This window comes from Nuphar pumila, chromosome 2 (assembly GCF_984573655.1).
Source record: "Nuphar pumila chromosome 2, dmNupPumi1.hap1.1, whole genome shotgun sequence".
NCBI lineage: Eukaryota > Viridiplantae > Streptophyta > Magnoliopsida > Nymphaeales > Nymphaeaceae > Nuphar > Nuphar pumila.
In genome coordinates, this window is record NC_143250.1 from 90,471,671 (window position 1) to 90,543,759 (window position 72,089).

The 72,089-nt window shown below is 38.4% G+C and overlaps 2 protein-coding genes across 2 annotated transcripts; one reads left to right on the forward strand and one right to left on the reverse strand.

Moving 5' to 3' along the window:
- Positions 1–17,225: 17,225 nt before the first annotated feature.
- Positions 17,226–20,998, forward strand: LOC149846054 (14-3-3-like protein G-BOX factor 14 kappa). The gene is made up of 4 exons (XM_089996140.1): positions 17,226–17,821; positions 18,047–18,169; positions 20,326–20,442; positions 20,790–20,998. Exons 1-4 carry the CDS (start codon positions 17,333–17,335, stop codon positions 20,808–20,810), a joined length of 750 nt encoding a protein of 249 aa, XP_089852266.1. The 5' UTR covers positions 17,226–17,332; the 3' UTR covers positions 20,811–20,998.
- CUTA (Nitrogen regulatory PII-like, alpha/beta) lies at positions 20,836–35,861 on the reverse strand. The gene is made up of 6 exons (XM_089996141.1): positions 35,562–35,861; positions 35,044–35,159; positions 25,629–25,691; positions 21,468–21,499; positions 21,217–21,311; positions 20,836–21,089 (listed from the first exon to the last, which is right to left on the reverse strand). The coding sequence occupies exons 1-6, from the start codon at positions 35,756–35,758 to the stop codon at positions 21,005–21,007; spliced, it is 588 nt and encodes a 195-aa protein (XP_089852267.1). The 5' UTR covers positions 35,759–35,861; the 3' UTR covers positions 20,836–21,004.
- Between the last annotated feature and the right edge of the window lie 36,228 nt (positions 35,862–72,089).

Sequence of the window (72,089 nt, forward strand, 5' to 3'; positions counted from 1 at the left end):
CCAGTACGTTGATGTCCAAGCTGATATCTATGAAATATATTGGTGATAGTCACATCCGATAATACATTCTGGAAATGAGGAATATTGTATCTCAATTGAATGACATGAAGTTTACCATTTTCGACTCTTTTTTGGTCCATCTAATTTTGACTTCATTGTCTTCTAAATATGGACCCTTTAAAATCTCCTACAACACACATAACAATGAGTGATCTTTCAATGACCTATTTTCAAAGTGTGTTGAAAAAGAAGAGACACTAAAAAAAGAAAGGATGTCTAGTGCGCATATGGCCTCTCATAAGTAAAAATAGAGGCCAAGGCCAAAGAAAAGCTCCTTCAAGAAGAAGAATCAGAAGAAAGCCGTTGAGGAGAGTTCAAACTCTCAGACGAAAGCTAAATTCCAGTTAGGAGGCTCTTCTATAAAGTGTTTCTTCTACAAGAAGGGGCATAAGAAGGTGGACTGCTTGGAGCATAAGAAATGACTCAAAAATAAAGGTAATAAGTAATTTGTTTCTCATGAGTGTAATTTAATTCATGTTTTATTGCATAGTTGGTGGATTGATTCTGGTGCCATGATGCACATTGCCAACTCATTACAGGCATTTTTGAACAAAAGAGAACCAACAGAGCATGAAAGAAGCATCTTCTTAGGAAATAAGCTGTGTTCGCATGTCAAGAACGTTGGGACCCGCAGAGTAGTGTTGGAATCAGGATTCATTTTAGATTTGGTCGATACATTTTATGTTTCATCCTATAGTCGGAACCTGATTTCAATTTCAAAACTTGATAAATTTGGTTTTAGTTTTAAATTTGAAAACTCTAAGCTTGTTATTATTAAAATTTTTATTAATGTAGGTTATGCATATGTGTGTGATGGTTTGTATCAATTAAAAATCAAAGTCTAAATTTCAGAATCCTATTTTTTTGAGAACACATTGATTGATAATAAACATGGCCTAAAGGAAGATCAATCATATTTGATTTGGCATCGGAGGTTAGGACACATCTCGAAAGAGAGAATTCAAAGACTCGTGAAAGAGAAAATTCTTGGATCCCATGATTTCACGAATATAGAGCCATGTGTTGATTGCATAAAGGCTAAGCAGTCTAACACGTATAAGAAAGATGTCAAACACAACAATAAAAAGTTAGAGATAGTGTATATGGATGTTTGCAACCCTTTTTCACCGTATTATACAAGTGAAAAGTATTTTGGTACCTTTATAGATGATTACTCACAGTATATGTATCTCTACTTATCATTTGAAAAATCAGAAGTCTTTCAGGTCTTTAAGGACTTCAAGAAAGAAGTAGAGAAACAAATCAGAGAAGTTATTAAGGTTGTCAGGTCTGATAGAGGTGGCGAATACTATAATCATTTCACTGAGATTAGACAAAAGCAAGAGCCATTAACGCAGTTTCTTAAAGAGGAAGGCATCATATCTCAGTATACCATGCTTGGTAGTGATTACCAGAATGGTGTAGCTAAAAGAAGAAAATGTATGCTTAAAAAAATAGTTCGAGCGATGTTGAATCACTTAAACCTTCCCTTGACCTTATGGGGTGAAACTCTTAGGACAACAATGCATATTTTGAATAAGGTTCCTACGAAGGCTGTTCAGAAGACTTCTTGCGAATTATGGACAAGTAGAAAACCTTTTTTGTCATATATGCACATATGAATATGTCCAATTGAAACTAAATTTTATAACCCACATATAAAAGTCTTTGATCCTAGGACGACAAATGGATTTTTCATTAGTTATTTAGAAAGTTCAAAGGGCTTTAGGTTTTATTGTCCATTTCATACACCACAGATAGTGAAAACAGATAAAGTGAGATTTCTTAAAATTAGAATAGATGCAGCTCAAAATATTGATTTTGAGAAAATGCATGATTTAGGCTTCATACCTGCTAAAAATAAATAACTAGTTTTTTCTGTCATTGTCTCTTTGGATAATGTCAGGGAAAGTTTGGTCAATGAACATCAATCCCAAATAGAGCCAATTGTTGATGAGGATATACAACAATAACAAGATACAAAAGTTTATTTTCAGCCACCTATAACACCTGTATGGAGGTCCGCGAGAATCAAGAAATCTGCTATCCATCCAGACTATATGGTGTATTTGTAAGAGTCTAATAATTTCATAGATATTGATGATGATCCATTCACATTTGCAGAAGTCATTGAAAGTAAAAGATCAACTCATTGGATCAATGTCATAAAAAAAGAGCTTGACTATATGGTAAATAACCAAGTGTGAGATCTTATACCCCGACCTGATAGAGTTAAAATATTGGTTGTAAATGGGTCTATAAGACCAAAATAAACTCTAAAGGTCATGTGGAGATGTACAAGGCTAGGCTTGTTGCAAAAGGTTTCACATAGATTGAGGGCATTGATTATAATGAGACTTTTTCTCCTGTCTCAATTAAGGAATCATTGATAATAATCATGGTCCTTGTAGCTCATTTTGATTTAGAGCTACATCAAATGGATGTGAAAACTGCATTCTTGAATGGGGATTTGGAAGATGAGGTATACATGAAACAACCTCCTGGTTTTAGTGTAGATGACTCAAATCATTTGGTTTGCAAATTGAAAATGTCAATTTATGGACTTAAATAGGCCTCCCGTCAGTGGTATAAGAAGTTCAATTAGGTAATTATGAACTTTGGATTCACTGAAAACATTGTTGATTGGTGCATTTACATTAAGACTAGTGGGAGTAAGTTCATAATTTTAGTTTTATATGTTGACGATATTCTTCTTGCAACTAATGATTTGAGTCTACTACATAAAACAAAAGATTTTCTTTCCTTTTATTTCGATATGAAGGACATGGGTGAGGTCACTTATGTCCTTGGAATCAAGATCCGTCATGACAGAACTAAGGGTGTCCTTGGCCTCTTTCGGAAATCCTATATCTTTAAGGTTCTTAAAAGATATAGAATGAAGAATTGTTCTCCTAGTTCGGCACCCATAGTGAAAGGGGATAAATTGAGCTTAAAGGACTGTCCTCAGGATGATATTGTAAAGGCTCAGATGACAGTTGTCCCATATGCTTTGGCAGTTGAGAGTTTGTAGTACGCACAAACCTACACTCGACCTGGTATAGCATTTGCTATGTGAATGCTTGAAAGATATTAGTCAAATCCAGGCATTGCGCACTGGAAGACAGCGAAGAAGGTCATGTGCTATTTACAAGAAACGAAGGACTACATGTTGACCTACAGAAAAGCTGACCACCTAGAGGTCATTGTATACTCTGATGCCTATTTAGAAGGGTGCATTGACAATAGAAAATTTACTACTGGATACATTTTCCTACTAGCGGATGGTGTTGTTTCATGGAGAAGTAGAAAACAGTCTTTCATTGTTGCTCATACCATGGAGGCAGAATTTAGTGCTCTATATGAGACTTTGTTACATGCCATTTGGATAAGAAACTTCATTATAGGTCTTGCTGTTATGAACTCTATTGAGAGTCCACTAAAGATCTTTTATGATAATAAAGCAGCCGTGTCCCTTTCAAATAACAACAAGAACTCAACTTTGTGTCGACACATGGAGTTAAAATACTTTGTTGTTAAAGAAAAGACTAAGAATTATCTAATATGTATTGATACAATTGGGACAAAGAAAATGATTGTGGATCCCCTTGCTAAAGAGCTAGCACCGGGATTGTATTCTCAACATGTAAAGGGGGTGAGTTTTTTTTATTCTTTCTGATGCATGACAATACATTATGTGACCACATTTATGTATATGAATTTGATTCTCTATATCTTTGTGTATTATTGATTTTGCATACATCTCTCATATGATTAGAGAGAATAACAAAATAATAATATTAAATGACCAATAGAATAGGTAAGAGACCAACCTATTCATAAATGTAATTTCAACATGCTAAAGCACTAAAGGTGAATTATAGTGTAGTACATGAAAATATGACATTTCATAAAGGAGTGTTCATCTCTATGACTCATATAATTCATTCTTGTGATAAAGGGTAGCATGTGAACCCACACGAAGAATTAAATCGAGATAACGGTATAAACCTCGATTTAATGCACTTTTTGTGTCAATGGGTCAAGTGGGAGAATGTTGAACATAACAGATCTGGGTTTAATCCATTGAGTGACCTGGTTTGACACCATTAGTGGACCTCTTAGTGAGCCACATAATGGGCAGTTAGTGGGAGCGAGTTACGTGAATGTGGAGAGACCACATTCACGTAACTGCCTCTTCCCCTCATTATATAAGAGGTAGGCTGCCATAAAGATGATGAGAAATTCATAGCTATTAGCCGACCCCAAATTCAACATAAGGTTTACCTAGTATAGGGTCCTGCTCACCATCGACCTAAAACCTGGGCTCATTGTGGGCGTCGACGGGCTCAAGAGAACGCTAAGCACCCGCACTCACACACCATGGCGTCTTCATGTATGCTTTCTGTGTTTGATTATGCAGATACGCCAACAGAAGGAACTCGTTTCACAATGAAGGGCCACCGACATCTGTTTCCACCATGTGTGGTGTGCAAGGTTCCTTCCCAGTCAACGTCATACTCAACCAGGTATTGCCACCCTACTTGTTCCTAAGCTGCATGTTTATGCTGATGTGAAGGTCTGACCTTACTAAAAAAACGAGTCCTTCAAATTCAGCTGCTAATACCTTGTGCTTAGAATCTTGTGAGCCAAACGTGTTCAATAGACATGCGTCTTTTCTGCACCAGCTATCAATACCAACTCCCTTGCAAGACGACGTTGGTAATGTGCCTCCTGGTTTTGAATTTAAAGCCTAATATTACTAATAACCAATCTGCTGGGCGCAACCCAGCAACAATTATCTAATCAGAAGCGCCCACCCTTGCGGCTCATGTCTGGTGCTTTCGGTGCTCAGGAATTGTAGCAACGACGTATGAAGCGTGGAGCCCAAACAACAACCTTCCACTGATTTGTTGTAAACTCACGTTATAGCTCCTCTTACAGTAGATGGCTCACCTCAATCTCAACCATGTGGGCCTTCACCATCGGACATGCTTGATGTTTAAAATCTGAAGCAAGAGAATGGTTATCAACCATCTCAACCACTCGATCCTTCCTATGAAGATCATTAGCTGGAATAGGTCTCAATCGCAAATGGTCCCGTCGTGGTATTGCAGATTTATTAAGGTCCATTAAACGGGAATTGTTTTTTCTACTTGAGACAAAGATATCAGCTTCAGCACTTCTTTTGGTGCAGAATAGTTTTTTAAACTACAAAGTACTTGCAGATTTTTCTGGAAACTCTCTTAGCCATATCATATATTTATGGGACAACACTTGTATTTTAGTTGATGTTTTGCTTTGTCTGATCAAATATTTACAGTCATGGCAGACACAGAAAAGGATATTTTAATGATATCAGGGGATTACGCATATAATTCTTATATTCAGAGGCGATCATTATGGCAATTACATAAAGGCCACCCATTTGACTTATCTTGGTTAGCAATAGGAGATTGGAAAATGAGATTCGCTTTTCAAGTGATTGAATACAAATCATGCAGGCCCCTTGGAATTTAGTGATGCCCTTGATGCGTGTGGCTTGTTATAGATCTCTAATGCATAAGTTTGCTTTACATGGCATAATAATCAGACTTTAATTTTTGAGCAAGCCGAATTGATCGAGTCTTTGTCAATGCTTGATGATAATCTAAATTCCTAACTCTAAAATGGATATACTACCCAAATCAATTTTGGGTCACAATGCTTTGTGTCTTTGTACATATCTTGTAAGACCACGATTTTTTTTCTTTTAGTAAATACTATTTAAAATTCCCTTTTTCAAGGCCAACACAGCCGAAAGGCTTTACCTTTAAAACCTTTTTTCTTTTGAAACACAGTTTCCAAATCAGGATTCAAATTCACATAACAATTTGCCTACTTATGTAAAAAACATGAAAATCATTCATTTCACAAAGTATGAGTTTACAAAATATATATTATCTATAAACGATAGAGTTCAAAAATTCAAACAACACCTAGAAGCATGCCCAAGTTCGTCGAGCATAGTGCTCATCGCCGATCCATTCTGCCAAGACATCTCCTGAAAAATAATTCAAGTAGTGAAGTGAAACATGTCTCAGCATGATCTAACACTCAACACGGATCACAAGACTAGCATAACAAACATAAAAACCTATCATGGCCAAAACTCAAGTCCTAACACCGAAAAAGTCAATCCTTCACAAACAAAAGTTGACTTCCAAGTGAACTCACCCTCAAAAGAAGAAACTCAAAGGAGTTGCTCCTGCCTACGTAGAGGTCAACCCTCAAAACTGAACCAACAATGCTAAGCAAAGAGGAGTCAACCCGCTTTACACGAGGGTCAACTTGCAGGCCAAAGAAAACACCTAGGAAAAAGAACTCAAGAGGAATCAACCCTGTTGAATCAGGTGTTGACCCTCAGAACATAACATAATATACCACAAAAGAAGAGTCGACCCTCCCAACTCAGGGCTCAACCCTCAGTCTAACTTAACCACTAACTAACATAAGGAAGAGTCAACTCTCTCGACTCAAGAGTCGACTCTTTCAACTCAAGAGACGACCCTTGGCCTAACTGAACAGAAGAAGGATCACTTAACTCAAGGATCAACCCTCCCGCCACATAAAACATACTGGTAGTCGACCCCTCACAAAGGTGTTGACCTCTGATCCCAGTAACAATCACACATAAGAAAAAACTCCAAGAAATCAACTCCCAACTTAGGATAAGTCGACCCTCAGATGCCCATGCACTAAGCCCACAAACTCATGCCATGTCTACCTACATGTATAAATATTTTATTAAGTCTTTTTATTTAATTGTTATTGCATTACATGTTATGCTCTATAAACATTTATTATTATGATCATGATTACTTTCATGGGGGCACCACTTTCAGGAAACTTAGATATCATCATACCATTCAAGGGGTGTTCATTCATTTATTTTATTTACAAAATCTTGATAGTCACCATAATATTTATACCAGAATCCAGGACCCTTTGTCAAGACATCCCTCTACCTGTGACAAAGAGTCTATGATCTTATCCCTCTCCCTGTAGTCGACATAGTGCACTACTAGGCATACTGCAACAGTTTCACCTCCGCCTCAAGTATCAAAGTTTAGTATTCTCTAAGCCCCATGGTAGGGTACATATCCCTTAGATCCAAATGACAGAAGCTTGCTCAACTATCTCAAAAAATCTCTCATGAGATTGGTGTGTGCTTGTCCACATCTTACAAGCTGACTTAAGCCACAAGAAAACCAGGCAAACATGAACAAATCTTTCAATGTAGCTTGTTATTAAAATATTAATTCATTATGCATCATACAGTACTCTCTTCGTACTATAGGTCAACACCCAAACAAGCCACACTCAGGGTCAACACCCAAAATATGACATATATGCTTGTGTCTTAGGCTATCCTTTATGTATTGCCAATCTTGTAATAAAAATTTGTGCTTACATAGGCATCACTGTTACGCATTGTTACACTTGTAATACAAACTATAAGCACGCAAAACCATGCATACTCAAACTATGTAATATCGCACTTGCACTATGACATAATAACAACTTTCTAGTAATAACTGAAGAGAAAGCACATGAACACATTCATAAGCATCACCTCACACATGCATGCTTGCATACTCATGCATTTCAACACAAACTGAGTCCCTTCATAAACCATCGAATACATACCAATGCATAAAAATGAAAAACACAGTAGACATAGGTATCCCAACCTGTTCTCAGGTTGATTCACTTGAATTCTAGGATTAACAACCCTTACTCGAACTCAAAATACCAATAAATCATAATTGGATAGCTCACGAGTCGACTCTTCTCAGCTCAGGGGTCAACTCACCTCTTACAGAGTCGACCCAAGCTAACAGGGGTAGACTCTTGGCCCTTAGAAATCGACTCTCAATGCTTAGGGGATGACTCCTCACATATAGGGGTGGACTCTTGAGCTATAAGAGTCAATTCTCCTCAGCAGGAGTCGACTCTCTACTTGAAGGAATCAATTCGTGATTCTTAAAATACAGGAGTCAACTCTTACACTGCAATAGTTGACTCTTTGAATAGAGGAGTCAACTCATGAGTTTCATAGAAACCAAATATACATAAGAATCAACTCTCTATCTCTTAAAAGCACAAGACAACAAGGAACATGAGGGAGTTGACTCTTAATATGCAGGAGTCGACCCTCGATGATAGAACATAGAGCATAATATGAGAGAGTCGACTTCAAATTTGCAGGAGTCGGCCCTCGAGGATAGAACATAGAGCATAACATGAGAGAGTCAACCCCAGACAAGGTTAAACCAAATCCAAGCTTTAAAAACATAGATTCTGACAATTTTTTTCATGGATTAAACATGTTATCTCCAAGAACAATCATCCTAAACATGCTATTTCCAGAATCTACATAATTTAAGCATGAAAAACCAAGCAAGCTAGCACTAAAAAATATAAGCATGAATTCATCTAAAACAGGCCATAAACTCGAAGAAAAAAATTATCTAAATGTGGTTTAACATGCTAAAACCTCAAACTACGTAGAAAAATTATAGATTCTCATATTCATGCTAGAATCATAGAAACACAACCTGATTTCCTATTCCAAATAGATATGTTGCACACCAACAAGAAAAATGCAGAGTATAAGATCATACCTCTAATTTATGCTTAAGACAATGAAAACTCCATGCAAAACCAAGGTCCACGAAGTGCCTCAAGCTAAAAAATCAATTGAAATTCGCTTCTCCTTTCGAAATTCTCTAACATACAAAAAAAATCCTCCTTTGGTCCAACTCCACCAACGAGAGAGAGAAGAGGTGTGGACGGTGAAGGTGGCATGCGAGTGAAGTTGAGAAAGAGAAGAGCGTGTGAGAGAGATGGAGTTTGGTTGAGAGAGTGAGAGGGACAGGGGGCACATTAGGGGAGAAAATAGGGAGTTAAGGGAAAAATACCCCATTAAACCAAAATTAAGAGCGGGGTGGGGTGGGTTGGGGTGGGGTTTACATAGTTGAACACAAAGAAGAGTGGGGGCCACTTGACACTCATCCCAAATAGTTGTCCAAGCTGAAAAGACCACACTGGCCCTGCAGCCAAATCTAATACCCATCATGTACTCACCATACCAAAAATACCCTTAATTGTATTCTAATTTGTAATTATGTCATTGTCATAAAAACCAATCACCTTTCAATAAATTCTAAGCATATTCCCAAGCCAAATATGTTGCCAACCTATCTCCAAAATACCAAGCATGCCTCTTGCCCAAAAATTCATGATCTTTTTAGAAAATAACAACTATGTCCCCAAATCCAAATAGGTCAGATCCAAACTCATATTTGACCATTTTACAATCTGATTTCAACAAAGATCCCTTATTTACCAATATTTAACACCAATCCCAATGCAAAGGGTCATATTTATTAAATAAATCCACTTTATAAAAAGTCCAAAAATCTGAGGCGTTACATATCCTGCTACTCGTCTTCCTTCTCCTTTCAAAAATTTTAAAATGTCGACAAAAAAAGGCTCTTTTAGACAGTTTATAGAAGAGGTTTGGTCTAAACGCCATTATGGATGCCCAATGATGAGACTTGTAACAAAAGCTTGATGAGGCTAAAGCTGCAAATGTGCATGGAATAAGAAAGTTATTGGAGATATCGTTCAATGTATTTCAGAACTAAACCAAGCTCTCCAACCCAATTAGTTGCAAGTTGATTTGGGAAACCATGCTGCCATGGATTATGTGATTTTTCTCAAAGATGAGTTACACACTTTATTCGATATGGAAAAACTTTTTGGAAACAGAAATCAAGGTGCAAATGGATTCACGAGGGTGATAAGAATACGACATATTTTCATTCAATGCTTAAAATTAATAATAGAAGGAAGAAAATTTATGTATTCACGAGAAGATGGGTCTACTGTGATTGAAAGGCAATTAATGCATCAAGAAGCTATCAAGTGCTTTTTTAACGACAGGTTATCAATTTAGGTCATTTTGAAGGTATAACTGATCCAGTTGTTTCCTTTCAAGAAAACCAACTTCTTCTTCTTCCATTAACTTATGGTGAAGTGAAATAAGCAATTTTTAGTTGGATCCAGAGAGTGCCCCCAGTCCAGATGAGTATTCAGATACATTTTATCAATTTTATTAGATTATAGTAAGTTCTGATGTGTGCAAAGCAATTAAAATTTTTTTTTGCTTCCAAATAGATCGTGTTGGATTAATGCTTCAAATTTTGTTTTAATTCTATGTTAGAGAGTGCAACCAAGTTGGCACATTTTTTACCCTATTGGCTTGTGTAATTTTCTCTACAAAATTATCACCAAAATCATGATAACAAAATTCATAGTATTTTGCAACAAAAGGTCCTTTTAAAAGGTAGAAATATTCAAGAAAGTATTCTTATTGCACATGAAATTATGCATCTTCTTTCTTCCAATAAGAAGTGTCCTATTCAAAACTGATCTCTCCAAAACATATGACGGTGAATTGGTATTTTCTTCAGAACTCCTTACATTTTGTCGGGTTTGATAAGGCTTGGATTCAACTAATTATGTTGTGTTACTACTACTGCTTCTCTATCATCATTAATAGTGAAGTAGGGCTAAAGTTTTTTAATACCCATGGACTTAGACAGGGGGATCCATTATCGCCTTAAATTTTTATTATTATCGTAGAGCATCTTAGTCGCAGGTTATATTTGGAAGAGGCTATGGGGAAAATTTAATCTTGTATAATTAATAATTTCAGTTTTCCTTTTTTTGCTGATGATGTGCTCTTTTTCTTTCAAGATAAAAAAAAACTTCAATAGTTATTTTTCTTAATGTCCTGCGGTGCCACGAGCCTATTTCTTCAATAAACCAGTGCGGTGTGATGGTCCTTCCTTACCACCGCAAGCTTTTCGATCACTCGCTTGCCATTGCAAAAGCTTTGATAATAGAAAGTGAAAGAGAGCGAGAGAGAATAAAGAGGTAGAAAAATTGCAATCACTTGAAAGTAATCACAATTAGGGTGAACAAAAGAAAGCTTCATGCATTTGCATTCATTAACAATTTTACCTGCAGGCACATTATAGTTTAGATATACGGGCTAACCCTTAAGGTATTGATCAACATGAACCAAAGTACAAGGGTGGGCTGGAGAAAGTTACAAGTGACTCGGCACTTGACATCAAGACTCAACCAAAGCAAAACAGACTCTAGACACAACTGTACAAAGTAAGCCACAAGGAAACATGTTTTCCCTTTCAAATCATGCGCCGCCCTTGGCGCCATCTGCTTCACAGTAGGTCCTGACTTTGGCTGGATAGTGGCTCTTTATCCGAAATGTTGGCTCCTACGTTGGCTTCATTGTCTTCTCCCACTGCACACTTCTTCGTTTTGCCGAAGTAGTTGACCTTATGGCGAAAGATCTTGTTGAGACGCTTCTCAGCCCGTTGTGTTGTTGGGGCCATCTGTAGAATAGGAGCACATTGTGGCACACTACGTTTTGGATCCCCCTCGTCCGCATAGAACGGTTTCAGGTTGCATATGTGAAACACCAAGTGTACCTTGAAGTCTGAGGGCAGGTCCAGCTTGTACGCTAGGTTGGCCACTTTCTTGGTGATGGTGAATAGTCTCTCGCACTTCATGATCAGTCTGCAATGCCATCCATGGAAGATGCTTGTGCGATTTGAGTAAAGTTTTACCAACACCTGGTCCTCAACATGAAACTCAGCAGGTCGGCAATGCTTCTCCTCTTGGCCGCCTTGTGCAGAAACACCTTTGCCAGCTCGGTCTGCTCGTGCCAATTTTGAAAAAAATGATAAGTAAAGGATGACCTTGCTTTTTCCTGTGTGGCTAGAGTGTGTGGGGTTAGCGGTTGTTGTCCTGTAGCTATATCAAACGGGATGTGACCTGAAGACTCTCTCTTCTGAAGATTGTAGCAGAATTGGGCCACGTCCAGGAGCTTCACCCAACCCTTCTGATTAGCATTGACAAAGTGCCTGAGGTATTGCTCTAATATCCCATTGATGCATTCTATCTTCTCATCGGTCTGTTGGTGGAAACTTGTTGAAAATAGCAGATTGAAGTTGCATAGCCGAAATACTTCACGCTGGAATTTACCCATGAAGCGAGCATCGCGATCGCCCATAATGCTTCTTGGTACACCCCAGTGCTTTACCATATGCCTTATGAATAGCTCTGCAGGGCACTTCTTGAAAGCTGGGATAAAGATGGCGTACTTAGAGAAATGATTCACCACCACCAGGATGGAGGTGAAGCCATCTACCTTCGGCAGGCTAACAATGAAGTTCATGAAAATATTTTTCCAAGGACGTTCTGGGATAGGTAGAGGCTCAAGGAGGTTGTCTGTCTTCTGGTTAGTCCCCTTGTCTTGCTGGCAGACGAAGCACTTTCGCACATACCCCTTCACATCGTCTCTCATTTGCGGTCAATAGTAACCACGCTCAAGGAGTGCTAAGGTCCGCTTCTGACCTTGATGACCGTCCCATAAAGTATCATGGCACTCCTTAAGCAATTCGCGATGAAGGCTTCCCCACCGCGGCACGAAGATGCATTCCCCTTTAGTCATGAGGGGGCTGTCCTGTAGCCAAAATCATCGAGTCATTCCTGCTTGCGCCAGAAAGACAAGGTGTTGCACTATCATATCCTGCTGTATTCCTTCATAGATGTGGTCCAGCAATGTGCCCTTCAAGCAAACTTCAGAAGACTCTACTCGCACAACCACCAGTTCTGCCTTGCAACTCAGGGTGTCAGGAACAACATTGGCCTTCCCCACCTTATACTCTAAAGCAAAGTCGAACTCAGTTAGGAACATTTGCCATCAAGCTTGCTTGGGTGTCAGCTTCTTCTGCGTTTGAAAATAGCTCGTGGCGACATTGTTTATCTTAACGACAAACTGGGCACTCAAAAGATAGTGCCGCTAGGTATTGAGGCAATGCATGTTGGCTCTCATCTCACGCTCGTGCACAGTGTAGCGCCTCTCCGCATCCTTCAGCTTTCTACTCTCGCAAGCAATCAGATGTCCTTCCTGCATGATAACTCTGCCGATGGCGAAGTCTAAAGCATCTGTGTGAACTTCAAAGGATCTTGAGTGGTTCGGCAACCACATCAGTGATTCCCTCACCAAGGCCTTCTTTAAGTCATGGAAGGCATCTTGGCAGGCTCCTGTCCAGAGCCATACTCGATTCTTTTTCAGCAAATCTGTGAAGAGCGTAGCAATGGGGGAGTAGCCTTCGATGAATCACCGATAATAGTTGGCCAAGCCAAGGAATGATCACAACTCTGGCACTTTGGTCGACAGATTTCATTCCTGGATGACTCTTATTTTCTACCCGTCCATGCGCAGCAAACCATACCCCACAACGTGGTTAAGAAAGTTGATCTCCTCCTGGCCGAAGAGACACTTCTTTGACTTGACATAGAGGTCATTCTCCTTCAACACCTGAAACACTTTTTATAAGTGCTCGACATGTTCCTCCATGCTGCTGCTGTAGATCATGATATCATCGAGATATACTACCACAAACTTGTTTAAGGGTAGAAGATCTTGTTCATCAACGTCGTGAATTTGGTCGGTGCATTAGTCAATCCAAATGGAATCACTATAAATTCATAAGTACCCTAGCAAGTGACACAAGTCATCTTGGGCTCATCACCATCAACAATCCTCACATTCCAGTAACCTGATCACATATCTAACTTTGAAAAGACACGGGAACTACTTAACTTGTCGAAGAAATTTGCTATCAGTGATAATAGATATTTGTTCTTCACCATGGTCTTGTTCAACGCATGGTAATCCACATATAATCGTTTAGCACCATCGTGTTTTATTTGAAAGAGCACTGGGGCACCAAATGGTGCTTTAGAAGGATGAATAATGCCTGCCTCCAACATCTCATTCAGCTGCCTGCGTAGTTCCTTCAATTCAGTTGGCCCCATGCGATAATGGACTATGGCATAAGGCTTTGCTCCCTTCAAGAGTAAGGCACTACACCGTGTGTGAAGAGTTTAGCCCCATGATTATCAATGAGTTAACCTTCGATAGCATCATTACATTCTGGCTACAAAGAAACTCCATGCCCAAAATTATTCAAAAGTCGTTTACGAACAGCATTGAGAAGTTTGCTTTGCCGACCCAACTCCCAATTTGAATAGCCACATCCCTTACTTCACCAACGATGGGCTTGACCTTAGAGTTTACCGTCTTTATGGTCTTCTGCTTTGACCCAAGCTTCAAGCCCAACCGCTCTGCCTATTCTCGTGAGACAAAGTTATGCATGACCCCAGAGTCTACCATTGCCATAGTAGATTTTTCATTTGCAATGACTTTCAAATACAAGAGTTCTTTGCTAACCGGTATGCTTTTGACTGCGTAGCTTCTAGCTGTGTTGATAGTTTGCACAACTCTCATCCTAGATTGTACGACCTCGACATCACTACTCTCTGCCTGAACTGCATTGGCCTGCTCATTTTTTCTCACGAGGTGCTTTGGATATTGCCTAGCGATATGCCTATTGCTACAGAACCAATAAGTCACAACCAACCCTTTGTTGCCATTAGTGTTGTATTTTTTATAATTCTGCCTCTTCTCAGAATGGTGTTGGGTCGACGCCTCACCCTTATTGTTGCATCGATCCTCCTTTTTGCATTTGTAGTCTGACTTTTTTCCAGCCTTAGTCGATGAAGTGAAGGACTTGCACTATGTATCCACTAGTCGCTCGACCGTCACATACACATCTTTCAAAGTCTCGAGATTGCTTATTTCAACTTTGGACTGTGCCCACGACTGTAGTCCCATAATAAACTAGTTGAGTCTATCTTAATCTAGCATATTGGGTACGTCTAACATGAGCGTTTGGAATGTCCTGATGTAGTCTATCAAGGCTCTAGTATGTTTGAGTTTCAACACCATTCGATAAGCTTGACGTTGTACATTTCTCGACATAAAGTAGTTTTGTAGCTTAGTTTTGAAGGCTTCAAAGGTATCAATTATGCATTTCCCTCTTTCCATGTCACTACGTTTTCATCTCCACTAGCCTATCGCATCGTCATCAAGTAGAGTTCTTGCTACCTTCACCCTGAGGTCCTCGGCCAATACATTCTGAATGTCTAAGTAGTTATTCACCTGAAACAAAAAATTCTCTATGGCCTTGCTATCTCTAGAACCATTGAACTTCGTTGGTCTCAGCACATCTATCATTGATGGCCTATCACCATTTTTGTCATTTAGGGTCGTTATCTACTGCAGAATGTGGTTCTTCAACTGAAGCTCCCCTACTTTAGTCTGCAGGGTGGTCACTGTTGTAATCAGCAAAGTAACATGTGTCATCATTATGTTTATTTGCTCTCACAGGCTCATCACCTCGTCATCCAGTCCTTTGAATGACTCAACTGCGTGTAAAATCACTTCATCATGCGAAGTCACATCAGCCACCAGTCTGTTGATAGTTTTGACCATCTGTCTTACCTTTGATGTTATACAAGTTATATTGGGGCACCACAATGTCTTGTTCACAAATCGTGGCATGTCGGTACATCTCTTGACACCGACTCCTGAGTCTTTTTTCTAGCTCAAGAATGGACTTTGGTACTACTTCACAAACATATTTCTTCAATAGGCCAGTGTAACATGACGGTCCTTCTTTATCGCCGCAAGCCTTTCGATCGTTCATTTGCCACTATGAAAGCTTTGATAATAGAGAGTGTAAGAGAGTGAGAGATAATAGAGAGGGAGAGAAATTGCAATCATTTGAAAGTAATCAGAATGAGGGTGAACAAAAAAAAACTTCACACATTTACATTAATTCATAATTTTGCTTGCATGCACATTACAGTTCAGATCTATGAGCTAACCCTTCAGGGTATTGATCAACCTAAACCAAAATACAAGGGTGGCCCAAAAAAAATTATAAGTGACTCAACACTTGACATCAAGACTCAACAAAAGTAAAACAAACTCTACACAAAAATGTACAATTAGGTTACAGGGAACATGCAGGCAGAATAAATCAGGTCTTTTGGTTAATGGCCAAAAATCCTAATTCATCTCTTTCAACCTGCCACCATCTAAAGTGCAATTACTTGGTTTAACACTGTTTAAAGGGGCTATGCAATCTTGGCATTGTCAAACCTTATTGGATAGTTTTAGAAGACAACTTCAGATCTGGAGTGCTCGGAAGCTTTCCATGTCCGGAAGATTATTGCTGATTAAATCTATTGACTTCTCTTCCTCTTTATTGGATGTCTTCTTTTTACATTCTGCCAGCCTGATATTAACAAAAAATGGAATCCATCATGAAAAGTTTTCTCTGGCATGACTCCGACTCTCATCATCATATCCATCCTCTCAATTGGGAAATGGTGTAGTTAAGGTGGTTTTGGTCTGAAAAGGCTTAGACATATTAATTTGGCCTTTTTAGCAAAGTTGGGATGGACAGTCGTATCTGGAGTGGATAGCCCCTGGGCTCAATTCATCAAAGCAAGGTATTTGCAAAGATTTCCTTTGTGAATTACTATTAAACTTTATTTCAAATCATGGGGTTGGAAGAGCCTTAAACAGGGCCTGAAGAGTAAATGGCAGCTTCAATTTCCTTTTGGTTTGATCCTTGTGCATTTCATCAACCTCTGTGTTCATATCTTAATTTGCACAACGATACTTCAATTTATAAGAATCCTAAGGACATGATAATTCTTCAATACATGTGTATCTTACAGTATCTCAAATTCGAACAATGTCCTGACAGAGTAAAACTTCATGGGCTAAAACCTTTTGCGGACATGGAAAAAAAGAAAAGAAGGGTGTCCTGAGTTTCCGAGTCCCAACGACAAAGCGTGTCCCACTGTCCCGCGTACGAAACAAAGTCTGGCCTTAAAGTAAATTTTGTTTACAACTTTGATCTCCCATACGAAATTTATTAAACCCTAAGTGGTGGGTGCTGAATCACAATTGCACGATATTCTGATTTAACTATTTTAATTTGGCCAGAAAAGCAGAATAAAAAAAAAGGGTAAAAGGTAGGGAGCAGTGGTAAGACTCTTGATTGAATTTCCGCGTCCCCCGATACAGTGAATCAGCACCCTCATCCAACTGTGAATGAACCCCTCGTTTTTCACCCTCTTTCTTTGATTATTTATGTTGTCAGGAAGAAAAGGAGAGAGAAAGAGGAATAGAAGAAGAGGCAAGAGGGGAGAAGAAAAAAGAAGGGGAAAAACGCCCAACAGAGAGTAGAAGCAGAAGCAGAAGCAGAATAAGATGTTGCCAGAGGGGCTGAGCAGAGAGCAGTACGTGTATCTGGCGAAGCTGGCGGAGCAAGCGGAGCGCTATGAGGAGATGGTATCGTTCATGGAGGGCCTGGTGAAGTCTCTGGGGACTGGCGGCGAGCCCACGGTGGATGAGCGCAACCTGCTGTCGGTGGCCTACAAGAACGTGATCGGGGCGAGGAGGGCGTCATGGAGGATCGTGTCGTCGATCGAGCAGAAGGAGGAGGGCCGCAGGAACGAGGACCAGGCCGCCCTGGTCAGGAGCTACAGGACCAAGGTGGAGTCGGAGCTCTCGGAGGTGTGCGCCGGCATCCTCAAGCTGGTCGACTCCCACCTCATCCCCTCCGCCGCTTCCAGCGAGTCCAAGGTCTTCTTCCTCAAGATGAAGGGCGATTACCACAGGTATCTTGCTGAATTCAAGGTCGGCAATGACCGCAAGGAAGCCGCCGAGGAGACCATGCTTGCCTACAAAGCTGCTCAGGTCCTCACTCACACCACATATACACCCTCCTTTTTTTTTTTTTTCCTCCCTTCCCTTCTTCTTTTCAGGGCTCTTGTTTCTTCCTAAACGCTTATCGTTCCTGTTGCGGGGAAGGTTGATTTGGGGGCTTGCTTTTTGGAGGCCACAGTTTTGTCTCGTCTTTTTTTTTTTTAAATTCTTGTTCTATGACTTTGTTGATGGGTTTCCCATCTCTTTCTTTTGAAGGATATTGCTCTGGCGGACCTTGCCCCCACGCATCCTATAAGGTTGGGATTGGCCCTGAACTTCTCTGTATTCTACTATGAGATCCTGAATTCTTCGGAGAAAGCTTGCGGTATGGCCAAACAGGTTGGTTGCTCTCTCTCTCTCTCTCGTTTTTGTTTGGTTTTCTCTTTTCTTTTCTGACTAAAAATGAGGTTGGGTGGTCGTTTCTTCTGCTTTTATTTTCATTTTACTAAGAAATTTCTATTAAGATTTGACGACATCAGGTGCTGATGGGGTATCGTTAGATAAATAGTAGTCATTTCGTGTACCTCCCATGAGGAGCTGCTTGTACTTCGGGAAAAAAAAAATCATCTTTATACACCATTAGGAGTATAGCAGACAAAGTCATCTTTGACAGAGGTATAAACATTCGGTTGTTGGGAACAAAGAATTGGAAAACATGGAATTATAAAATATGAACAAACCAATTTGTTCTATAACACAGTAGCAGTCCATTTGCTCCTAGTGCGAACATTCCAAAAATGTTGGATCCCGCGGAACCTAACATTTCTGTCGGATGTGTGCTGTAAATATTTGTTGAAAAACTAGGACGATAAGGATGGAGTGTTAAAGAGATGAATCTGGAAAGGTGAACTGGGATTTATTGCATTGGCAGATGGCTGACCCATAAATTTCTTTTTATTATTTTTTCTTACACATCTTATGTACCAGCCATCGACTCAGCAGGATTCATATCTCCTCTGTATCGTCCAATGGTGGTAAAGCGAAATGTGTATTCTGCAATTTGCAACACATCTATGGGGAACCATAGTAGAAGATTCATGGGTGTGAATGCTCTCGGCATGTGACTCCTTTGTTGGAAAGCTGGTCAATGGCAAGCGACCATGCTGTCGAGCCACCTTTCGTATGGGTTGTGTGCAGTGAAGACTGTGTATAGCGGCTCCCCTATGGTTTGTCCACAGTGTGAAGATTCCCACCTAGGTGCTTTCATATGAAAATTTAGGTTTTCGGTGGCCCATCGGATGTTTGTGTCTGCGTGGGAAACGCAAAACGTTGGGACCATTCGGCTTTTACAGCTGCCAATAATGTTAAAGCTATATAATGACAATTTTAAAATAGATTGATTGTCGATGAAGCTGAGAGTAAAGGACGTGTGTGGTGGCAGGACGGGAGTCGCCATCATATCATCGTGCCTTGTCCCTTCTAGGGTGGCGTGGAGTATAATTGAAGATGAGGATGGAAATGTCCAATATGCAGGAACTCGAGGGATTTTGAGGATGATGAGGCGAGCTTTATGACGTTTCATTTTCATTAACTCCTCTAAGCTCTGTTTGGAAACTGGTAGTTTGGGGGAGTTTATGCATTTGGAAAACTGTCTACTTTCCAATCCTGACCAATTCCACTCTTTAGTTCAAATATGAAGGGGGAGATGGTCTCACTCACTCTCCCAGATACATAAACTCCTATCCCAGCTGCCACTTTCCAAACAGAGTAATAGGGAAGGTGCTCTGGGGGTTCAATAATCTCTTCTATAGTTTAAAGAGTATGGTTATGATCACTAATTTTCTCAATGTTGTCAGTATCGGTATTGGCCCTGAATCGTTGTGCTGCGGATTCAGCTGTATCGGCCGATACCTTTAATAAAAAATTATTACGTGTCAATCATTGACACATGTTAAAACCATTAAAATAATATTAAAAATATTTTTTGGTATTTTTTATATTTATTAAAAATTAGCTGGCCCTGCAGTGTATATACGATCATATCGGGCCGATACACATGCACACCGATACTGATAACGTTGAATTTTCTAGTGAGAGCTATTGCTACATGAATTGCTTGAACTGAATTGTCTCGGTGGGTGGCGTGGGTCCTCCATTGCTGTCATACCTGTGTTTTTTCCCTTCTGCTTGTTCTTACAAAAACTTTTTTTGCTTTAAAAATAAAGAGCCAAAAGGATAATAATGACTACATATTTTAGTCAGGGTAACGTCTTTTCAAAAAGTTCAACGACTTTGTTAGCATTCGTTGGCTAGAGAGAGAGGTGCCAGCATCTATGTTGGAGCTTGGCATTTGTGAGAAACTGATTGTTTATGGCGGATACAAATCTTTCAATGATGCTAATGTTTGATGAGATTGTGGTTGATTCACGCAAGCAGAGATATCTTTACTGAGAAGTCTGCTTATATGGTTTGGCACCTCTTTCAAGATTGACTCGATTTCTGTTATCATCAAAACATGTCTTTCTTTAGCTTCACAAGATTTTATTTCTGTACAGGCGTTCGAGGAAGCTATAGCGGAGCTGGATACATTGGGTGAAGAGTCATACAAAGATAGCACTCTCATCATGCAACTGCTAAGGGACAACCTCACTCTGTGGACTTCTGATGCACAGGTAAAACCAGATAAAACCTCGTTTCTAATATCTTCTGAGTATCCACCTTATGGGATATTTGAACCACGGTAGCAGAAAATCCCAGGACTCAGTATGTGGGGGACTTTTGAGTCAAGTTATTCGTTGAATTGCTCGACTCAAGACGGTCCCTTAACCAATAGCTTGGGCCAAGCGGCTAGAGCCTGTGGGTGAAGTTCTGCCTAATCTTTCTCCAGATTCTTAAGCATATGGAATGGGTCGAAATGAGTGACACAGCACAACCTTCATTCCATATTGTGAAAAAGCTCACAGCAATAAAGCCTTTACAGGTTTGGCTGACCTTTTGGTTATCATATTCAATTGTGCAGGAGCAACTGGATGAAGCTTAAAAGGAAAAAAGCATGGCTTGGGGACTTCTCTGCAGGCGGAAACATCACTTTAATATCATATATATATATATATATATATAGCTTGCAAATATCTTTGGATAACATATTTGGTTTGTGTTTGTAAGCACTATTTTCTACATTCTGGTTGCATTATGTATCAATGAGATTCCTTGCTTGCATTTGGTGCATGATGATCAAGTATCTCTGGTGCTGTTCTTGAGCCACTCTAAGTACTGCACGTTTCCTCCTTGGATAGGCAGGGCGATGACTTCAGGAACACTGAAAAAATGCGATTATGTTGGTATGTTAAAAAGGGACCATATAACAATATCCTAGCTTGCAAGTATCAGTAGGAAAGGGGAAGCCACTGCAGTTCTACTTAAGATGGTGAGTGAGACAGGCTTACTCGTATTCATGATTGGCTTTGATGTGCTCTGTTAAAGCATTCAAGAGAGACTCTCTGGTCTTGATTATCAGTAATTCCTCGGCATCACTTTGGACCTGCCATATTTCATAATTGTTACAAATTTCGACACTAATAGGCTAAAGCTGACGGGGGGGGGGGCTTGAGACTAATCAACTTCTGCAACGTGAAGTTTGTGTGAATACGTTGTGAGATAACATTACAATATACGTCTTGCGGAGGAGAGACTTTACCTGACCATCCCACCAATAAACCGACTCGATACCTGCTACTCAAAACCACAAACATAAGTTACTGAATTGAATTGCAGCCATAATATGGCACCAAAAAATTAAATGCCTAGGTAATAAATGTCCGCTATTCAATCCGAACCCAGATTTTGCTATAATATTTGCTCAGCCCAAGCACTAGCTTATACAAATCAAGTAAAAAGGGATGGACAAGCGTACTATCAAATATACCGAAATTGTTAGGTTTGTTTATGATACAAATCAAGAAATCTAATCTACCATTATCAAGTAAAAAGGGATGGACACATTAGCAAATACGTAGAAACTGTACTGTTTATCATGGCCTGTTTGATCCAAGATGTGCTTTGTTCAAGCTACGTTGAGAGAGAGAGAGAGACTAATGAGATAGCAGGATTATAAAGTTACATCATCATAATTGAGGAATCCCAGGCTCGAACACTATGGGGGTTACCCCACAACTTGTCTGTCAGAAAAAAAAAAAGAAAAACTGTGTAAGCATGCATGCACACACATGCATACATTCTTGATCAAGTAATGCCCTAGGATTCTTGAACTAGGTGACTGAGGGAGCCACTTTTACAAGGTGAGATTTGCAAGTCACATTTGGCGACTTCAAATTTTGAAGAGACAAAAATCATATGAAAGAGTTCAACTCATCCTATAAAGGAAGTTATTGGACTGGACTGATCACTTGCTGCAGCAAAGGGCATGTTAGAGAGGTTGAAAAGTCACTTCTTTTTTTTTCAGAAAGCAAACCAGGTTTAGGCAAGACCCCTACCTGTGTATTGAAAATATCAACAAAAACATTTACAATTCCTAAAAGACAGGATTCCAATCCAAAGGCTTTACTTCTCCATCATCATCACCACTACCACCATCATCACCAATACTTCTCCACCATTGCCACCACTAGCACTACCATCACCATCACCATCACCATCACCATCACCATCACCATCACCATTATTATCATCATCGTTGCCACCACCACCATTATCACTACCACTACCACCATCACCATTGCTATCACCACCGCCATCATTACTATTGCCACCACCTCCATTCACCATTACCACTACCACCATCATCATCACCACCACCACTATCACCATTTTGATCACCACCATCCACCACTACCCACTAATATTCTTTTCTTCTTCATTATAATTTCAACAGTTGGTGATCGAAACATTCACTTAATTAAAAATAAAGGTAAGATTCTTCTTTATAAAATGTGCTTAAATTTATATATATAAACAACAAATAAAAATAGATCCAAACAGGGTGATGGGCCCTATTCGAGAAATAGAAAATTCGTTTAGGCTGGGTGTCGTGGCCACTGGCCAGTGTTTGTGTGAAAAGGCACCCACAGCAATGCAGTGTAGCAGTTTAAAATAAGCAACAAGAAGATAGAATTAGACAGCTGAAAGACATACACAAGATGGCTGCTGCAAATAACAAAAAAGACCAAATTAAAAAGGCATAAATTAAAAGAACTTATATGTAGCACCACTGGAAAAGGAAGATACATAGTGTTGATATACTTGGATAACACAAAAGCTTGAAACATCAGTGTGAAGGGAGAGACTTTGTATGCACTGAGTGGGAGACATGGAACAATAAAGAATTGAAGATAGTGAGAATTGACACTCCAAATCCGAAGTTTCTTAAGTTTTAGCATTAGATAGAAATATAGGGGGCATAAATCTACAAACACATGCACACACAACACGTATGGGAAAATATATGATGGCACCAAATGTTAAATCTAACCATACAGATGTGTTTAACATGGTTTATTTACTAAATGAGGAGGTTTTATCATGTCTAGTATACCATAAGATTCGGTTTCTGAGATAGTGAAAAATCAACGGTTTACAATTCTTTACAGATGGTTTGGAAATGGTCTAAAACACCATGTTTGAGTCAACTTTAAATGGTAAAGATGATCCAAAGGTTAGCTTTTGGTTTCAGAACTTAGATCTATGTAATGTGTACCAGAGTTACCAGAAGCTTCTTAGGTAGGTGGGAAGCTCGCTTCCCGAAAACTCGTTTCGAAAGTGTGATACTCCTCGCTTCCGAAACTTCATGGGAAGCTCGATTCCCCACGCTTCTTCTATGTTTCTCATACACATGGTCTATGCATACTATAGATTTTTCTCACGTTTCTTTTCAGCTTTTTCATGTATTCTCTCACGCTTTCACTCACTTTCCATGTACTTTCTTTAAATTGGTAACCATAATTGTTAGATTTTAACAAAAAATTAACTCTTTTACAGAAAAATCATGAAATATAAGAATGATCAATTTTATTTGTTTCTTGTTTGATTCTATATTGCTTCATTTTTTATTCATATTTCGCTTTAAAATTGAAACTTTGCTTCCCGCTTCGTATAATTTTTAAAATGCCTCACTTCTCGCTTCCTGTATCGTTTCCCGCTTCCGCTTCCTAGTTTGGCAACCTTGATGTGTACCACCATAAGTTATGATGGTTCAGTACCACAGTAGAAACACCCTATATATATATATATATATATATATATATATATATATATATATATATATATATATATATATATATAAAGGAACACTAAGTTTGCATACATCTGCTCACCCAAAGCTAAAACAAACACTTGGAACCTATGTTACCACGACACGGGTACTGGTACTTGGACACGGCATTTGCCATGTCCTATATTATATTTATATTATGTATTATATTTTCAATATATAATATATATTTTCAGTATATTTTAGATATATAATATATATTTTAGATATATAATATATATTTTAGATATATAATATATTTTAGATATATAATATATATTAGATATATAATATATTTTAGATATATAATATATTTTTCAGTATATATTTAGCCGTGTCCCCGTACCCACATTTTTTGGAATTGCCGTGTCGTAGGGTACCCGTACGCAGGTGACATAGTTGGAACATGTTGAGCATATCATACTAATGGTTAGGCTAAGGTTGAGCACAACATAACAATTGGCATAGTAACATAAACGCATAGTTGGCAAACTCGTGACTCGGGCTCGGATCGGACCCCTACCAGACTCGGTGACTCGGACGACTCAGGAGTCTATATTTCATAGTGTAAGCACATAAGACATGAAAATAACTAAACTTCAAGCTAATATGTCAATAGATAAGTTGCAAAAACATATAATTATACATGATCATTAACTTTTTTCATTGAACAATATTAGATTCTTCATAACAAGTGACTTTATATAAGAATTATGCACTAAAATAATAAAATACATGATAAAAATTTTTATTTAATGGGTGGATCGGCAGTCCTGAATCGTGACCCAGTTGGGGTCCGATCTGGGTCGACTTGGGCGATTCCCGAGTCGACCCGCTGGGTTTGCCAACTATGCATAAACGATGGCTGATATAGATTTTAGTGCCACACCTATCGAAGAATTTATTACCATGTCGTATCATCATTCAAAACCGTAAAGAGTATATGTTAAATATCATATAAAAAATTTAAACCATTAAACAAATTAGATATTCAATATTATTTGCTGTCTTATTTTGATGCCTCTCAAACAATTTCTAATTTTCATTTCACATATATTTGGACATGAGCAAATATCTGAACTTTTTTTCATAAAATGCAGATTAAAATCTATTTACAATGATGACCCTCTAACAAATAAAAGTAACAAGTGATTAAATTAAGCCAATCATTTATATAGCACAATAAATTTTCTTCACGCAACATGCATAGTGTTAATTCTTTTTCATAGATTTACACAAATTTGAGACTTACATGAAGCAGCTTTGAACTCACTGTGTTTACTAATTAGTAGTCATTCACACATTTTTCTTGAAACAGATAAAGGATCTATTAGCAAGAAGAGATGTATAAGCCAATCCCGTTATATCGCCAAGCCCAATATATCAATCATGAGACAGACTAGCATGATAACTGATCCAATTAGCTGCAGAAATAGCACACCTCATGAATTTCATCAGAAAAACAAACAAAGGAATAACATTCTTAGATCTCACATCTCCACAAACTAATGTATTTGTACCAGAAATATCAAGAGGGTTTGAAGTACAAGCCTGAAACCTGCTAGAAATGTCAAGAAGGTTTAAAATACATGCCTGGCACTCGATTGACACATGCAGCAAGCTTTTCCTTTATTATGCTCTCAGCCAATTTCTTTCCTGCGTCCAAGCAATTGCAGGTATTCCAAATTAAGGATAAGATTGTTTGATATTCTAAAGAATGATTCTTAAAGAATAAAACAATCGTAACTAGTCAAGTATTTCGGCATCTAAGCCGTATGAAAGCCATCATGTATATCAATCTAAGGGTAGCTCTAGTTACATGAAAACACGATCAACCACAGGAATGTAGGTCCATGTCGTATGATAGCCGTGAGCGTGTGCGTTCATGTGTGTGTGTGTGTGTGTGTGTGTGTGTGTGTGTGTGTGTGTGATTCATGACCTTGGTCATATGTTCAATGTGATGCCTATTGTCACATGGACAAGGACAAAAACATGTATAAAACAATTTTATAAGAACACACAAAGGGGATATATGTGTTTGTATGTGTGAGTGTCCAAGAGTCAAATTTGTATTGCACAATTGCAAGTTGCAGCATGAAGACATACAATCAATAAAAGTAGGGGTGGTACATGAGCTGAAGAAGCCAAACTTGCCTCATTCAAGTTTGACATGTTTTGACTCAATAGAAGCTCAAGCTTGAGCTCCCCTATCACAAGATCAAGCTAAGTCTGAGCTTAGCTTATTGTAAAATAATAAATATATTTTTAAAAAAGAATCAAGGAGGGGAATTGAACTTCCAGTCTCGTTTAAATGTTCTCATAGGATGATTAAGTGAATAAATGAACTGTGAACCACTTTCTTGTATCCAAGTCATGTCTGTCTGTGAACCAAGCCAAGCATTCCCTTGTTCAAACTTAGGTCATTAACTAACATCTTTTGTGAATGAACTGATCATAGAGTATGCCGAGAATTAAAATACAAGAACAAACTTCATCATAAGACTGACTATAATAATGAGGTCCCTCATTTAACTTTTAGTAGCAACACAATGTACCTCGATGTTTTCATTGGTTTAGTTTCAAATTTCTCTTAGCAACATTATATACGTGGTTTGAGCTGATCTGAGTCTGCTTAAACCTTAAATTCAATCCCTTCAAGTGTGGCTTCATGATTTAAGAATAGATGTGGTTTCTCCATAATCAAAATATATGGGTTAAGACATTTTGCCAAAACTTATGATAAAGGTTAAAACCAGAATGAGGATAAACTACATCAAGGCTAATGTCAGTACTCGGCTATTGGAGATTGTAACCCAAAAGAAATTTGGATAATGGCAACAAGGCAGTCAAAGAGGCCTTTTATTCACGGAATACAGAGAGCAGGAGGTTCCATGGACAACACAAGCTAACTAAGAGAAAGCTTACATGACAAAGCCACAAATTTCCCTGCTGTCAATTCCTAAATAGCAACACTAAAGTTAGCCATATGTGGTCGCGGGTTTCCATTTGCTTAAGAGCTGAAAGGAAATTCTCATAATTGTGGCATGGACTGACACCAAGGAGTACCATGTTTGTTTCACAAGAAAGTAATAGCTGGAAAGGCCGCTGGAATCATTCATCTCATTGAAGTGAAATGATTGTAACTTCTGAACACTGATGCAACAATTACAAGTGTCGTTGCTCTGCAACCTCAGTGATTGATCAAACAAGATTTCACCTTGTTACCACTTAATGAATGTTAAAAGTTGCTAAGACACATGAGAGTTTGGGATGTAAGGTACAAGGTCACATTAATTTTTGACTACTTGATGTATGATGAAATATATATAATAAATGAACTTGAAGTCTTGAAGTATTTGATCTGATAAATGTAAGAGGATGATTAGGGACGTGAATTTCAACTTTATGTGAGAAAGGCGAAATAAAGAATCCTCATATCCTTGTAGGAGTTGGTAGATGGCAAGCTGATCCATGAAGAATATGATGAGAAAAAGAGCCATCACATTGTAACACTACTCACACCCATTGGATGCTATCTGATGATGGTGCACCTTCATAGAATGGCATATTGAAAGGAGAGAAAGATCGATTTCATTTCTCACTGATGTTTTTGTGTTTTTTTTTTATGAAGTAAAGCGGTCAGGCTTACTCCAATATTCCTACAGCACTCGAGAAGTGAAAGGGGGATCTCAAGGGAGAGTGCAATAGCAAAAGTTTTGTTTTCCTTGTCTGATTTCATAAGAAGGTGAAACCATTTGTAGGAAAGAAAATTTAAAGATCCTGAAGCACGAATGGTCTTTCTTTCTTAAACATTGAGGGGGGTGTTGGTGGATGGAGGAAATTTTGGCATTAACTTCGTCCACCATGTTATGTTGGCATTCCCTTTATCTTGGGTGAGTTTAAAAGTTTAGTAGTGATGCCAATCAACCATGAGAAGTCAAGGCCTATAATGATAAATGAAACACTAGAAAGGGTGTCTCATCTTAGTTCAATCTTGGGATGGATGTTGGATCATTTATGATAAAATATCTAGGTTTGCCATTATTTGTTGGAAGGATGCATATGAAATACTGCCAGGATATCATTGTGAGGGTCCATGATTGATTGGCTAGATGGAAAGCTTGTCTCCTATCATACGTTGGGAGGCTTTGTTTTGGTGAAACATGTTCTTATGAGCCTTCCCTTGTTCCGGTTGTTCTGGACATTGGCATTCAAGAGTGTAATTAGAGCTCTGGAATGATGCTTCCTTTGGGGGTGGGTGGGTTCAGTAATAAGGCCTCATCATTTCTTATAAACTGGGACTGTTTGTGTAGGACGGTCACGAATGGATGAATGAAAATAAGGAAGCTGGGAGAATGGAATAAAGCAAATCTTGCCTGTCTTGGATGTCCAAATACTTGTGGGCAATGGGAGTGAAGGTTAAGGGTTTGTGAGCCTGGGAGGGAATTGTTTTCGGGAGTGGCAGGAGGTAGCCCAGAAGCTTGAGTGGAAAATTGGGGATGGATGCTCATGCCGATTCTGGATTGATTCGTTTGGGGCCAAGGGGTGCTAGCAAACTGAATTGAATAGGATACATTGGCTAGAGTCTATCCCCACTTTTGTCTGATGGTTAAGGAGGCAGTTCAATTATATGTGAGAGAACCTGTGCACATAAGCATGTGTTCAGAGTGGCTGGATGTTAATTATATTACTTCGACTCAGAATCCAGATCATTTAATATGGAAAAACAATCCATCAACTTTGATATGATGGAAGCTGTTGTGGGAACTGGAAGAGATGATGAACCGTTCAGATGTAGAGAATGAAGTGCCTGATCTGGCCAAAAAAATGCAAACTCTTGTGCGTCCTGGGTGGTATACCTTTGTTTGAGGATAGGCTGGATAGAATAAAAAAGTTTGGTGTAGCACTCCCTAACCGGTGTTTCCTTTGTGAAAGGGAGGAGGAGTCAATTAACCATGTGTTTTTCCAATGCAAAATAGCAGATAGTATTTGGAAATTTATTATCTAGAAGTTTGGCATTAGATGTAGTCCATGTAGTGAGACCAGATGGGAACTACAACGGTGGTTTTGTCAAACCTTTAAAACCCCTGATGGCAGACTAAATGTTGGTGACTAGTGTTGTTAAAAACGTGCCTCAAGGCGCAAAAGACATGCCTCGCCTTGAGGTGAGGCCCTTTGTGCCTTGAGACGCTAGCCCAAGGCGTACACCTCTGATGCTATGAGACGTGTGCCTCAGGGTGAGGCGCGCCTCAAGCATGAGGCGCATCGGGTCAAATGGACCCAATTTTGGGGGTAAATAGCCCAGCTCTCTTGTCTCTCGGTCTCCCTGCTCTCCTGTCTCTGCTCTTCTTATCCCTGCTCGCTCGTCTCTGCTCTCTCTACTCTTCCGGTCCCTGCTCTATCATCTCTCTCTTTTGCAGTCTCTCTGCCGAGAAGAAGAAGAAGATGTCAATAGATACACACCTTCTCTCCCGCTCGTCTCTCTCTCTCCTCTTTCTCATCTCTCTCTCTCTCTCCTCTCTTGTCTCGTCTCTCTCTCTTCCTATTCTTTTTTTTTGAAAGGCAAGCTGGGGTTAGTCAGACCCATGGTTGCCAGTTGAGGAAGCGGGAGCGGGAAGCGATACGGGAAGTGAGAAGTGAGGCACTTTCAAAATTTTAGGAAGCGGGGAAGCGTGGGACCACTTAGGAGCGATTCGGGAAGTGTCTCGGAAGCGTCTTGGAAGCGACCTAGGAAGCGTCTTGGAAGCGACCTAGGAAGCGTCTCGGAAGCGAGGGGGAAGCGAAAAAAATAAAAATAAAAAATACAAAAAAATTGAAAAAAACAGGGGAAGCGAGGGGGAAGCGTGATGGGAAGCGCGCTTCCCATTAAAGGGAAGCGCGTCCCCCATTAAAGGGAAACACGTCCCCCATTAAAGGGAAGCACGCTTCCCAAAAAAGGGGGACGCTTCCCCCCACGCTTCGGAAACGCGACGTTTCGCGCTTCGGGGAAGTGCGCTTCCCCGATTAGCTAGGCGCTTCCGGTAACCCTGGTCAGACCCCTACCAGTTATACAACTAAACCATTGGGTTTTGAACATGCAACGCTCCAACACAAGGCGACGTGCACTAGCTGCTCCTACCAAACAAGCGGAGCCCCCGTTGGTTAGAGATGGATCATTCCTTGTAAACTTTTTTTGGCCGCTTTCTAAACATATCCATGATTGCCTTTGATTTTAGCCTCTTTTAGCAATACATTCTAAAAGTTTACTACACTATATCAAATTGCAATTTTTGTGGGTCCATTTGAAGTTTGAATTTTTTTTCATGAAAAATCAAAACCTTGGCAAATTATACAAATGGCCATCCTATATTTTTGGATTTAAGTATGGTGTCATAACATTATCCTTTAATTAATCATAAGCTTAATCATATCATAAACATGGCCATTTTGTATGTCACTTTTTCATTCTTTAATTCAAAAGGCATCACTATATAACAATAGGTGCCCTAAGAAGTCGTAATTGTGGTTCTCAGCTATTGCATTTTTGTTTATATTTGAATTTGTTTGGATTTATTTGAATATCAAAATAATGTTATTTTTTGTTGTTTAATGTACAATCAATATGGGCAATAAAGAGTCATCCTTTGATGCGTCTGCATTCAGATCTCAATTTTTTCTATTGAAATTCATTGTAATATATGTTGAATATGAATTTGAATTCATTAGATTATATAAAGCATTGACTCAATTTTTTTAGGAGTGCCATGTGATTCTTTGAGTTTTTATAAATTCTTGTGTTAATATGTATTTTCTTATACGCATTTTTGTAGTTAAACAATAGGAAGAGATGTAGGATGGGATCATGGAGCTAAAGTTTCAAATCCCAATAAAGATTCCAAACTCATAAGACATATAATTTGCAATTACTATCATAAAAAGACTATAGAAGGCATCATCGGGCTGAAACATCACTTAGTTGGTACGAAACATGGTGTAAGTTTGTGCGAAGATGTTCCACCATATGTGATTTTTTTTTTCATAATCATCCAAGGGATTAAAAGCAAAGGAAACAAGAGGAGGAACAAAGCAAGTTAAAAATTGAGATGGGTGTTTATTTTGGATCATCAACAGGCGATAATGTAAACAAAGAAGTTAGTGGATCATGTAGTGTTGCAAAAACAAATACAACTCATCTCACGGACCTCTATGTAAACAAAAAAGCATGACAAACCACAATAAACACTGCATTCAAAAGATGAGAGAAAAAAACATATCGTGCCATTGATAGATTTTTTTATTCAAATGCCCTATCATTTAATCTTTGCAATAATCCATATTTTGGTCCAATGGTAGAAGCTATTCCAAAATATGGGCGAGGATTAAAACCACCTTATCACGAGATCAAAACATGGATTTTGAAGAATGAGGTAGACTGTACTCATGAAATTTTAAAAGAGTTAAAAAAGGAATGATCAAAAGTTGGTTGCAGCACTATGGCAGATGGTTGGACAGATGAAAAAAGAAGAAACTTAATTAATTTTCTTGTGAACATTTCATCTGGGACAATATTTTTGAAGTTTGTTGACATCAGCGACATGAAAAAAAACTGCTACTAATTTATGTAAGATGTATGAACAAGTTGGTGAAAGGAATTTGGTGTAATTCATTTCAGATGACGCACCAAATTATGTAACATCTGAGAATACGTTAACAGCAGAAAAACATGTTTTTGGACACCATGTGCAACACATTGCTTAGATATGATGTTAAGAAAGATATCAATTTTTAAAGATACAATAAAAAAGGCAAAAAAAATTTACAAAGATATATTTATAGTCATGCGTGAATATTAAATTTGATAAAAAAAGTTCATAAAAAATAGAGAACTACGTTTAGCTGTCACTCGTTTTGCAACAAGAAATTTGATGCTAAGAACATTGCTCATATTGTTCTTAATGATCATAAGTTTTGGGTTGTCATATCATATGCAATTAAAGTTATACTGTCTCTCGTGAAAACGGTGCGATTAGTAGATGCAGATAAGCCAGATATAAGATTTTTTTACGAGGCAATGGATAAAACAAAAGAAGAAATTGCTTCAAATCTTGACAATGTTGAAAGAAAATATAAACCTATTTGGGTCATCATTGACAAACAATGGAAGTTGCAACTTCATAAGCCTTTGCATGTAATTGTCTATTATTTAAATCCTCAATTTCATTATGCTGACAACTTCAACCCGGACGGAGAAATTATAAGTGATTTTTATGATTGTGTTGAAAAATTAGTTTCTGATGCAAATGTTCGGTTGAAAATTACAACACAAATCGATGCATTTAAAAAGTCAAAGGGGTTGTTTGGTAGAGAGGCAGCTCTTACAACAAAGAAATTAAAAAGTCCAGGTAAGTTTGCAACTAAGTTGTTATTTGTTAATATTTTGTTTATGTTTTACTTTTTTGTTAATTGTGACATTCTTAATGTTTTTATCATTTTTTTATTGTTTTATTTGAATGCAGCTGATTGGTGGAGTTTATTTGGGGACAAATACAAAACAGAAGAATAGACTTGAACAAGAGAAGATGAATTGGTTTGTCAGGTACAATATGAAATTAAGGGAGATAAATATGAGGAGGGCAAACAAAGATCCTATATGTCTAGATCATATAGACTCAGACGATGAGTGGATTGTAAAGAAGGAAGATCCAGTGTTGCCTAGCGATCCCAATTGGTTGGAGGCTACGTCACATGGGTGCGGGTGCGGGTGCGGGGATTCGGCACTTCCAAAAAACCCGGGTGCGGGGGTGCGGCAGGGGCAAAAATGTAAATATATATATATATATATATATATAAAATATATATATATATATATATATATATATATATATATATATATATATATATATATATAAATAAAGGGGGTCGGCAAGTTTTTTCAAATTTCACAGTTGTCAGTTGCTGACAGAACAGCTGCTGCAGCTGACAGACAGCTGCTGTCAGCATATTTTAAAAAAAAAAAAAATTCGCAGCCCATTTGGGCAAATTTTTTTAAAAAAAAAAATCCAAAAAATAAAATGGACCTAAATGATCCTGGGTACGGTCAACGCACCCAGGATCGGGTTGACCGCACCCGGTGCCGCACCCACACCCGCGTCGAGTCGCGTCGACGCGGGTGCGGCACCCTGCTAGCCGAATCCCTGTGACATAGGTTGGAGGATTCATGGTTGGACCCAAACTTCGACACAAATGCCATTGAACATGTACCCTATTAAAAAAATCACTTCACATCATCATTTACAAAGTGGTTTTAGGCAAGACAGGTCTTCAAGAGATCTAGGTAAAGCTATATTCCCTTTACCTTGCTATGAATATAAATGTATTTTTTAATTAGATACAATAAGTATTTGATATATGATTTTTTATTGAAGAAAAAAAAATAAAAGAAGTGATTGTGGATGTGGAGGAAGAAAGTGAGATGATGAAGAGTCAGAGAATGAGGATGGAGAACCTGTTTATATGAATTTCTTAGACGATGACATTGAAGACTTGGATATTGATGATGACAAGACACAAGAAGAGCCTAGGCCCTAATTCATATCATAGGACTATGGGCATTTATATGTTTTTTGGGTCTTTCATTTGCACTTGTGAATGTTAACACTCTCATTTTGAAGAGTTTTGGACAAATATATTAACATTTGATTGTTAAAGCTAATATGCATTTTCTAATGATGACATCATCTTGTTAATGCCAATATACATTTGGTTGTTAATATTAATTTTTTATTTAATGAATGCTCATATTTTATTTCTTAGATACTTACATAGATCAAGTTGTTGCATTAATGTTACTATTACATGTTAATATCATATTTTTTGATATTTATTTGAGATTTTCTATTTCTTGTTGGTTGTTGCATTATCAATAAAGCATTTTTTATTTATTTGTAATTTTAGATATTTTTTATAGTTTTTTTTTAAGTTTTCAAAAAAAAAATTGAGGCTTACACTTTACGCCTCGCCTCAGTTTTTTGTGGAGAGACTCGCTTTGCCTCAACGCTTTTCACAACATTGCTGGTGACTGGTTTTCCATCAAGTGCTATGGAGGATCTGGTTTATTAGGAACAACATTGTGCATGTAGTTGCATCGTATTCTCTGGGAAAAGCTCGAAGTGAAGTGTGTATCCAGAATTTTCTCAAAATTCCAGCCTCTGGATGAAAGACTAGCAGTCATGATTTGGTTGAAGTTTGGAATCGTAACTGAATCCTGGCTCCCTCATGGAGCTCAGAGTATAGGTTTTCAAATTGCAGCAGTTCCTACCAGAAACTGGACCCGGGTGGCATTCACCTATAGGGGGTAGATATCTATTGGCCGGTGTCTAGATGTTGCTGGGGATTTAATAATCCCGGAATCTAGCATCCTGGACAAGATTATAGAAAAAGTTGAAACAGGAGACAAACCCTTATCTGTGAACCTAGCAAGCGTAGCAGGCAGGAAATGTTGCCGTTTGCTGATGTTGAGACCGATTGAAGGAAGCATTGACCCGTGCTGTTATTTTGGATTCGCTGCCCTCCACCCAGTATGTTCTATAGAATTTTGAATGAGGAGGAGGTTTTGTGGCAAGATTAACTGCAGGCAGGATTGGATATCATACAGGATTGTAATCTTGTGCTATAGTGTTTGTTTGGTGGAAAATATGTAGTATAACTTTGTGAATAGCATTAATAAAGCGAAGGGGCACAAATCCCCCAGCTGATTTCTTCCCAAAAAAAAACTTGTTCACCACGAAATACAATATCAAGGAGGAACAAATGAAGATTGTTCAATGAATAAGACGTAAGGGGGAAACAATTATAAACAAAGAAAGACCTTCCCAGAAGTTCGATTGTAAGCCTATCTATCGACTGATTAAGCAAATAGAATACCAAATCTCAATGTGCAATGACACCTCCTCTACACTAAAAACAAAGAAGAGAAATGTCATAAATACGAGCAACGTTTGAGGGTTCAGCATGCAAAGCAACAAGATACCTGCTTCTTTGTTGGGAACAGTGCAATACACGACTATACTGGGCACGACGTTGGCGTTCCCTTCCATTCCAGACGAATGAAGACCTTTCACGGAAGTCCGGCTGGCGAAATTCGACCTAAAAGGCGCCCCCCATTATTTTTAGAACAGAGAGAGAGAGAGAGAGAAGCGGTTCATAATGCCCAACTTTTTTTTTTAGAAAAATTGGTGAGCGAAAGAGAAAAATAGGAAAAGGGGGTATCGATTCTAAAAACATTGTTTCGGTGGTCGACCAGGAGGGAAAAAGCAAAACCAAATGGGTCAATCGGAAGAAAAGGATCGGCAAGGGAGACGGTCTACGGCAAACCGTCTCCCAGACCAGAATAATATCATCACACTTTGGTTCACGACAATTACCAAGTGAAATGCTAGAGGATCCCAATTCCCAAACCTTCCAGATGTACCAAAACCCTAAGTATCCAACACGCAGAAGAAGAAGAAGGGAGAGGGAGATGGAGATGGAGATGGAAGAACAGAATACCTGAGAAGAGGGTGGTGAGATTGGGCGCACCCCGTTTTGAAGGGGAAGGCAGGATGGAGAGCGGTGAGACCCACACCCAAGCTGAAGCCAGTCAGAAGCCAGAAGGCGGGGACAGCCAGAGGGAATCGACGGCAGAGAAAGGAGGGAGATGAGAGGATGGGCGTCCTACACACCTTAAAAGAGGCGGCCATGGGCATGCATCTCTGTCTGCATTAGGGAAAGGAAAATAGATTACAATCGACGATAAGAGTGAGAGCCTCTTTTCCTTTTCTCTCGCCTCTATTCTTTTTTATCAACACCGATACACTTTGTGCAGCGCATGGTAATATTACCTGGTAGGTATGACACACGCTTGCTTTAGCACACAGCCACCCGTGCCAAACCCCCCATCACGTACTTTGACAGCCATGGTGGGGCCACATGGCACGATGGTCCGTGTCGGCAGTGGGGTGGTGGGACCAGCATCATGCCTGGGATAGTGAAGCTTTTAAAGCAAGGCAGGCGTCCTTTACTAATCAAAACCGTATTACCCAAACATGAGCTGCGCAGTACCCTCTCAATCTGGACCGTCCACCTTGAAGATCCAACGGTGTGTATAACAGATAAAAGAGGGCTACAGGGCAGGTCACGCAATCTAATTTGTATGTACTGTGTACACTAGACATGGGAGAGCGTCCCACCCAACCCAAGGCCAGAGGATTGATTAAATACCAACACATAACTCCCATCCGCCTCCCTGCTTAATTTGCTTGCCGTCTGTGAAGAAGGGGGCGAGGACAAATGTTGAAGGCCGCCCTGTTTCTCCTCTTTCTTCTTCCTCCATTCAACCTCTCACTAAGTCATGGTGCAGGGGCGATGGATGAAGACCCTGCATTGGTGCCGCGCCTAGCTGAAAATACAACGGCAGTGCGGTGGCCTGAGTCCGTTCGAAAGGAGAGGTACCTGGGCGAAACGGAGGAATACATAAGCTACGTCGCTCTTCTGGCCGACCGAGCCCCCTGCCCCCCCGGTTCTGGCCGTTCTTACTACACCATCAACTGCTACGAAGCCACAGGTCAGGTTCGTCCCTACGACAGAGGCTGCTCCGCTATCACCCTCTGTGCCAGATACTCCGGTTGATCCTCTTTCCCTTCCCTTCTTTCTTTTTTATCTTTTGCACATTTGGGTTGTCTCAGATCTCTTTGTTTTCCCTGTTTTTTTTTCTTTTCTCTCGTAAAAACGTACATGCTGAGATGCCCATTGCCACTCACGTAAGGTTGCTATCACGATATGTATGATTTTCTGCCCTTGGCCTACTTACTAGTTGCCTGCCAAACTAGATGGATGTCATGTAACGCAGCATTTAATGAAAAAAATAATAACAATAATATTAATAATAACGCTACCATACCACGTCTGCCAGTCCTTAAATTCAAGAACGGGAATGCACCATCGTCATCATTGTGCCTCCACCATCATTACAACCAACCCAGCCACATCATTATCATGATCTGCTATTCCAACTACCATCATGGTATTGTCGTCGTCACGGAGTCTCTCTCTCTCTCTCTCTCTCTCTCTATATATATATATATATATATATATATATATATATATAAAAGAACACAGTGGTGGTGTTTTGGAGACCATACATCCCATAGATGAATGGTATAAGAGGCAGCACTGACCTGATACACACTCTTTTAAATTTATGTTCTGATCAGGGCCAAGAGAAAGGAAGGAAGATCAGGTCAGAGGTAAACTGATGGTTTACCTTCAGGGTCCTTGTTTATCCATGCACCCAACCACCATCTTTAGATTACTTATGCCTCATATGAGTCCCACAAAAAAAAAAAAAAACGATTTGGGGTGCTTTAGTTTGATGATGTTTATGATCTATACATCCAACCCCCATCGTTGGATTACTTATGCCTCAGATGAGCCCATAGATGAACAGAATCTAGAGCATCTCTAATGGATGTCTGAGGGCAAAGGCTTTTGATGAATGGCGTCGTCCAAGGGACACCTGACGTGATCTGCACTCAAGGCAAAGGGCGTTTTCCTACCAATTGACTGATAAAGAACCGAATGAGTCATTGATTGACTGTTTAGCCAAAAAATAATTGATAACACAGTTCAGATTTGATGTGCCAAAATGAAAGTCGCTCGAAATTGCTAAGCAAACCTTAAATAATTTCAAAGATATTTCCAAGTGTTCAATGAGTCATAGAGGTGACAAACCTGACACAACGAGGAATGAGCCTTCAAGACAAGGTATGGTTCCGGATCACTGCTTTTAAGATAAAGTTAGATGTGTTTTATATGATAGGAATAGACTATAGGATCGTCTGGTTTTGACATGCAGGTAGGTTTTTATAAGGTTTAAAAATCAATAGTCTAAGCTATACTACCTTTGAGAATGACCTTAAAAAAAATCAAGAGTTAGGGAAAGGGATGTTCCCCCGTTTTTCTTTTGCATTTTGTGAAGCATGGAAGGACGAAAAATCATTAATGGAAGAGATCCCTTTCTTTGGAATCAAGTCTTACCAACGGGGCTTCCGCTTGTCTGGTAGGAGCAGCTACACCTTGTGTTGAGACTTTGCAAGTTAAAAACCTAATGATACGGTTGTATAACTGGTGGGGGTTCTGCTTAACCCAGGCTTGCCTATAAAAAAAGAAAATGCTCCTTACCCATCCCCTAATCGTCCTCTCTTGAGTTTTTATTTATTTCTTTGGATCTTGCATGGTTTGATTATCCTTTTCTTTTAATTTGTAATTAACAAGTTTCAGTTTTTCTTAGATAAAATCGTGCCCTAGTTATTTCCTTCAATCTGATTCGGAGTTCATCACGATGGATCCCATGAACACCAGTGGCAATCAATATATTGACAAAAAATGGAAAAAGTGAGCCTAGGCAACTCATTCTTTGTCTCTATAATGGAAACCAAAATCCGCTCAGTCAAGGAGGAACAAGTTATTGAATGACAACGTATGTCCATGCCCAAGTTATAAAGGAAAACCTCCGCTGGTCCACGAGTCAATGATGAATCACTCTCTATGAAAATGGTAAAAACAACCTATGACTGCTCAATGAACCTGAAACAAGAAGAGTACCATCCAATCTTTCCGGTCATCCTCGAACAAAACAGAAAATGATGCTATTATCCTTGAAATTTGGTCCCTTCTCTTCTCTCAAATACCTATTAGTTTGACAAAATTCTCCACTTATCCAAAAATGCCATTCTCGACCTTTTACAAACCATTTTACCCTTCCCAAGTATTTGACTGGGATCTCTCACATTCACATCAATATGCTGTGAACCACCAATAGACCCTATCCCATTATGTTGAGAAAAATGGTCTTTCTCACAAGTGAAAACAATGGAAGCAATATAGATATAACAATACAAATAAAAGAAACACATAAGATTTACGTGGTTTTCTCAAAATGAGGTACGCCTACGGCGACCGATTGGTCAGCACCTTCCACTATTACCAAACAAAGTTGACAAAATGGCAAAAAGGCATAAGCCTTACAAATACACAAAGGTGTAGAGAAATAACAAGAGGAAAGACCTCACAAAAAAAAAATAAATGTTCTGAAGAACCTGCCGCACGAGACAGTCCCAAAAGAAGTGAAAGAACCTCCCTCTCTTTCTCTCTCACACACACACAGAGAGAGAAATGAAAAACCCCCTCCTCCTTAAATTGAGAACGAGATTCACATTTAATGCGGAAGTCGAAATGCCAACCACAAATCGCTATGAAGCTTGAAGCGTCATTCAACAAATCGTTATGCAGCTGAAGCGCCAACCATAAATTGCTATGAAGCTTGAAGCGTCATTCAACAAATCGTTATGCAGCTGAAGCGCCAACCGACAAATTGCTATTCAACTGAAGTGTCAACCAACAAATCGCTATTCAACTGAAGCGCCAATAAATTGTCATGCTACTGGATTATCATACAACAAATCACTATGCAACTGAAGCGCCAATCGACAAATCGCTATCCAGCTGGAGCGCTATAAATCGACCTTGAGACAATCAAAGGACACACTTAAAAATCCCTCCGCAATAATGAATATGTGTGATTCCCAATGAGCATGCCAATAAGTGTCAGTTAATGAAAGTTCTTATGCAGTAAATAGATGGGTCCCACAAAGGAGGAAAATCCAATAATTCTCCCCCTCCTGACTTATGTGGAGGCTTCGACCATTCCTGCCAAGAGATGACACTTCTCATGCTTGTCCTTAGGCAATGCCTTAGTTATCATATCTGAAGTATTATCATCAGTGTGAACTTTTCAAGATGTAACAGTTTATCATTCAAGACATCACGAATAAAATGGTATCTAACATCAATATGTTTCGATCTTAAATGAAAAGAGGAATTCTTGCTCAAGTGAATTGCACTCTGACTATCACAATGAAGAATATACCTTTCTTGTTTTAAACCCAACTCTTGTAAGAATTTCTTCATCCATAATAATTTCTTGCTTGCTTCTGTGATGACGATAAACTCAACTTTTGTGGTGGAAAGAGCTACATATTTCTGTAATCTTGATTACCATGCAGTTGCTCCCCCTGCAAAAGCAGAAGTAGATTTTCTACTATCAACATCACCAGCCGTATCAGAATCTGTGAACTCATCAAGAATAAGCTCACTTTTTCCAAAACACAAACTCATTTTGGAAGTACCCTGAAGATACCTCAGAATCCATTTCACTGCTGCCCAGTGTTCTTTTCCTGGATTTGACAGAAAATGACTAACAACCCCAACTGCATAAGCAATATTCGGTCGAGTACAAACCATGGCATACATCAAAGAACCAACTGCTGAAGCATAGGGAATTTTCTGCATCTTATTTTCTTCTTCACCACTTGTAGGACATTGACTTGAGCTAAGTTTGAAATGACCTGCAAGTGGACAATTAACAGGCTTTGCTTTGTCCATGTTGAACCTCTCAACAACTTTTTTGATATAATTCTCTTGTGATAACTAGATTAACCCATGCGTTCTGTCACGAATAATTCTCATCCGAAGAATTTGCCTTGCTGGACCTAAGTCCTTCATTGCAAAGGACTTACTTAGTTCTATCTTCAACTTATTGATCTTGCCTATGTCTTGGCCCACAATTAGCATATCATCAACATAAAGCAAAATAATAGTAAAATTATCATCTAAAAATTTCTTCACAAACACACAATGGTCTGTAGTGGTTCTTGAATACCCATGCTCAGCCATGAAAGAATCAAATTTTATGTACCACTGTTTTGGTGTTTGCTTCAATCCATACAAGCTCTTCTTCAGTTTGCAAACTAACTGATTATTTCTCTTTTCAATGAAACCCTCAGGTTGCTCCATATAGATTTCTTCTTCTAAGTCACCATGCAAAAATGCAGTCTTTACATTAAGCTGCTCAACTTCTAAATTCATACTTGCAGCTATATCAAGAACGGTTCGGATGGAAGACATCTTCACAACTGGTGAGAAGATCTCATCGAAATCAACTCCTTTCTTCTGACCAAATCCTTTCACAACAAGTCGTGCCTTGAATCTAGGTTGAGAGTTGTTCCCATCAATCTTTTGTCTAAAGACCCATTTATTTTTCAAAATCTTCTTCCCTTTAGGTGGCTTCACCAAATCATAGGTGTGATTCTCGTGCAATGACTTCATTTCCTCTTTCATTGCCTTAAACCACTCAGTTTTGTTTTCATGCTTCAAAACTTCTTGATAAGTTTCTGACTCAGTTTGATCTGTTATCATCACATTCTCATGTGAGGAGTATTTTCTAGACGGTTGCTTCTCCCTGGTAGATCTCCTTAATGGTGACTGTAGATGTGGCTCTTGGGGTAACTCTTCCCTCTCAATCTCTGGCTCAACATTTTCTTCCTCTATATTATCATGAGATGCTTGCATCTTCTCAATGATATCCTGAACAATAGGCGAATCAAGAGGATCTAAGTCAACACGATCTACAGTGCTAGACTCAATTGTCTCAAGTATGTCAATATCTTCAATTGTCTGATCTTCCAAGAAGACAACATCTCGGCTTCTGACAACATTTTTATCAATTAGGTCATACAACCTATAGCCAAATTCTTCATGCCTATAGCCAAGAAATATGCATCGCTTTGCTTTAGGATTAAAGCTTGGACCTCTCATCTTTTGAAATATGAACAAAAGCTCTACAACCGAATACTCTGAAATGATCATAGAAGACTTCCTTCCCTGTCCAAACTTTTTTTGGAACATCGACATTCAACGGAATATAAGGAGACAAATTGATAAGATCAACTGCTATTCTCATTGCCTCACCCCAAAAAGATCTTGACAATTTGGAATATGACAACAAATATCTGACTCTCTCAAGAATGGTGTAATTCATTCTCTCTGCAACCCCATTCTGTTGATGTGTCCTTTTGACTGTCTTTTCATGCCTAATGCCATGATTGGTGTAATACTGATCAAATGACCCAATGTATTCACCACCATTATCTGAGCAAACACATCAACTGTCTACTAGTTTCTTTTTTAACCCTGGCTTGAAAATGCTTAAATATACCTAGAACTTGATCTTTAGTTTTCAGTGTATAAGCCCAAACTTTTCTAGAATAATTATTAATAAAAATAACAAAATATAGTGCACCGCCAAGAGTCTTAACCTTTAAAGGACCACATACATCAGAATGTACCAAATCTAGAACATAAGATTTTCTAGATGCAATGTTTCTACAGAATGATACTCTATTTTGTTTACCATGAAAGCAATGAACACATGTTTTCAAAGATGTACCTTTTATTCCCGCTAGAAGCTCTTTCTTTAACAAAACTTGCAAACATTTCTCACTCATATGCCCAAACCTTTTATGCCATAGATCAGTGGATGAGTCATTCTCCACAGCATTCACAACTCCCTTACAAATCTTTGCTTGCATAGTGTAAAGAGAACAAGTCTTCTTTCCTTTTGCTATCACCAGAGAACCTTTAGATAGCTTCAACCTTCTATCACTGAATTTATTGTTGTAGCCTTCATCATCCAACTTTTCAGCAGAGATTAAATTCAGTCGAATATCCGGTACATGCCTCACATCTTTAAGCAACAATTTGCATCCAATATTTGTTTCCAAGCAAATGTCACATATACCGATAATTTTTTACACATCTTTATTTTTCATTCGGACATTCCCGAAATCACCTTGCGAGTAAGAAGTAAAGAAATCAGCCTGCGAGGTAATATGAAATGAAGCTCTAGAATCAATTACCTAATCTGATTCTTGTCCAATCAGATTAATGCTAGAATCATTATAGATAACCATGAGTTTAGCATTTGTGACTGCAGTTGTATCATTTTTCTTTTCCTCTGAATTTTTCTCTTTGGTTTGCTTTTTGAACTTGAGTTTTTTGAACTCCTGTTTCATGTGCCCTTTCTTGTGACAATAATAACACTCGATGTCTTTCTTTGAACTCAAGCTTGAACGACCTCTCAATTTGTCACGATTGTGCGAAGCCCTGCTCTTACTCCTATATTTTCTCTGATTTTCTATCACAAGAGCCTCAGAGTGAGAAGGACCTGATGATTTTCTTCTTGTCTCTTCATTTAACAGACTGTTGGTAACTTGGCTCATAGTTACCATTCTATCAGGTGCGAAGTTACTAACAGTAACCACCAAGATTTTTCAACTTTCAGGAAGTGCACTAAGAAGTAACAAAGCTTGCAACTCATCATCAAAAGTAATTTTCATAGTGGTCAACTGATTCACAATACTCTTAATCTCATTCAATGTTTTGCAATAGAAGTACCATCTTTATATTTGAGATTCACAAGCTTTCGAAATAGGAAAGCTTTGTTTACTGTCATCTTTCTATCATAAAGACTCCAATTTGGTCCAAAGACCATGTGCTGAATTTTCAGTAGAGACATGATGAAAAACACTATCACCATTTCATTGCCGAATGAAACCAACAACTTTTCAGTCTAACTTTTTTCACTCGTCATCTTTCATCTCTTTTGGTTTGCCGCTATCACCCTCTATGGGTTCATCCAAATCTTTACAAACCAAAAGATCTTTCATTTTTGTTTTTCAAGTCATCTAATTTGTGCCATTCATACTAATCATACGTCCAACGTTGCTTTCCATAATTTTCATACACAAAATACAACAAATCGAAACTGGATTAACCTGCTCTGATACCAGATGTTGAGAAAAATGACCTTTCTCACAAGTGAAAACAATGAAAGCAATATAAATATAACAACACAAATAAAAGAAACACACAAGATTTACGTGGTTCCCTCAAACTGAAGTACGTCCACGACAACCGATTGGTCAGCACCTTCCACTATCACCAAATAAAGTTTACAAAGTGGCTAAAAGACATAAGCCTTACAAACAGACAAAGGTGTAGAGAAATAACAAAAGGAAAGACCTCACTGAAAAGAAACAAATATTCTGAACAACCTGCCGCACGAGGCAGTCCCAAAAGAAGTGAAAGAACCTCCCTCTCTCTCTCACACACACACATAAATGAAAAACCCCCTCCTCCTTAAATAGAGAACGAGATTCACATTTAATGTGGAAGTCAAAATGCCAACCACAAATCGCTATGAAGCTTGAAGCGCCATTCAACAAATCGCTATGCAGCTAAAGCACCAACCGACAAATCGCTATTCAGCTGAAGCACCAATAAATCATCATGATGTTGGATCACCATACAACAAATCGCTATGCAGCTGAAGCGTCAACCGATAAATCGCTATCTAGCTGGAGCGCTATAAATCAACCTTGAGACAATCAAAGGTCGCGCTTGGAAATCCCTCCGCAATAATGAATATGTGTGCTTCCAATGAGCATGCCAATAAGTGTCAGTTAATGAAAGTTCTTATGCAGTAAATAGATGGGTCACACAAATGAGGGAAACCCAACAGTGTACATTTTTACAAAGTCTACCAGGGGATATCAGGACTTCTACGAAAATTCAGTGTGCATCTCCCCCATCATTACTTCACCACCACTTCTATAGCATTATCATCACATCCACCACCATCATCACTATCACTACCTCCACTTTTGTAACCACCACCACCATTATCACTATTACCATCCTCACTGTTACCGCACCATCACCATTGCCACCACCTCCATCCACACTACCATAACCACTGAATATGCAGTGTGTACCCAGTTTAACCAAACTGCATCTTTGCCCTATACTCCCAACTGTCCTAGCCCACTACCCTCAGCACTTTTATCTTCCATCGGTTTTTCATATATAGGACATTTGGTCCCCCAAAGCTCAGCCCAGCTTGCGCTAAGGTGACTTCCCTAGGCATTGCCCTGCCAACTAGTATTATCATTAGGACTAGTGATGATGGCAATGGTGGTGGTGGTGGTAAATGTTGCAATGAAAATGGTGATAGTGGTGGTGGTAGTGATTGTGATGGTGGATGAAAGTGGTCGCAATGGTGATGGTGGTGGCGGTAATGGTGATGATGGTAATGTTAATTGTGATAGTGATGACAATGGTGATAGATGGTGCTGGCAATGGTGGTACCAACGACGCTCTCCTTGTTGTGTTGGATGTTGAAAGTTCAAAACCCAATAGTATAGATGTATAACTGGTGGGGGGTCTGCCTAACCCCAGTTTACAACAGCAACAACAACTACGCCTTCATCCCAAAACAATTAGGGTCGGCGATATGAACCAAAAAAGAAAATCATTCTGGATCTTCCACATGAATCCTTCTCCTTCAATCATTTTTATTCAATGCCATGTCCTCGATGAGGTTCAAAGCATTCATATCCTTTCCTATCATCTCCATCCAAGTCTTCTTAGGCCTACCCCCACCTCTTTTAACTAATATATTTTCCCATTTCTCCATCCTTCTAACTGGAGCATCATTAGGCCTTCGCCGAATATGTCCAAACCACCATAAACGATTCTCTCTCATCTTATTTTCAATGGATGCAATGCCTACCTTCTTACGTATCTCCTTGTTTCGAATCTTATCCTTTATTGTATTTTCACACATCCGTCTAAGCATACACATCTCAGCTACACTCATTTTTTGAATATGATGTCTCTTGGTAGCCCAACATTCTGTACCATATAATAACGTGGTCCTAATTGTCGTCCTAGAAAACTTTTCCTTCAATCGCAATGGCATTCTACTATTGCACAACACTCCAGTTGCACTTTTTCATTTCATCCACCCTACATTTATTCTATGATTTATATCTCCATAATTTTTTCCATACTTTTGAATGATAGATCCCAAATATTTGAAACAGTCATCCATCAGTATTTCTTGCTCACCAAGCTTTACTACACTCACATCACTACTTCGTTGCTTACTAAGCCGACATTCCATATATTCTATCTTACTCTTACTCAACTTAAAACCTCTTGCTTCCAATGTCTGTCTCCATAGTTCTAACTTAGCATTAACCCCAACTCTAGACTCATCAATCAAAACAATATCATCAGCAAACAACATACACCACGACACTGAAAGTGCACTAGGATCGAGGCAATGAGCACTAGAGGGGGGGTGAATAGTGCTTTTAAAACTTTCTGCGGAATATTGAAGGATTTTGCAAATCTCAAAGCAAACACACAAAGAACACAAGATTTTATCCTGGTTCGGTCAAACCCGATCTACATCCAGTCCCCAAGCAAAACCCGCTTGAGATTTTCCACTATCAACCTTGTAAACTACAAGATCACACAAACCATAATCGGTCCCACTTTCAGTAACAATCTCACTGAAAGCAAACAACTCCTTTACACCAAGTAGTCCTTCTTTTTACACAAAAGAAATAACAACTTACAATACAACCTATGAGCCTTCCTTTTGAATGCAAATGAGATGAAATTGGCTTTTGAGGTTGTTGAAACACTCTACTCACGAATTCACTATCTCTCAAAGTGATTTGAGTGAAAAACTGAAGTGAAAATATCACGTGAGTGAGAAAAACAATACTTGACTGAATAAGAGTGAAAAGCAAGATTCAAATCGATTGAATTGTTGTTCTTGAGTGTAAAATGCACTCATATTTATAGTTAAAAGATTTCATACATTGAGAGTATGAAAGGGTGTAAAAAACGGTCCATTTCGAACGATCAAAACGCTTGAAAAATGAAAAGACACGCCTTTTTGAAGTTTCAGGAAAACGGCAAAATTAGTCGACTGAAACATCAGTTAGTCGACTAATAGTTAGTTATTAGTAGACTGACAGTTATCGTCGGTCGACTGATCTGTTAATCGAGCCATTTGAAAATCTGAACTTTTGAAACTTAGTCGACTGGAGAAAAGTTAGTCGACTGATAATATCATCAGTAGACTGAAAAACCTTTTAGTCGACTGCTGCTAAAAACTTCTGAAAAACAAACATTATGTTCGGTCGACTGATAAAAAGCATTAGTCGACTGCTGCTAAATTTCCAGAAAACATACATTCTGTCCAGTCGACTGATAAAACCTTCGGTCGACTAATTTGACAAAAATGACTTTTTAGAAAATATGGCGCGAAAGGATTAGTCGACTGATAAGTCTATTGGTTGACTAATAAACATGAAAATTTAAGAAAAGAGTTTTCTAAAAAGATTTTCAAAAGAGTTTCTTTTAGAAAAGTTTTTCTAAAGACTTTTAAGGTGAAATGCAACCTAAATATGCACTCTAAGTAAGGCTCTTACAAGAATCTAAGACTTTTAATGAATTAAACATTTGCACACTAGTCTTCAAGGATTCTTCACTGAATTCTTCAATTTCTTCATAGCCTTAGCTGAAATGCAGTTGATTCCACTTGCTCATCATCAAAACCTTGTACTTGAAGTATCATGTATGGCTTCATTGTCGTAACAATCTCCCCCTTTTTTATGATGACAAACTTAATCAAAGATGAGCATTTAGATGCATAGATGGAGATTTTACTCCCCCTATCAATATGCTGCAAAACATTAAAAGTTAGCACACTTAAAGCACATATAATACATATTGATTGGTTTGCATTTCCATTCATCATGCATTTAGAAATACATTCATTCAAAGCTTTCTTTTTCTCTTAATTTTGCATTTCTCATGCAAGATCTCCTGTAATGTAATTGCTACCATCTTTTTCTTAAGATCTCCTTGCAATTTCAAAGTAATGCTATCTTTATCTTTTTCTCCCCCTTTGTCAGAATAAAAAAGAGTAAGGGCAAAAATAGCATAAGCAGAAATAGAGATAAGTTTAAAATATTACACCCATAAAGTATGTTTTTCAAAGATCAAAGATCAGAAAAGAGAGTTTAGCAAATTCTTAATGGCAGTTACATCCTTCTGAATTGAAGCAAGTTGTTGAGTCACATCTTCACGAAAGGTGTGTTGATGCAGCTCCAAAGCTTCCAGTCTCTGCATAACTTCATCATGGTCTTGATTTGTCGAAAATTTCTTTCTTTTTAACAACTCCATTTTGTGGAGCCGCTCTAGGAAAAGCAAAGTTGTGAGATATACCATGTAAATCACAAAACTTTAGAAAAGATTCATTTTCAAATTCACCACCATGATCACTACAAATTTTAATAATAGATGTAGATTTTTCATTTGTAATTCTTCTACAAAGTTTAGAAAATTCTGAAAAAGCATCATTTTTGCTTTTTAGAAAAATCACCCATGTAAACCGAGAATAATCATCTACTATAACAAAAGCATACTTGCTACCATTCAAACTTTGAATTCTAGATGGTCCAAATAGATCTAAATGTAAAAGTTCAAGAGGACGTTTTGTTCAAATTATATCTTTAGCTTTAAAAGAACTCTTGATTTGTTTACCCCTTTGACAAGCATCACATAAGTGATCCTTTTTTATATGGTATTCTAGGTAGGCCTCTTACAAGATCATTCTTGGATAATTTTGAAATAATTTTAAAATTAACATGTCCAAGTCTCTTGTGCCATAACCATTGAATTTCATTTGAAACAATAAGACATTTTTCATTAAAAGAGGGTAATTCATCTAGATATAGTTCATACACATTGTTTCTTCTTTTACCTTTAAAAATGATCTTTTTAGATTGAAAATCAGAAATTAAGCATAAATCATTTTCAAAAGAAACATGAAAACCTTTATCACATAATTGACTAATAGATATTAAATTATGCATTAAACCATCTACTAAAAGAACATTTTCTATCAAGGGAAATTTTGGATTACCAATATTACCAATACCTATCACTTTTCTCTTGTTATTGTCACCAAAGGTGACGGTTCCTCCATCCTTATTTTGGAGGGTGGAAAATAACTCCGGCCTTCCAGTCATATGTTTGGAATAGCCGCTGTCCAATATCCATTTGCTCCTTATGTTGTGTACCTATAACAAAATCAGAAAACAGAGCATTTGACCCCTTTCTATTTTCGGGTCCATGAGAGTTAGTCTTAGGAACCCATATCCATTTGGATTTTGGTTTCCTTTGATAATAAATATTCTCTCTATAAAAGGATTTAGAATAAACATTTCTAGATGCATTTCTATTAGAACTAGAAAATTTAGTTTTATGAACGAAAGGTTGAGAATAATGTCTTTGATTTTTCACCACATAGTTTGGTCTATTTTGAGTATCAAAGAAGCTATATCCCAATCCGGTTTTATTAACCGAGCATCTTTGAGAACCAAGAAGTTTTTCTATATTCTTTTGACCATTTGTGAATTTGGCCACTATAGAAAGAAGATCATTTGACTTTTCTTTAAGACTAAATATTTCATTTTGTAAGAGATTGGTTCTAACTCCAATTTCTTTTATCTCAAGTGCTTGGCAAGAATTTTCCTTCTTGAGATCTTCTATTTCTTGAAGTAACACTTTATTTTGAGAGTCAAGAGTTAAATTTTCAGTTTTTAACTCTTTATTTTTAGAACTAAGACTCTTAAATTTAGCATATAAATCATTAAATGCTTCAAATAACTCATCATAGTCAAATTGACTTACCGAATCTTCTTGTGCTACAAAACACATGTTGGCGACTTTTTCATTTGATTCTTCATCGGAAGAGGAGTCACTATCATCCCAACATGCTTGAAATGCCTTTTTCTTCTTGAATTGGTCCTTGGGCTTGAATTTGAGAAGAGGACAATCTTTCTTGATATGTCCTGCCTTTTTGCAGTTAAAGCACTTTACTTCATTGGGAATGAAAGAATCTGCTTTCTTTGCCTTTCTTTGAAATCTTCCCTTTTTGATGAATCTTCTGAATTGCCTTGTGATGAGGGCAATATCTTCATCTTCATCTTCTTCAGAATCTTCTGAGTCAGAAGTAGCCTTAAAAGCAAGAGACTTCTTTTTAGGCTCTTCTTCTTGTCTGTCTTGAAGTTGGACCTCATATGCCATTAGGTTACCAACTAAGTCTTCAAGAGTGAGACTATTGAGATCATTTACTTCTTCAATAACAGTGGTTTTTCTTTCCCATTCAGGAGTTAAACACCTTCAAATCTTTCTGACTAAATCCACTTGTGAATATTCTTTTCCAAGGGATTTCAAAGTGTTAGTTATATCGGTCATTCTAGTTACCATGTCCGATATAGATTCATTTTGCTTCATTTTGAACAATTCAAATTTATGAACTAAAGAAGCAATTTTAGATTCTTTTACCTTTGCTGTACCTTCGTGTGTTACGAGAAGAGTATGCCAGATTTCATTAGCTGTAGAGCATTGAGAGATGCGATTGAACTCTACCTTGTCAACGCCACAATATAAGGCATTCATTGCCTTGGCATTAAGTGAAGCAATCTTCTTTTCATCATCGGTCCATCGACTGAAATCAGTTGATGGAGTTTGGTACTTTTCTGAAACAACTCTCCAGATATCGAGATCCATGGATTGCAGGAATATTGTCATTCTTACTTTCCAGTATCTATAGTTTGTTCCGTCGAAGAGAGGAGGACGAACAGAGGAACTTCCTTCTTTGTGCTGAGATGTTGTAGTTGTCATGCTAGATGATGGTCAAATCAAAGTAATAGCAAACCTTGCTCTGATACCAAATGAAAGTGCACTAGGATCGAGGCAACGAGCACTAGAGGGGGGGTGAATAGTGCTTTTAAAACTTTCTGTGGAATATTGAAGGATTTTGCAAATCACAAAGCAAACACACAAAGAACACAAGATTTTATCCTGGTTCGGTCAAACCCGACCTACATCCAGTCCCCAAGCAAAACCCGCTTGAGATTTTCCACTATCAACCTTGTAAACTACAAGATCACACAGACCATAACCGCTCCCACTTTCAGTAACAATCCCACTGAAAGCAAACAACTCCTTTACACCAAGGAGTCCTTCTTTTTACACAAAAGAAATAACAACTTACAATACAACCTATGAGCCTTTCTTTTGAATGCAAATGAGATGCAATTGACTTTTGAGGTTGTTGAAACACTCTACTCACGAATTCACTATCTCTCAAAGTGATTTGAGTGAAAAACTGAAGTGAAAATATCACGTGAGTGAGAAAATCAATACTTGACTGAATAAGAGTGAAAAGCAAGATTCAAATCGATTGAATTGTTGTTCTTGAGTGTAAAATGCACTCATATTTATAGTTAAAAGATTCCATACGTTGAGAGTATGAAAGGGTGTAAAAAACGGTCCATTTCGAACAATCAAAACGCTTGAAAAATGAAAAGACACGCCTTTTTGAAGTTTCAGGAAAACGGCAAAATTAGTCGACTGAAACATCAGTTAGTCGACTAATAGTTAGTTATTAGTAGACTGACAGTTATCGTCGGTCGACTGATCTGTTAATCGAGCCATTTGAAAATCTGAACTTTTGAAACTTAGTCGACTGGAGAAAAGTTAGTCGACTGATAATATCATCAGTAGACTGAAAAACCTTTTAGTCGACTGCTGCTAAAAACTTCTGAAAAACAAACATTATGTTCGGTCGACTGATAAAAAGCATTAGTCGACTGCTGCTAAATTTCCAGAAAACATACATTCTGTCCAGTCGACTGATAAAACCTTCGGTCGACTAATTTGACAAAAATGACTTTTTAGAAAATATGGCGCAAAAGGATTAGTCGACTGATAAGTCTATTGGTCGACTAATAAACATGAAAATTTAAGAAAAGAGTTTTCTAAAAAGATTTTCAAAAGAGTTTCTTTTAGAAAAGTTTTTCTAAAGACTTTTAAGGTGAAATGCAACCTAAATATGCACTCTAAGTAAGGCTCTTACAAGAATCTAAGACTTTTAATGAATTAAACATTTGCACACTAGTCTTCAAGGATTCTTCACTGAATTCTTCAATTTCTTCATAGCCTTAGCTGAAATGCAGTTGATTCCACTTGCTCATCATCAAAACCTTGTACTTGAAGTATCATGTATGGCTTCATTGTCGTAACAGACACATTTTCTTGAATTGATCTCGTAAGCTCGTCCATCACTATATTAAATAGGAAAGGGCTTAATGCAAATCCTTGATGTAACCCAACCGTTATAGGGAAATTGGTTGTCACCCCTTCACAGGTGCGGACATTGGTTACTACTCCTTCGTACATATCTTTAATTATAGTAATGTAATTGAGAGAAACATCTTTCTTCATCATTGTCCACTAGAGAATATCCCTAGGTACTATATCGTATGCCTTCTCCAAATCAATAAAAACCATATGCAAATCTTTGTTCCTCTCTTTATATCTCTCAATAAGTTGTCTAAGAAGATGTATAGCTTCCATAGTTGATCTTCCAGGCATAAAACCAAATTGATTCTCGGATATCATGACAACCTTCCTCAACCTATACTCAATCACCCTCTCCCAAAGTTTCATAGTATGACTCATGAGTTTTATACTATGACAGTTTGTGCAATCTTGTATATCACCCTTATTCTTATATAGAGGCACCAACGTACTCTTCCTTCACTCATTAGGCATCTTATTTGTCTGCCAAATCTTGCTAGAAAGTTTTGTCAATCATTCTAAACTTTTCTCACCCAAGCATTTCCAAGCCTCGATAGGTATACCATCTGGGCCAACTGTCCTTCTTGATTTCATTTTCTTCAAAGCCTCTGTAATTTCTTTCTTTTGAATCTTGCGCATTAAGTCACGATTCATCTCATGAAAAGGAATGGAGAAGTCTCCAAGATCTTGAGCATAACTTTCATTAAATAGCTTATCAAAATAATCTTTTTATCTCTCCTTAATCTCCTCATCTTTGACTAAATCCCTTTGTGTTTCATCTTTAATACATCTAACTATACCCAGATCTCTCGATTTCCTATCTCTCATCTTTGCAAGCCTATAAATATCCTTCTCGCCCTCTTTGGTATCCAACTTGTCATAAACCTCCTTATATACCTTATCCCTCACGTTTCGAACTATTTTTTTAGCTTCCTTCTTTGCTATCATATACTTCTCCAAATTCTCATTATCACGATTCTTACTTAGATTTCTATGACACTCTCTTTTAACCTTAATAGCCTTAATAGCTAATTTGACATTCTGGTTCTACCATGATGTATCCTTACCTAGCGGTGCACTGCCTTTAGACTCACCCAATACCTCCTTAGCCACCTTTCTCATACCACCTGCTATCTTATTCCACATTGATTTTGAATCCTCCTCGAGACACCAATCAGCTTCCTTAACTACTTGCTCTATAAACATTCATTGTTTAGCTCATTTCAGTGCCCATCACTTAATTCTAGGATCTATCTTATGTCTATCCCTTTTGCGGCATTATCTAATTCTAAGATCTAAAATTAAGACTCTATGTTGTGTAGCTACACTTTCTCCCGGTATAACCTTACAATCGATGCAACAACCCCTATCTCTCTTTCTAAGTAGGAAAAAATCTATCTGACTCGTATTACCCTCATTTTTAAATGTTACTAGGTGAGACTCCCTCTTCCTAAATCAAGTGTTTGCTAAGATCATACAAACAAAAATTTAAAATCTTTTCTCTATTTTCGTTTCTTTCTCCTATACCATAGCCTCCATGAATACTCTCAAATCCAACCCTATTAATGCCTAACCCCAGTTTGCCTTCCAAAAAATAAATAAATAAATAATAGTGGTGGTGATAGGTAATAGTAAAGAAGTGGTATCACACTGAATTGGTGGTGAATTGGTGGTGATGGTGATAGTGATGGTGGAGATGCAGACTGAATTTTCGTGAAAGTACTGACCTTCCCGAGTAGCCTTAGTAAAAATGTGAATATGATATATAGGATGGGTCTAATGGTGATTGGTAACATACTACTGCAAATGTCTAGGAAAGGTAAAATGGTTCATAAAAAGTAGAGATTCGGCATTTTTGGATAGGCTAAACTTTTTTTATAAACTAGTCGGTATTTGAGAGAATGGGCCAAATTTCGGAAAATAGTACGATCATTTTCTGTTAACGAAAAGCATCCTATGGCATATGTATAATGCCAGAGGATCTATGTTGATCTTGTCCGTCCAAATGATGCATCTGGACAGTTAGGATTAGTCCATATATAGGTGAAAAGGTGAACTAATCCTTGACGATGGTTGGGAGTTTAGGGTTAAATGTGGGATTGATGTCATCATATGTCAGAGATGGGATCCATGCTCTCTAATTAAGTGAGATCTGGTGCAAGGTTGTACTTTCTAGCGGTTGAAATACCCTATACTACTGCCAACGGTGGCTTTGCGTGGTTTTGTAGCAGCTGTCAGTTCACGTCTCCTTATGCTGGGACGTTGCAGGTTCAAAACCCAGTAGTATTTTGAATAATGGGTGGGGGTGGGGTCTGCCTAACCCCAGCTTGCCTTTCAAAACAAATGCCCTATACTACGGTGGACCATGTTTGCACCCCAAGAATGCATGCATTTGCACTTTCATATGCTAATTCTTTATAACTTATACATGCAATTTTCTTTTTAGGAGAGATCAACTATGAGAGAACAAAACAAGTCAGAAAAGTTTCTGAATTAATACATGCAATTATTAATGAATGCATATCAGGGCTTTAAGTTTCAACTAATCGGCCGTTAGCCATTTTTTACCGTGATAATGGAAGGCCTCACCTCTCTAATTCTCCCCCTTTATCTTTGTTTAGAATTTAGGTAGAAGCATACTTACTCAATGCACCCTAGTGTAATGCCGCAAATGGCATATTACTTAATAGTAGAACAAGACCCATCTCTAAAACAACAAATTGAAGTGCCAAAAATTCATGAAACTTGCTCCAAAATGCTTTAGAAGTTTGTACCGTCTCTAGTAGAAGTTCATTTGTAATACATTATGGCTAAATATCAAACTTGTTTCTTCCTGCAATTCCGCATAAAAATGACAATGTCATTAATATAGGAATATTTCCACTGAAAATATGTATATAATGTGTGGTGGATATCAATATTATCTGATCTCAACCCAGGAGGGCATGGTTCTGTGTTCAGGGGGGCTTTTTTATAGGGAGGCAGCCACTACATGGCTCCCCCCATTTGGGCAGAAAAATTATATAAGTGTTCTACCTAGAACATTGGATATGCTCACAGTTTTAGGGCATGTTTGAAAGCGAGAAAGATGTAGGAAAAGTGATGCAAAATGAAAAATCCGTATGGATTTACTAACCCTTCCAAATGAGAGAGAATTTTTCGCTTAGTGAGTTTTTTTTAAAAGTACACTTTTTGATAGGAAACATGTTTCCTACCAAGAGAAAATTTATTTTTAGACTCCCCCCCACTCATCTCACCACCCACCACCACAACCCACCATCCTCCTCTATCATTTTTTGACATTTTTCCACTCTGTTTTTTTCATGCTATACAAACAAGCAAAAAAAATTTCTTTTGGAAAACTTCTCATATCAAAATCTTTCTTTTCCTATGAGAGTTTTTCTCTCATCCAAATGTGCCCTTAAGGTTGTCAAGAGGAGTTTACGTCTACCGCCTACTTTTTGGGATTGTTCAGTGAAAAACCCTCAGGGTTGTCCTTTCTCCCTTGCCCGCCTAGGTCTCTCCTCTGGGGTAGGCACCAAGGCTGTAGGTGCCTACCCCAGGATTTGAACATGGGTTGTCTGAGATGCCTCGGACAACTGTATTTGCCCCTTAGCCGGGTGAGCAGGCCCATGGTGGACTCCAAAATATTATGAAATTATGTAAACCGTTTCAAATTTTAAGTATCTTGAAAGAAAAAATATACTTAAATAATACTTTTTATAACTTTTTTTTTTGAATAATCCAAAGAAAAAAAACCCTGACTGCACTTTGGCTAGCCTCTGGTTGTAAAACCCTTAAGGTCAACTTAGTGATATTCACAAGCCCACTACCGGATGAGTGGAGCCCTGGATATTTTAGTAACTTTATGTCAACTTTTTAAGCAACTATATCAACTTTTATTATACTACTATTAAAATTTTTGACATTGTTTTTTATGTGTTTTTAGCAAAACACATCTGAAACTATTTACACCCTTAAGGCGCCAAGATCAATATCTTTTGAACTTGGGATCCAGGTACCTCAGCCGATTTCTAGCAATTCTTGTTTTTTTTTTTACAATAAGAAAATATGCATACAAAATCGACGAAGAGAGAGAGAGAGAGAGACCTTGTGTAAAAGGTTTTTACTTTGATCTTGAAATAAAAAACCACAAAATCTTCACCCATCACACACATCTAGGATCATTTACATAGAAATAAAATAAATTGCATAGAACTCTACGGAACTGTGGGAAATAGTCAACAACCTCCAAGGCTCCTCTGCCTACAGCACTACCAACCTCCAAAGCACTGTTGAACTGACTATATCTCTTCTTGACGATTCGATTATAATACAGTGTTGGGTGATGCCCTGTAAAAAACAACTAGACAGGGAGCGTACCTGGATTCGCCATTGTCAGTGTAGGTAGTTCGGCGTTCTCCTCAGCCGGTGAGCAGGACCCTGTTCTGCTAAGCCTGAATGCAGAACTGAATTTAGGCAGGGAATATGTTACGAACTCTCATCAACTTCGTAACCCTTATCCTCTTTATATAATGGAGGAATTGGGCAATTACGTGAATGTGGTCTCTCCACATTCACGTAACTCCCACCCACTATCTCCATTAATCAGCCATTTACATGACCCACTAAGATGGTGTCAAACCGGGTCAGACTGTGGGTTAGACCCGTAACCTAAAATGTCCAACATTCTCCCACTTGACCCATTGACACCAAAAGTGTAATAAATCGAGGTGTATACCGTTATCTCGATTTAATTCTTCATGTGGGTTCACATGCCACCCTTTATCACAAGGATGAATCGTATGAGTCAAGGATATGAACACCCTTTATGAAATGTCATATTTCCTTGTACTACACTACAATTCACCTTCAGTGCTTAGGCATGTAAAGAAATTACCTTTATGAATAGGTTGGTCTCTCACCTATTCTATTGGTCCTTTAATATTGTTATTCTGCTATTCTCTCTAACCCATATGAGAGATTCTTTATGCAAAATCAACAATAACTCAAAACCTTAGAGAATCAAACATAAACACAAATGTGATTACTTAATGTATTGTCATACATCAGAAGGAATATAAAAGACCCATCCCCTTTACATGTTGGGAATACAATCCCGGTGCTAGCCCTTTAGTAAGGGGATCCGCAGTCATTTCCTTCGTCTCAATTGTATCAATACATACCAGATGATTCTCAGTCCTTTCTTTAACAACAAAATATTTTAACTCCATGTGTCGACACGATGTTGAGCTCTTGTTGTTATTTGAAAAGTACACGGCTGCTTCATTATCACAAAAGATCTTTAATGGTCTCTCAATAGAGTCCACTATACCAAGACCCATAATGAAGTTTTTTATCCAAATGGCCTGTGACAAAGTCTCGTATAGAGCAATAAATTCCGCCTCCATGGTATGAGCAGCAGTGGTAGACTGTTTTCCGCTTCTCCATGAGACAGCACCACCCGCTAGAAGGAAAATGTATCAAGTAGTGGATTTTCTACTGTCAATACACCCTCCTAAGTCCGCATCAGAGTATCCAACGACCTCTAGGTGGTCAGCTTTCCTGTAGGTCAACATATAGTCTTTCGTTCCTTGTAAATAGCGCATGACCTTCTTTGTTGCCTTCCAATGCGCAATGTCTGATTTGACTGATATCTACCAAGCATTCCCACAACAAATGCTATATCTGGTCGAGTGCAGGTCTGCGCATACTGTAAACTCCCAACTGCTGAAGCATATGGGACAACATCCATCTGAGCCTTCGCAATATCATCCTGAGGACAGTCCTTCAAGCTCAATTTATCCCCTTTCACTATAGGTGTCGAACTAGGAGAACAATTCTCCATCCCATATCTTTTAAGAACCTTAAGGATATAGGATTTCTGAGATAGGCCAAGGACACCCTTAGTTCTGTTACGACGGATCTCGATTCCAAGGACATAAGTGGCCTCACCCATGTCTTTCATATCGAAATGAGAAGAAAGAAAGTCTTTTGTTTCATGTAAAAGACTCAAATCATCAGTTGCAAGAAGAATATCGTCAACATATAAAACCAAAATTATGAACTTACTCCCACTAGTCTTAATGTAAATACACTGATCAACAATGTTTTCAGTGAATCCAAAGTTCATTATTACCTGATTGAACTTCTTATACCACTGGCGGGAGGTCTGTTTAAGTCCATAAATTGACTTATTCAATTTGCAAACTAAGTTATTTGAGTCATCTATACTGAAACCAGGAGGTTGTTGCATGTATACCTCCTCATCCAGATCCCCATTCAGGAAGGCAGTTTTCACATCCATCTGATGCAGCTCTAAATCAAAATGAGCTACGAGGGTCATGATTATTCTTAATGATTCTTTAGTTGAGACAGGAGAAAAAGTCTCATTATAATCAATGCCCTCTATCTGTGTGAAACCTTTTGCAACAAGCCTAGCCATGTACCTCTCCACATGACCTTTAGAGTCTGTTTTGATTTTGTAAAACCATTTACAACCAACAGGTCTAACTCTATCAGGTCGAGGTACAACATCCCACACTTGGTTCTTTGCCATAGAGTCAAGCTCTTCTTTCATGGCATTGATCCAATGTGTTGATTTTTCACTTTCAATGGCTTCTGCAAATGTGAAGGGATCTTCATCAATGTCTATGAAATCATTTGACTCTTGTAAGTACACCACATAGTCCGGATGGATAGCAGATTTCCTAATTCTGGTGGACCTCCATACAGGTTCTACAGGTGGTTCAAAATGAGCCTTTGTATCTTGTTGTTGATGTATATCCTCATCAACAACCGGATCTAGTTGGGATTGATGTTCATTGACTGGACTTTCTCTTACATTACTCGAAGGAACAATGATAGAGAAAATTGGGTCATTATCCTCAGCAGGTGTAGAACCTGAATCCTGCATTTCCTCAAAATCAATATTTTGAGATGCATCTATCCCAACAGAACCATTTTCAAGAAATCTTGCTTTATCTGTTTCCACTATCTATGGCGTATGAGATGGACAATAAAACCTAAAGCCTTTCGATCTTTCTGGATAACCAATGAAAGAAACCACTAGTTGTCCTAGGATCAAAAGCTTTTATATGTGGGTTATACAATTTAGCTTCTGTTGGACATCCCCATATGTGCATATATGACAAAGAAGGTTTTCTACCTGTCCATAACTCGTAAGGAGTCTTTTGAACAACCTTCGTAGGAACCTTATTCAAAATATGCACTGCAGTCCTAAGAGCTTCACCCCACAAGGTCAAAGGAAGGTTTGAGTGATTCAACATCGCTCGAACCATTTCTTTAAGCGTACGGTTTCTCCTCTCAGCTACACCATTCTGAGAAGCACTACCAGACATGGTATACTGAGGTACAATGCCTTCCTCTTTTAGAAACTGCGCTAATGGACCTTCCTTTTGTCCCATCTCAGTGAAACGACCATAATATTCGCCACCTCTATCTGACCTGACAACCTTAATAACTTCACCGGTTTGTTTCTCTACTTCTTTCTTGAAGTCCTTAAAAACTTGAAAGACTTCAGATTTTTCAGATAATAAGTAGAGATACATATACCGTGAGTAATCGTCTATAAAGGTGACAAAATACTTTTCACCCGTATAATACGGTGAAAAAGGGCCGCAAACATCCGTATGCACTATTTCTAACTTTCCATTGCTGCGTTTGACATCTTTCTTGTATGTGTTAGACTGCTTAGCCTTTATGCAGTCAACACATGGCTCTATATTCGTAAAATCAAGGGATCCAAGGATTCCCTCTTTCACGAGTCTTTGGACTCTCTCTTTCGAGATATGTCCTAACCTTCGATGCCAAAGCAAATATGATTGATCATTCTTTAGACCACGTTTATTGCCAATCATTGTGTTCTCAATGAAGTGAGATTCCTGAATTTGGAGTTTGGTTCTTAATCGATACAAACCATCACACATATATGCAGAACCTATATTCATTGAATTTTTCATAATAATAAGTTCAGATTTTTCAAATTTAAACACAAAATCAAACTTATCAAGTTTTGAAATTGAAATTAGGCTCCGACTATAAGATGGAACATAAAATGTATCGACCAAATCCAACATGAATCTCGACTCCAACACAATTCTGCAGGTCCCAACGCTCTTGACATGTGAACGCATCTTATTTTCTGAGAAGATGCTTCTTTCATGCTCCATTGGTTCCCTTTTGTTCAGAAATGCCTGCAAAGAGTTGGCAATGTGCACTGTAGCACCAGAATCAATCCACCAACTATGTAATGGAACATGAATTAGATTGCACTCATGAGAAACGAATGACTTATTACCTTTATTTTTGAGCCATTTCTTGAACTTCAAACAATCCACCTTCTTATGCCCTTTCTTTTTGCAGAAGAAACACTTTATAGAAGGACCACCTAACTGGGATTTGGCTTTCGCCTGAGAGTTTGAACTCTCCCCAGTGGTTCTCTTCTGATTCTTCTTTTTGAATGAGCTTTTCTTTGGCCTCGACCTCTGTTTATCCTTATGATAGGCCATATGTGCACTTGGCACTCTCTCACCCTTCAATCTCTCCTCTTCCTCAACACACTTACTCAAGAGGTCATTAAAAGACCACTCATCATTATGTGTTGTAGGAGATTTTAAAGGGTCCATACTCAGTAGGTAACGAGGTTAAGATCAGATGGACTAAAAACGAGTCAGAGATGACGAACTTCATGTCATTCAGTTGAGTCGCAATATTCCTCATTTCCAAAATGTGCTGTCGGATGTGACTGTCACCAGCATATTTCATAGACACTAATTTGGACATGAGAGTATTGGCCCTTGCCTTATTAGAAGTGACGAACTGAGCCTCAATGGCTCCCAGAAATTCCTTCACAGTCCTACAATGAGGAATTGCGTCTCGAATGTTCTTAGCCACCCGAGATTGCAAAAGCAACATGCTAAGTCTGTTCGAGCGCTCCCACTTCTCAGAGGCAGCCTTCTGATCGGCTGTGCTCTGCTCATTAAGAGCGGGAGGTTCGTCAATTCTAAGAGCCAGATCTAAATCCATATAGCCCAAAGTGAATAACATAATTTCTTTCCAATCAGAAAAATTTGATCCGTCTAAGATAGAGATACTACTAGAACCGTCGATATGGAAGGAACCTGATAAATTAAAGGAACGAAAAACGGAAAGAAGTTACTATTATTGCTCAAACGAGACTCGTGTTGAAAAGGTAAAAGTGAGACCCTTTATTTTCACCTTTTCTGAGACAAGCATAGTTGAGCCATTATCTTTTCACTTTGGTGAAAACGACAATACTCATAATTGCTTCGTCTCTTCAATTCTCAAGGAATTGACTATAGTTGGTGAAACTAGTAGATCATGAATCCAGAGGCAATTCAGCATTGTACCTTTGGGTACGAACATGCTTCATGGGCTGGAATGCACATCTACTATTCACACCCTGTGTAAATTTGGAACACAACGACCTACCTTTGGGTAGAATCGATGTTTCATAAATTTACATACAATCATAATTACGAATCTTAATACGGTCCAAAGAATCTTTAATTAACACCACTCAGATCACTTTGGTGATTACATGAATCAGTTAATCAAAATCTTTTACCGAAAAAACTATTCGTATTATGGAGCACGCCCATGCACACATTTTAATGCATGTATATTCATGACTTAATATCAGTTCATACTTCAACAAAAAATGCATAAACTAATTGTCATAAATTTAGTCATAATTCATGCTTAAAATTATCATGCATAACTTAACCAATGCTAAATACATGAATTAACATGCATAAGTCATGCATTATTCAAAATAAATACTTTATAAAGCATAAAAAATAACAAAAGCATGCTCATATGGGTAAAACCCAGGGTTCTCATGTAGGAACCGGTCTAAAAACACTCTGAACCGGTCTGAAATCGTCCCGAACCGGTCATCTAAGGGTCCGAACCGGTTCTGAACCTTATAAACCGATACTTAATATGAACAAAAGTTCATAAAACCCTATAACCGTATGCCAAAATCCCTGTATTTCTTTATATTTATGAAAACAGGGTCTCAGCATCTCGGAACCGGTGAAAAACTGGAAAGAACCGGTCAAAAACGGCTCTGAACCGGTTCCGGAAGGGGTCGGATCAGGTTCCTGATCCGATTCAGTCTCAAGAGTGTTTGGATCCTGTTTTTTATGGATCCAACCCAGTTTTAAATGGGATCCGGGTCTGACCCGACCCATACTTAATACGGATCAGACTCGGCCCGAACAGAACCCGGGTTAGACCCGGTCTTAAACAGGCCCGGGTCGGACCCGGTCCAAAACAGACCCGGGTCGGGCCCGGTCCAGAACGGATACCGAGTATGACCCGGTCCTTCATGGATCCGGGTATGACCCGGTCCTACATGGATCCGGGTATGACCCGGTCCAAACCGGATATCTGGTATGACCCGGTCCTACATGGATCTGGGTATGACCCGGTCCAAACCGGATCCCGGGTTCGACCCGGTCCAAACCGGACCCGGGTATGACCCGGTCTTTAATGGACTCGGATCAGACCTGATCCACATCAGACCCGGGTTAGACCCAGTCCAAAATAGACCCGGGTCAAACCCGATCCAATAGAAAGACCCGATCCTTTTCAGATCAGACCCAGACCCGGTACCTTTATGGGTCCAGGTCAGATCCAAAAAGTAAGAGAGCAGACCCGATCCACCCAAAAGGGTTTGGATCGGGTCTGTCATCGGGTCTCCTCGCTGGACCCGATCCAGTCCAATTTTAAAAACTTAAACAGAAACCCGATGGTTTCTGTTTCAGTTTTAGGGGAAACCGAAAAGGGGGTTTTCGGTTTCTGCCCTTTTCGGTTCCACGACGACCCACATCTCCATCACGGCAACCGGCGCAGCTGTCGGCGACCTGCGTCACCCCACGGTGACGCCGGTCCGGCGACACCCTCCCTGTCAGACGACGTCGCCCCACGGCGACGATCCACAGCTTTGTCGTCCGATGGTAGAAGGGCACGGCCAGAACAACAGTGCCGGCAAGATCGCCGGTGACCGGCGGATGATTCAGCCGGCATATCGCCCCACGACGATGGTCCAATCCGGCGACAGCCCCGGCGAAAAACCCACCCCTTCCCTGGCGACAGGTAAGGGTTTAAATATTTTTTTTTGTTGCCGTCGGTTTACCGGTCACTTCGGCGATGAGGTGGGGTATCCTGGGCGCCGACATGACCGCCTCTGATTCCTTTGCTTTCCGGCAAAAGCCCCTTGCCAAATGGAAAAACAGAGAGAAAAAAGAGGTTTTTCAAACCCCTTTCGATATCTGTCGGTTACATAATCAGGCGACGTCTTCGGCGTTGATCCCGGCGACGACAAAAAAACTTCCCTGCAGCCAACGGCCACAGGTTTTGCCTGAACCAGGAATTGATGTCGCCCTTTACTGTGACAATTTGCCGGTGAAGATTGTCGCCCCATGGCGACAATCTGCTGCTAATCGGTGGTTGTCGCCCCACGACGACTCCACCGATGCCAAATCGCCGAAATTGCCTACACGGTCACGCGCAACGGAAGCGTGGTGGGCCCATAACCCAATGTTGGGCGATGCTTTGTAAAAAACAACTAGACAGGGAGCGCACCTGAATTCGCCATTGTCCGTGTAGGTAGTTCGGCGTTCTCCTCAGCCGGTCGACGCCCACAATGAGCCCAGGCTTAATGTCGACGGTGAGCAGGACCCTGTTCTGCTAAGCCTGAATGCATAACTGAATTTGGGCAGGGAATATGTTACGAACTCTCATCAACTTTGTAACCCCTATCCTCTTTATATAATGGAGGAATTGGGCAGTTACGTGAATGTGGTCTCTCCACATTCACGTAACTCCCACCCACTATCTCCATTAATCAGCCATTTACATGACCCACTAAGATGGTGTCAAACCGGGTCAGACTGTGGGTTGGACCCGTAACCCAAAATGTCCAACATACTGAAGTCATGATTCAATTCTCCTAATGCCGCCCTCCATTTCCATTCTTTGTCCCCATTTGAAAAAGCACGAACCAACCATCCCAGACGAAGAAACCAACCTGTTGTCTCTTATACAAAAACCAATTTTCCAAACTCTATCACACTAATTATAAATTGAAAAGAGTAATCCGACCATTCGGATGCGGTTCCCACCGATCTGCATATAACCACTTCCTAGTGATCAACACTACGAATGATAGGCATCAAATGATCCATCATCTTGTTCAGGATTTGTGATATAATCTCGTCCATCCGCGCTTCGAAACCTTCAAAATTTGCCTTATTCCTCACTTCTCATATGAACCTCATAACAAGTTGAAACACTACCATCCATGCTCTCCCTGCTAAAACACAGGCCATGTAATGAGAAGCAAGTTTCCCACGCTTCCCACTTTGGAAGCGTGCACTTCTCATCCCCATGTGTTAACGGTAATCTGGATTCTGATCAGATTACAAGGACTGATCCAGATGTGCATCAGCTGGTAGATACTGATCTGGTAAGAGTCCTACAAATGAAGAAGTTGCAGCGTCTAAGAGCCCAATAAATGGGGAGTGTGTTGTGTGTTCTCCCCCGAAAATGCAGGGTTTACTACAGTGCATGTTCGGGGGTTCGAATGAGCGCCACGTATATAAGCACGTGGGGCTCGTATCTTCGTGTGTGTTGGCATCACTTAGCGTCGGAGTCTGGTGTGGTTGCAAACACTTAAGTACACTTTCTCGTCATTTTCGCCATGAAATGACGGTTCGAGAAAAGGACAAAAATATCCTCCATCCAAAAAATGAGAGTTTTGATCTTAACTCTTCAAAAAGTCCAAACGTTCTGTTTTCGCCCTAAGCAATAAACTCCTATGTTGCCAGTGGATCACCCTTTGACGATGCATCATCTATTGTAATAGGAGCTCCCTTTGATGATGCACATTTTACCATCGTGATTGTAGTAACATACTACCGATTTGTGAGATATTGTTTTGTTTGTTAATATCGATTTGTAAGCTATTATGTTGAATTTTTGTATCAATTTATAATATATTATGCAATATGCATATCGATTTGTAAGATATTATGTGTTTTATAGTGTCAATTTGTAAGCTATTATGCTTAATTGTCATATCGATTTGTAATATATTATGCGATATGTATATCGATTTATAAGATATTATGTATTTTCTAGTATCAATTTGTAAGATATTTGTAGTATGATTTTAAAATGTGTGCATACAGAAATATATTGTTCCGCGCTTGCGGTGGTGATTTGTGTATTCAAATTGTTGCTCATTTAGCGATTTCTATTGAAATCGCTTCATAGCGTCATAGATATAATTAAATCTCTGTCACGTGGATCACTATCATCAACACACATATACGATAAATCGTTTCTTTTATTAGCATGGTAAATAACAACTTGATGCATAGTATAAGCAAATAACAAATCGATGTTGCTTTTATACTGTGATTCATTCAATAGTTTCTTTGACTTGCTTAACTAATCAGTATCCGTTTTCATATGCATCTTGAGTAAATCATAGTAAACGTATGCACGCAAATTGATATCTTGCTTATGACAGTAGTGAGCTTATCATCTAGTTGCAGTGAAGATGATGTATCTCAATCATTGAAAAGTTATGGAGAAGTGAACATCTATACTAATGATGCACCTGAAGAAGTGAATATGTGCATTAATGATGTACATGATAAGAAGGGTGCAGGCATTGAATTCACTCTTGACTTGAATGTTCCAGTAGAATAAATGAAATTCGATAATGAGGTAGACGATCATGCCAGTACACTTGATAAAGGTGCAGGCACTGAGAATATACATGCTAGTACACTTGACTTTGTTCCCATAGAAGGAATGCAGTTTAATAATGAGGAAACTGCATATAAATTTTACAATAATCAGACACTGGGCATTTTTGTCATTTTCTCGAACCATCATTTCATGGCGGAAATAAGGGAAAAGGGTACTTAAGTCTTTGCAACCGCATCGGACTCCCACGCTAAGTGATGCCGACACACACAAGGATACGAGCCCCACGTGCTTATATACGTGGCGCTCATTCGTACCCCTGAACACTCACCTGCGTATTCGGGGGGAGGGGGGTGACATATAACTTGCTTCACTATAAATGAAGCAAATAAAGAAGAAATGTCAGCCTAGAAGGGTTATCAAGATCATCAAGATCATGATGGAGTAGTAGTTGAGGGAGAGAGAATAGAGAGGATTTTATTTTTGGTAGATGGTATGCTTTAGGGGGATTTTACCACTGTCACAGATGATCTAAATTATTGATGTGAAAACCCTCTTATAGAAGAGGGCAGTTGCTAGGATCTCCTCTCTTCCCTTGGGTAGCCATTACCTAGCAATTTTGGATTGCTTCATGGTGTTTCCACATAAAGAAAAAACCCGTCTTGAAGATAACCTCGATGTGCAAGCAATTTCCGAACAAAATTTGATAGTGATCCTATGTGATAAGATGAGAGTAGGACCTATTTAAAATTTGCATGGTCACCTAGATCTGGATCTTATTCGGATCCAACATCTTTCGCTTGGCCATGCATACCGAGTCATGATGTTGGATTTCTCTTTCCACTATAAGAGTTTTATACAAACAACAATAATATAGCAACGCGTAGTTTGCTATTAACAATCCATCTGGATGTCTTACTTAGATATACCTCAATCCCATACAGGATACATGTTTTAATTGACTGAAAATTTATTTTATTTTAATCATGACATGAATATAACGATATTTTATTATTATGCATTTAATGTTTTAACTATTTGCTCCACTCTTCATAAGAGTGATCGCTACTTGATTATCACAGTAAATTTGTACTGGCTTGTTGGTTATATCCTTTTTCTGATCACTTATGAAGCAACTTATCCAAACAACAAAAGTAGTTGCAGCATTGTAGGCAACATACTCAGCTTCTTGAGTGTACTGAGCTACACATCCTTATTTTTTGCAAGACCAAGAAACTGCACCTCCTCCAAAGAGAAAAATATATCCAGAAATGGATTTACTATCATTTTTGTTGCTTGCAAAATCAACATCAGAATATCCAGTCAATTCCAATGTATCCTTTTGAAAACATAATTGCAAGTTCTTAGTCTCATTCAAATATCGAAATATTCTCTTTGCTACTTGTCAGTGAGGCCAACTAGTATTACTCTGGTATCAACTGAGGAGACCAACAACAAAGCTAATATCAGGTCTCATGCATAACATATCATACATCAAGCTTCCAACAACTTGTTCATAAGAGACATTCAACATTTCTCCTCCTTCACCCGAATAATCATTCTTGCTTAATTTTATACCTTTTACCACACGTGTTCTAACAAACTTACAATCACTCATTCTAAACTTTTTAAGTATATGATTAATATATCTTTCTTGATTCAAGCTCAAAAGTTTAGAATTTCTATTTTGAGTGATTTTAATTCTAAGAACATAGGATGTTTTTTCCATATCTTTCATCTCGATTAAGAATTTAACCATGATTTGGTTTTGATAATCATATCATTATTGTTTTTAGTCAAGAAAATGTCATTCACATACAGTGAGATAATTGAAAATTTACTCTTACTTTTTTAAACATAAATATAGTGGTCAAATCTATTTGCCATAAATCCCAATAAAGTAATTGTCTTATGAAACTTTAAGTACAACTGACATGGTGATTGTTTGAATCCGTATATGAATTTTTTAACATATACACTTTATCCTCTTGACCTTTAATAGCATAGCCTTCAGGTTGTTTCATAAAAATGATTTCTTTAAGCTCACCATTTAGGAATGCGGTCTTAACATTCACCTGATATAGATCTAAATCATAGTGAGCTATGATAGCCAAGATTATCTTTATAGAGGCAAATTTTGCAATGAGAGAATCGGTATCAACATAGTCTCTTGCCTCTTTCTGATAAAAAAAAATTAGCTACCAATCTAGTTTTAAATTTATCTATACTTTCATCATACTTGAATTTCTTCTTTAATATTCATTTACATTCAATAGCTTTTCTTTTCTCAGGTAAAATAATCAAATTCCTAAACTTGGTTCTTCTCAATGGACTCAATTTTCTTGTCCATAGCTTTTACCCAGTCTGTTGATTCAAGTGATTTTATTGCCTCATTATATGACATGTTATCTCTCATGTCATCAAAATCTATTGAATAACATAGTTCTTTCGATAAATAGACATAATAGTCATCAAGATATGAAGAAGGAACCCTTGACCTTTTATGACCAACATGAGTATGATGTGAAGAAGATATATTACTAATAGTTGGTTCACTGTTACCTAACTGTTCTTGATCACTAATAGTTGATTCATAATTACCTAACAGTTTCAGTAAATTATCAGAATCATAGATGAGATCAAATGTATTATATTCATTTGATTCATGAATTAATGGTTTCAAGTTTTGATCTTACAAGAATACAACATATCTACTTTCAATTAAACCTTTATCAGGATAAAATAATCTATAACCTTTGGATCCTTTTGGATACTCAATAAAAGTACGTCTTATTGATCTGTTATCTATTTTATCACTAGATCGATCTATAACTTCTATATGGGCAATTGAACCTCAAGAAGAATTGTACCTCATCCTTACTCTATTTTAAAGTTGGTTGTTTTTTAAAACTTTAAATCCAATTTAGTTTTAAATTTGTCATGGATGGATTATTGATCTAAATTGGATTCAAGATCCAAATCTATATCCAAATACAATTGGATTCCAACCTGAACTGGATCCTAGTCGATATGGATCTTGAACTGGGTCTAAATTCATACTAATATGGATAAAATAGAGCGGATCTAGTCCGATCCAAACCATAAAAAGTTTAAAAATAGATGTTGGTCATTTTTGAAAAATGCATTTTTGGGTCAACCGTAATTTGATTTCTGAAAAACAGATCTCCTACAAGATCTATGTTCTGAAGCAGATCTAACGGTGGTCTTACCTTAATTTTGCTTTCGAATTTTGCATAAATTTAACTTGAATTTTACTCAAATTTAAAGGTTAAAAACTAAAAATTTCTCAAATTATAATTAACTCAATTAGCTCTTGTCAGTGGGATCTGGGTCACGCTCAGACCCAACCACCTATTTTTAATTATTTTCTCATGAATTTTATCAATTAAATATAAATGTATAATTTAAAAATTATATTTTAGACTTTAAAAACCATAAAAAAATATGAATATTACAGTTATCAATGTGAAAACCCTCTTATAGAAGAGGGCAGTTGCTAGGATCTCCTCCTCCCTTGGGTGGTCATTGCCCAACAATCTCAAATTGCTTCACAGTTTTTTTGCATAAAGGGAAAAATTGTCTTAGAGATAACCTCAGTGTGCATGCAGATTATGAACTGCATTTGGTGGGGATCCTATACAATAAGGTGAGAGTGGGCCCACCTCTAACCTTAACGCATGGGACCTATTTAAAATATGCATGGCCACCTGGATCAGGAAGATTTAAGATATGGGCCGAGCGGGCAGTGAAGGGCCGAGAGTAAGCAATGAGCGTAGAGTGATCGTCTACACTCCACTACAGGAGCTTGATGAAGCGAGCAAGTTTGTGAGCTCCGCGTCGAACAGAAAGTGACCGCGAGTGAGTTGACCTTCTGAACAATATAGAGAAAAGAACGACAGGGAGGAATAAGAATAATAAGATTCTCATACATATATTTTTCGGAAAAAAGGATGAATAGGTACTAGACAGAGATTCCAATCAGATCCAAATCTATATCCAAATACAATTGGATTCCAACCTGAACTGGATCCTAGTCGATATGGATCTTGAACTGGGTCTAAATTCATACTAATATGGATAAAATAGAGCGGATCTAGTCCGATCCAAACCATAAAAAGTTTAAAAATAGATGTTGGTCATTTTTGAAAAATGCATTTTTGGGTCAACCGTAATTTGATTTCTGAAAAACAGATCTCCTACAAGATCTATGTTCTGAAGCAGATCTAACGGTGGTCTTACCTTAATTTTGCTTTCGAATTTTGCATAAATTTAACTTGAATTTTACTCAAATTTAAAGGTTAAAAACTAAAAATTTCTCAAATTATAATTAACTCAATTAGCTCTTGTCAGTGGGATCTGGGTCACGCTCAGACCCAACCACCTATTTTTAATTATTTTCTCATGAATTTTATCAATTAAATATAAATGTATAATTTAAAAATTATATTTTAGACTTTAAAAACCATAAAAAAATATGAATATTACAGTTATCAATGTGAAAACCCTCTTATAGAAGAGGGCAGTTGCTAGGATCTCCTCCTCCCTTGGGTGGTCATTGCCCAACAATCTCAAATTGCTTCACAGTTTTTTTGCATAAAGGGAAAAATTGTCTTAGAGATAACCTCGGTGTGCATGCAGATTATGAACTGCATTTGGTGGGGATCCTATACAATAAGGTGAGAGTGGGCCCACCTCTAACCTTAACGCATGGGACCTATTTAAAATATGCATGGCCACCTGGATCAGGAAGATTTAAGATATGGGCCGAGCGGGCAGTGAAGGGTCGAGAGTAAGCAATGAGCGTAGAGTGATCGTCTACACTCCACTACAGGAGCTTGATGAAGCGAGCAAGTTTGTGAGCTCCGCGTCGAACAGAAAGTGACCGCGAGTGAGTTGACCTTCTAAACAATATAGAGAAAAGAACGACAGGGAGGAATAAGAATAATAAGATTCTCATACATATATTTTTCGGAAAAAAGGATGAATAGGTACTAGACAGAGATTCCAATCAGATCCAAATCTATATCCAAATACAATTGGATTCCAACCTGAACTGGATCCTAGTCGATATGGATCTTGAACTGGGTCTAAATTCATACTAATATGGATAAAATAGAGCGGATCTAGTCCGATCCAAACCATAAAAAGTTTAAAAATAGATGTTGGTCATTTTTGAAAAATGCATTTTTGGGTCAACCGTAATTTGATTTCTGAAAAACAGATCTCCTACAAGATCTATGTTCTGAAGCAGATCTAACGGTGGTCTTACCTTAATTTTGCTTTCGAATTTTGCATAAATTTAACTTGAATTTTACTCAAATTTAAAGGTTAAAAACTAAAAATTTCTCAAATTATAATTAACTCAATTAGCTCTTGTCAGTGGGATCTGGGTCACGCTCAGACCCAACCACCTATTTTTAATTATTTTCTCATGAATTTTATCAATTAAATATAAATGTATAATTTAAAAATTATATTTTAGACTTTAAAAACCATAAAAAAATATGAATATTACAGTTATCAATGTGAAAACCCTCTTATAGAAGAGGGCAGTTGCTAGGATCTCCTCCTCCCTTGGGTGGTCATTGCCCAACAATCTCAAATTGCTTCACAGTTTTTTTGCATAAAGGGAAAAATTGTCTTAGAGATAACCTCGGTGTGCATGCAGATTATGAACTGCATTTGGTGGGGATCCTATACAATAAGGTGAGAGTGGGCCCACCTCTAACCTTAACGCATGGGACCTATTTAAAATATGCATGGCCACCTGGATCAGGAAGATTTAAGATATGGGCCGAGCGGGCAGTGAAGGGTCGAGAGTAAGCAATGAGCGTAGAGTGATCGTCTACACTCCACTACAGGAGCTTGATGAAGCGAGCAAGTTTGTGAGCTCCGCGTCGAACAGAAAGTGACCGCGAGTGAGTTGACCTTCTGAACAATATAGAGAAAAGAACGACAGGGAGGAATAAGAATAATAAGATTCTCATACATATATTTTTCGGAAAAAAGGATGAATAGGTACTAGACAGAGATTCCAATCAGATCCAAATCTATATCCAAATACAATTGGATTCCAACCTGAACTGGATCCTAGTCGATATGGATCTTGAACTGGGTCTAAATTCATACTAATATGGATAAAATAGAGCGGATCTAGTCCGATCCAAACCATAAAAAGTTTAAAAATAGATGTTGGTCATTTTTGAAAAATGCATTTTTGGGTCAACCGTAATTTGATTTCTGAAAAACAGATCTCCTACAAGATCTATGTTCTGAAGCAGATCTAACGGTGGTCTTACCTTAATTTTGCTTTCGAATTTTGCATAAATTTAACTTGAA

Coding starts and splice junctions, on each gene's coding strand:
- LOC149846054 (XM_089996140.1), top strand. CDS start 17,333: ATGTTGCCAGAGGGGCTGAGCAGAGAGCAGTACGTGTATCTGGCGAAG. Junction 17,822..18,046: donor TTGCCTACAAAGCTGCTCAG/GTCCTCACTCAC, acceptor TTTCTTTTGAAG/GATATTGCTCTGGCGGACCT. Junction 18,170..20,325: donor CTTGCGGTATGGCCAAACAG/GTTGGTTGCTCT, acceptor ATTTCTGTACAG/GCGTTCGAGGAAGCTATAGC.
- CUTA (XM_089996141.1), bottom strand. CDS start 35,758: ATGCCCATGGCCGCCTCTTTTAAGGTGTGTAGGACGCCCATCCTCTCA. Junction 25,692..35,043: donor TGTTCCCAACAAAGAAGCAG/GTATCTTGTTGC, acceptor GCTTGGACGCAG/GAAAGAAATTGGCTGAGAGC. Junction 21,500..25,628: donor ATGTGTCAATCGAGTGCCAG/GCATGTATTTTA, acceptor TTTGAGTAGCAG/GTATCGAGTCGGTTTATTGG.